The 55,297-nt window shown below is 45.6% G+C and overlaps 3 protein-coding genes across 11 annotated transcripts; 1 reads left to right on the top strand and 2 right to left on the bottom strand.

Moving 5' to 3' along the window:
• Positions 1-2,075: 2,075 nt before the first annotated feature.
• Positions 2,076-8,614, bottom strand: LOC309537212 (putative G-protein coupled receptor 33). 3 transcript variants are annotated; one of them, XM_082231886.1, is made up of 4 exons: positions 6,836-7,517; positions 5,109-6,583; positions 4,929-4,988; positions 2,076-3,508 (listed from the first exon to the last, which is right to left on the bottom strand). In XM_082231886.1, the coding sequence occupies exons 3-4, from the start codon at positions 4,935-4,937 to the stop codon at positions 2,438-2,440; spliced, it is 1,080 nt and encodes a 359-aa protein (XP_082088012.1). In that variant the 5' UTR covers positions 4,938-4,988; positions 5,109-6,583; positions 6,836-7,517; the 3' UTR covers positions 2,076-2,437. The 3 variants fall into 3 exon arrangements, with proteins under 3 accessions (XP_082088012.1, XP_082088011.1, XP_082088010.1); XM_082231885.1 differs by lacking the exon at positions 6,836-7,517 and adding an exon at positions 8,042-8,614 and having other exon boundaries at positions 4,929-5,180; XM_082231884.1 differs by having other exon boundaries at positions 4,929-6,583.
• A 12,458-nt stretch (positions 8,615-21,072) lies between these two features.
• LOC309537359 (sialic acid-binding Ig-like lectin 14) lies at positions 21,073-31,796 on the bottom strand. Its single transcript, XM_082232246.1, has 7 exons — positions 31,621-31,796; positions 30,801-30,932; positions 29,279-29,692; positions 28,613-28,912; positions 26,494-26,805; positions 24,244-24,366; positions 21,073-21,487 (listed from the first exon to the last, which is right to left on the bottom strand). Exons 2-7 carry the CDS (start codon positions 30,910-30,912, stop codon positions 21,450-21,452), a joined length of 1,299 nt encoding a protein of 432 aa, XP_082088372.1. The 5' UTR covers positions 30,913-30,932; positions 31,621-31,796; the 3' UTR covers positions 21,073-21,449.
• Positions 31,797-37,156: 5,360 nt separating this feature from the next.
• Positions 37,157-53,507, top strand: LOC309537271 (myeloid cell surface antigen CD33-like). 7 transcript variants are annotated; one of them, XM_082232059.1, is made up of 8 exons: positions 37,157-37,221; positions 37,785-37,913; positions 38,219-38,363; positions 40,415-40,843; positions 44,309-44,620; positions 47,083-47,199; positions 50,981-51,063; positions 53,357-53,507. In XM_082232059.1, exons 4-8 carry the CDS (start codon positions 40,672-40,674, stop codon positions 53,432-53,434), a joined length of 762 nt encoding a protein of 253 aa, XP_082088185.1. In that variant the 5' UTR covers positions 37,157-37,221; positions 37,785-37,913; positions 38,219-38,363; positions 40,415-40,671; the 3' UTR covers positions 53,435-53,507. The 7 variants fall into 7 exon arrangements, with proteins under 7 accessions (XP_082088185.1, XP_082088187.1, XP_082088186.1 ...); XM_082232061.1 differs by lacking the exon at positions 37,785-37,913 and having other exon boundaries at positions 37,201-37,221; XM_082232060.1 differs by lacking the exons at positions 37,157-37,221; positions 37,785-37,913 and adding an exon at positions 37,233-37,376.
• The last annotated feature ends 1,790 nt before the right edge of the window (positions 53,508-55,297 follow it).

The raw sequence follows: 55,297 nt of genomic DNA, 5'->3' as shown, positions 1-55,297 counted from the left end.
CGGGGATTCAAACTGCCAACCTTCTGATCAGCAAGCCCAAGGCTCAGTGGTTTACTCCACAGCGCCACCGCGTCCTAATAGAGCCCATACTGTTGAAGGATGGAGGGAGGGCACCAAAGGACAAAGGGGGGAAAGGTTGGGGAGGAGCAGGCTTATAAACCAATCCATCCCCCTTGACAATTGGCCAAGGCTTTACCCATGCCACCCTTATCTCCTCCCTAGGACAAACCACTTGAGTCATCTTTTTGGGGGATTTCGGATATGGCTAACTCATCCCTACCATAGAGTGGAAGTAGAATTTCCTCCTCATCCCCTCTTGTGTTGTGATTGTTAAGCCTGTCGATTAGGACTGCCTTAAAAAATAATAATTGTTTAGCACTGAAAAACTATACCTGCTTTATAAACTCTTGTTCTTAGCAATAATGAATGCAGGTGCTACAAAGTTTAACAATGAATGAATGTGCAAAACTCTTAAGTATAGAGATTTGATTTACTGAAATTGGGATTGCTTAAATGCGTTACTGTGCATTTAATTCTGAAATGTTCCCAAGTAACTCTTGTGTATTTGGTTAACTTTAGTCACATGGGAGGTACCTTATTACCTTCTCCGTTTTGTTTTGTGTGTAAGTGACTTGTAATGGTTGCATCTCCAGGAACACCAAAGAAGAGACAGTGTTAGATAACTCTCTTTCTAAATGCAATAGAGCCGAGTGCTAACTTTTCCCTGTGAAGTCCAGTCAGGAGAAGTCTGCTGGGAGAAAAAAGCGGAAACCTCTCATAAGGAACTACATTGGCTGTGGTGAGGACTGCAGGGCCTGCTCCCTTACAATGTCTGTCTCGCCAGAGTGGTGCATGCTCTCCCGCTTGGACTACTGCAATGTGCTCTACGTGGGGCTACCTTTGAAGGTGACCCGGAAACTACAACTAATCCAGAATGCGGCAGCTAGACTGGTGACTGGGGGCGCCCCCCGAGACCACATAACACCAGTCTTGAAAGACCTACATTGGCTCCCAGTATGTTTCCGAGCACAATTCAAAGTGTTGGTGTTGACCTTTAAAGCCCTAAATGGCCTTGGACCAGTATACCTGAAGAAGCATCTCCACTCCATTGTTTTGTCCGGACACTGAAGTCCAATGCCGAGGGCCTTCTGACAGTTCCCTCACTGCGAGAAGCAAAGCTACAGGGAACCAGGCAGAGGGCCTTCTCAGTAGTGGTGCCCGCCCTGTGGAACACCCTCCCATCAGATGTCAAAGAGATAAACAACTACCTGACATTTAGAAGACATCTGAAGGCAGCCCTGTTCTGGGAAGTTTTTAATGTGTGGCATTTTAATGTATTTTTAATATTTGTTGGAAGCCGCCCAGAGTGGCTAGAGAAACCCAGCCAGATGGGCGGGGTACAAATAATAAGTTGTTGTTGTTGTTGTTACATGGCCGAGCTGGGTAACATATCCAGAAGACTGAGTGCAAGTACAGTTGTACCTTTGGTTAAGAACCTAATTCGCTCTGGAAGTCAGTTCTTAACCTGAAACTCTTCTTAACCTGAAGCACCACTTTAGCTAATGGGGCCTCCCACTGCTGCCACGCCACCACTGCACGATTTCTGTTCTCATCCTGAAGCAAAGTTCTTAACCCAAGGTACTATTTCTAGGTTAGCAGAGCCTGTAACCTGAAGCGTCTGTAACCTGAAGTGCCTGTAACCTGAAGCGCCTGTAAACCGAGGTACCACTGTACTGGAAAGGGGGGGCGGGGGGCGTTTAGCACCCTGCTCCCCAAGTCTGTTCCAGCACTCTGCTCCAAATATAAGTCACACTTTAACTTTTCACAGTCAGAATTGGGGGGGGGGAGTGTGGTTTATATTCGGGCCAGTACAGTAAATGTAAATACTTTGCAGATATTCTTATTTAGCTATATGTTCTCCAAGTAAAAGCTTTTGAATATCTTGACGAGTGTTTGGACATTACTTTAATTTCAAGAAAACAGTCAGTCCTGCACGGGATTGGGCTTCCTAGCTGCAAATTAGCTACTCTGCCAACAAAATCTGCATATGTGTAAAGCAGGAATACCCCAGTGTAACAACTAGAGCTTGTTTACCTTTATTGAATAAATGGGAAAGCAAAGCACAGGCGTTTTCTGAGTCGACGCCCACATCTTTAATATACAGTCAGTGTCTGTAACCTCAAGATGTTGCTGCTCTGCAGTGCCCTTCAGCCTTAGCCTGTATGGGCAATAGTGTGTATTGACAACCACATCTTTTATCGGCAGCCAACATGGTGCATCCAAGTTGCTATTGCTGAGTTCCAGCTCCTTTCAGTCCTTCAGCCCAACAATATCTAGAGGGAGGGCACCTCACTGCTACTCCTAATCGATTGTAATTAATGAGGCGGGAGTATAACTGTTCATAGAAACGGCCGCTTTTCTCCCTATGGCAGCTTCTTCAAGGAGATGCTAGATTATTCCACTGAACTGGCATCATCTGCATGCTGCTGCCATCATTCAGGTGGCCGGACTCTTCGCCAGCATTTGTATCCTCTATCGGCATGATGAAACCTTTCTTTAGCAAAACAACAGTGGATGTCCTGAAAACTTGCTTGAATTTCTCCCCAACGAAGAGATAGAGAATTGGGGTGAGGCAGATATTCAAACAGAGGCTAATGCTGAAAATGATCCGCAGGACTTCTACTGCTGTTCTCTGGTCTTTATGAAACAGCGAGAGAGCATAATAGAGGTAGAAGGGAAGCCTGAAGATGAAGAAGCATGCCACAGAAACCATAAGGACTTGGAAAGGCTTCCCTGCCCTCCTCGCCAGTTTTTTCTTCTTTATTTCCTGACACATCCAATGATAGCAACCCACAATGATGAAGAAGGGGAACAAGAAGGTGAGCAGAAGCCGAACCACAAAGACTGCCAAATCAATTTTGTAGTGCAGAGCCTCTGCTTTGTCCTTATCCTCGGTGATAAAGAAAGCAAAATTTTTCATGCAAACCTCTTTTGGGTCACCTTTAATCACATAGGAAACCAGATAGGGAATGGACATGACCACGGAAAGGGTCCATACTCCTGCAAGCACTCTCCTTGCTCGGGGTTTTGTGCGGTTCCGTCGGGACCAAACCGGATGGCAGGTTATCAAGTAGCGGTCCAGGCTGATGATGGTGAGCAAAAAGACTGGGGTGATCATACCTACAGCGATGCAGAAGTTGACCGCCCTGCACAAGAATGGGCCAAAGACCCAGCGGAAATTGAGGACATCCTGGACAACAAAAAAAGGCAGACAGGAACAAGAAATCAAGTAGGACAGAGTGAGGTGGAGGAACCAGATGGTATTCACTGTTCTCTTCATCTTCACACAAAGTAACCAGAAGATGTGCCCATTCATGGCTGCGCCCACCAGGAAGGATACCAAGATGATGCTAGCAAGGCCCCAACTCAGGGGAGGTTCATCTGTTGGGCCAGCTTGGCTGAGGTTCATTTCTGTTGGTCTGGCCATGTTGCCTTTTCCCATGAGATCCTGGAAGAAGATGGGGAAGAGAAGCAGGTGAAGGGAAGAAGAAATTTAAGAAAGAAAAGAATATAAGATGCAAAGAGGCTGAGAACTTCTGGGGTGTCAGCGAAGCTCAGATGCTGACAGGGAGATAACAGTTAGCAGCGGAAAGCAGAGAGGAGGGGGAGAGCAGCTGTAATCTCTGAGCAAAGGGGAGGGGAAAAACAGGGCCAGAGGGACAGACAGCTGTGTGAGAGCTCTGATAGTGAGCCAGATGTTGGAATGCAGAAAATATTCTCTCCCAAATCTCGTAAGATCTCAAAAGTGGCTGAGACGCGTGAAAGATACCGGAAGAGAAGGTGGGGGCTTCTATGCTGGGGAAGGGGGGGAGCTCAGTCTGGGCTCTGTCCTAGTTTGTTGTTTTAACAATAAATCTGAAATAATTAACAGCCAGAGTCGTCTCACATTTGTGGTAGAGACCAAGCCATAACATGGAGATATCCGGAGAAAGTTGGTTCCACTGCACTTCTAAGCTAATGAACTTCACATTCTAAGCTCAAAATAAGATAGTAATTTTGATGCTCTTTAGAACCAACCAATAGTCTCAAGACACCTTAAACCAGAGGTGTGGGAATCTTTTCAGCCTCAGGACTGCATTCCCTTCTGGGCAACTTTCCAAGACCCATGTGAGTGGTGGCCAGGGCCAAAGGCACAAGTGTGTGGAAAAACAGGTGCTAATTATACTTTTGTGCAGTAAGCACACACACTCACACACCTTTTACTATGCTCCTTACAGGCAGGCAAGAGGTCTTATATCCTGCCCTTCCATCCAAAGGAGACGAAAGGGTGGCAAAGTTCAAGGACACATTCCAGCCAGGCAAAAATACCTGAGGCGTGAAGTAGGACCTGTGAGGGGTGGCCTGGGGAGAGTTCCAAGGGCCCCATAGAGATGCCTGGAGGTCCACAGGGGGCCTAAAGAGCCCTGCTCCTACATATATAGGGGAGCTTTCCTAACAACTCTCAGCAACCTTAAGCAAACATTTCTCAGGATGCTTTGAGGGGAGCCATGGCTATTTAAAGCAGTATGGCATTGCACTGGTCATGCTGGTTGGGCCTGATGGGGGGAGCCGGGATCTCACAACATCCCACAACATCTGGAGGGCCATGGGTTTCCCATCCCTGTAGCAAAGTTTCTCTCCCCCCCCCCGAGGGATGAAATCCTAGAATGCTAAATCATCTGCAATTCAGATCTCTAGCCAACAGACCCTCATATTACCTGCAACACTGATGTCCTCTCTTCCACTTTTCTGCATCTCAAGTTGGGAACAGAGTCTAGGAGAGCTGCTTGGAAGCAGATTTATTGCACCGTGGAAGTGTGCTGGACAGGCAGAAAAGTTCACACAAACACTCCACAAACTGTCCTATCTGCTGAGTATGCCTCACTCACCTGACGCATCAATCCGCTGTTCTAAAAAGGCTGGTCCTCAAAGCTTTCTGCTGTCCTGTTATGCTTTCAAAGATGAAATGATAAAGGCATTGTAGGGTGCAATGTCTTTAAGTTGTGAAATATGAAGCACCGATTTATCTTAAAAATGAATTCTCTGTAACTACTAGCATTGCGTCATGCTTAGTTTCCTGAATGAACTCCTTCACTCCCCTGACTTCAAGGAACAGCCATGTGCTTTCTTCTGATAATATTCTGCGAAAACAGAGACACTGTCAGCCCATTTGGATTGTGGGGGGAAACCCACCAACCACTGGGAGGTGAACTGCAAAGAGTGAACATAATGTGATTCTGCATGTATTGCAATATGGGGAAATTCTAGTTAGTGGAGGAAACAGTATGATTGAGACGCAATCCTGCCCATCACTGAAATATGGAAGGCCAGATAGGAGGAGCACTGTGAATGGACAAGCCTGTAAATTGTGAGGAATGAAATTCCTCTCCATCTGGTGTGTTTTTCTGTTAAATTATATGAAAACTCCCTGCAGGCTTGGGCAAAATGGTTGATGAGTAGGGCTTCTTCGGAGTGCGCTGTCAAGTCTGCATCATCTGCAAACATCTCTTGGATAAGAACCCGCCACACTTTTCAACTTGATATTCAACTACATTATGCTTAATTTCATTCATAACGGGGGCTGTAGAATGACACAACAATGAACATCATCAGACATGTCCCCATTCCCCCCTCCATTTCTAGGCATTTGCACTTCATAAGTAAATTATAAATAAGTAAATGATCTAGGTCTGCCTACACTGACATTCCAGGTGTTCAGAGAGGGGTCCCTCCCTTCTCTACTTGGAGATGGTGGAAATTGAACTTGGTGCATTCTGCACTCAGAGCCTGTGCTCTTTCACTGGGTTATGGCTTTCACTGTGACTATCTGAATGCCACATTAAGGGAGAAGTGTGAGGAATCAGTGAATAGTTTGGTTATGGAACTCACTGTTGGAATCTCCACTCAGCCAAGCTGATTTTCTTCCCTCGAGTCCTTTGGAATTGCCTCCCGGCGTGTTTAACGACCTGAGCCTTTGATGAGGCTCCAAGGCATGTTCCATTCAGCAGAGTTTCCAGCACAGGAAAGAGACGAGAGGTTTGGGCTACATTGCAAAGAGTTTTATTATCCTAACTATGCAGACAAAAAACACATCCTGTCTCTATGAAAGCAGAGAGCAACCGGAACAAAGGAACAAAGGAAACAGGAAACCAGTAACGTCACATCCGTCTCTAGTCTCCCGTGAGACTTCCAATAGCCTGGACTGTCTCTGGAATGTAAACAGAGTCCTGTGACTCCAAGCAGCTGCTCAGTGGCAAAACAGAAACTAACACTCACCCCCATAGAAGGCAGTACTGGCCGTCATATTTTGGATGACTATAAAACCAAATTTGACAAATCCATGGAGGAGAGGGCTACTAGCCATGATGGCTATCCTCTCCCTCCACAGTTGGAGGCAGTAATGCATCTGAATCCCGGTAGCTGGGAGCCACAGCAGGATTGAATATTCTTGTGCTCAAATCCTACTTGCAGGTTTCCCACAGGCATCCATTTGCCCACTGTGAGAACAGGATGTGGGACTAGATGGGCCATCAGCCTGATCCAGCTGACCCATCTTGTTAAGTTGTGGGTGATCATATCAGACGACACAGCGATTCTTCAAACAGCTCTTGTTTATTCAGAGGCCAGAACAGAACTGAGCTGAAGGGCTCAGTCAGCCTGCTTATATAGAGCTCCAGTACAACGTTACTGTAGCAACTTTCTAAAACTATCCAATCACTGAATGTCACTTTCGATCCTTCATTTGCATAACTATCTACAGTGTCCCCCTGCTGGCCCAGGGTGAAAACTTCAGTACATAACACATCTTATGTTCTTGTGACTCTCTGGTGGGCCCCGGAAGTATGTGACAGCTGGAAACTGGGACTGAATGAGTCAAGAACCACCAACGGGCTTTACAAAGCTCTTTGCAGTTTTTGCTGCAAGCCTGCCACAGGCTAACATGGTGGCGTCTGCACAAGTTCTTGGATTAAGGTTGGGAAATACCATGGGGCTGTAAACATGCAAGATAGCCACCGCCCAAAGGCAAGTGGTTTGCTGGTGGAGATTAGGAAACAGGGGAGGAAGGGTGGGAGAAGTAAGTACTGATAGTGAAGAATCAGAGGTCCATCTAAAAAGATATATAAACAACAACTACACACAGCACTAATAATGGTTTTCTTCTAATATAAACCTAGATTGAATAAAAATACCTTAATATGGGCAGTGCGTACAGTAAAATGCTGATCATAACAAGTATACTTAATTGCTGGAAACTGAACTTCTATATTGTGATAATTTTTTATTGTGCCTGCTTGTTTTTAGCTCTGATTCCCCCTCCCTGTGGTATTTTCTTATTAATGTTTTATGGAAATTGCTTTTTGATTTAAACACTATACAATTTTTGCTCGATAAATAAATAGTCATCCAACGATATGACCCAGTAGGAGATCATAAGGAAAAAAGTTTGCATAAACTGTAGGAAACATATTGCGCACGCTCGCTCTGTGTGTGTGTGATATTTATTTGATTTTTCGGATTAAATTTTTACAATCACATATCCAACATACAACATAAAAACAAGATTCCAAAGAATCTCCTGGACTTCCCTCCTCCCCTTTGTGGGTCCTATTGTTAATAATTTCCTCCTGCACCTTTTATAATAATCCAAAGCTTTTACATCTCCATTGTGTCCAAAATCCACCATTAAGCTACACGTGCTATTCCAATTCTACTAACGATTTTAGTTTTCTACAATGGTTTTCTCCCATTCCTCATTAAAATTTTGGTCTTCCTGATTTCTGATTCTTTCGGTCATTTTACATATTGCTGTATATATACAGCCCAGGATAGATTCTGCATCCAGGATGGAGAACCTGTAGAACTCCAGATGTTGTTGGATTACTACTCCCGTAATCCATGACAACTGGCCATGATCGCTAGAGCTGATGGGAGTTGGAATCCAGCAACACTTGGAAGGCCACAGATTCCCCCTTTGCTGTTCTACAGGGAGATGGCAGATCACCTTCAATTGAATCTGCTCTTGCTGTTGGTCTCTTGCTGTTGCTCGTTCTCACCAGTGCGGTTGTTATCTCCATGTATCTTGGGATCTTCCACAAAATCTTCCCTCAGCAGATCAATAATAGACATGATGAAGAACTGCTGGAATATTCTCCCCAGCAAAGAGATAAAGAATGGGGGCAAAACGGATGTTGCAACAAACTCCAAGGGCAGTAATTAGTCAAAAAAACCACTTTCACAACTTCAGGCATCCCCTTGAGCAACTTGGAAACTTCATAGCGATGGCAAGGGAGATAACAGATGAAGAATGACACCACAGCAACTACCAGGACTCTGTAAGGTTTTCCATTCCTCACTAACTTTTTCTTTTTCAAGTCCCAACCCATCCAGAAATAGAAGCCCATTATGATGAAGAAGGGAAGCGGGAAAGCCAGCAGGAACCAAAGTAGAAAGAAAGCTCATGGAGATCCACCGGAGGAAATACAAATGATCCAATGTCCTTCTCCGCCTTTTGAGTTTCCCAGAAATCCTATGCTCAGGTTGTATATATGTGAATATAGAAACTGTATATCCTAAAGCAGGCATAGGCAAACTCGGCCCTCCAGATGTTTTGGGACTACAACTCCCATCATCCCTAGCTAACAGGACCAGTGGTTAGGGATGATGGGAGTTGTAGTCCCAAAATATCTGGAGGGCTGAGGTTGCCTATGCCTGTCCTAAGGGCACCACAATCTCTGCTGACCTTCATTCCAAGGAAATCAAACCTTGGAGAAGCACTTAGAACCCCCAGAATCTCTCACTGCTTGGAGATTGGAATGGCATGTAACAATAGTAATTGGGCAAAATTCTTGTCTATTATACAGTCATACCTCATGTTGCATCCGCTTCAGGTTACATGTTTTTGTGTTGTGTCCCACGGCAACCCGGAAGTACCGGAATGGATTTCGCTGCTTGCGCATGCGCAGAAGAGCTAAATCACACCGCATGTGCAGATGTGGCACTTCAGCTCGCATCAGTTCCGTGTTGCAGACGGGCCTCCGGAACGGATCCGGTCCGTAACACGAGGTTCCACTGTATGGGCTAGAGTAGAGTTCTTCAGTGTTAGGTCCCCAGAAGTTGTAGGACTCCATTTCCCATAATCCCCAGCCACTGGTTGGGAAGATGATGGGAGTCAGAGTCCCAAAACATCTGAGGATGGGAAACCCCCTGGATCTACCTGTTTAGATTGATTCACACCTGATCCAACCTGATTTGGACACAGAATCCAAACTGAAATCCAGAAACCCACATCTTTTGTAGTTCCATTCATTTGCACTGCCACATCCATTTGCCCTTTTTCTTTTCTTACCTGGATAAAATTTGGATATATGGTAGCCCTCAAGAAGGGTTTAAGCCTGCCAAATATCATACAGATCAGTCCAGAGGTTTTTGTGCTAGACAACTTTAAAGATTGCTTTTTTTCAAAATGTAAGAGAGAGGGACAAAGAGACCGTGCAGTTGCTTGAGTGCTAAATCCTGCCAGTTCTTGCGCACCTGTCTGGTCTGTTCCATGAAGATTTTAAAAAACAAAACCAAGCTTTATGGTTTAGGTGCACAGTATTTGTATGGTGATCGTTTGCTGGCTGTTCCTGCGCATAATCTAATGGGCTGTGTGAGTTTGTGCAAGACTTCCTGATGCATTTACACACACATGACAAAGCACTAACAAAGGCAAGACACATAAGTCAGAATAGAATTGTAAATAAAATGCAAAACTTAATCATCATCATCATCATCAACATCATCATCATCATCATCATCTAAGGCCAAAATGCAGCAGGCAGGTGGCAGGGAGAGATCAGGGAAATGACATTGCTAACAAGACAGATTGGGAAATGATTGGGAAGCTGTCACGCGGGTACTGCTGTAAAGGATAAACAAAGGAAAAACTAAGCAAATGCCACAAAACTCTATCTAATATTGAGAGAGCCATAAGTCCAGCTCTCCTTCTCCCACTTCCCACCTGGTCTCTCTCCTTTTATGGTGGTGTTTTGCAAATCAGCAACCCGTTGCTGGCTACCTGGCTTTCTTAGAGAGTGTTTTGAGCTCAGGATTGGACGGGAACCCTCCAAATTGAATCCAGTAAGGTTCAGAATTTGGGGATTCAACCAAATTGGTTGCACTGCATTTGATCCTAACATAGGCTTGTAGTATAAACAAGGAGGTATCTGGGATTTGGCCAGGACTTAGCAGGAATTGGCAGGGTTAATTCATTTGTTGAAACACATCATTGCAGACTCATGGGCAGGATGAGAAGTTTTTCTGCAGTACACATCTTCAAAAGATAACAAGCAGTGTTGACCAACAAGTTGGATGTCTTTAGACACCCAGTATGTCTCAAGTATGTAGTATTAGAGAAAGCAATTGATAGCTACGCCTCATGCTGACTACATTCTACATCCGTTTTCGGCCTCTGAATATCTAGGAGTCACAAGTGGGGGAAATGCTGTTGCAGTCGGGTCCTGGTTATGGTTGGCCACTGTAAGAAGGGAGTGCTGGACTAGATGGGCCATTGGCCTGATCCAGCAGCTCTCTTCATATGCTCTGATGATTTGATGACACTATGCATGCAATATTTTCTGCTTTAATGCATTGCTGAGCCTATAAAGAAGCAAGCAGAAAACCACAGACAGAAATCAATCAATCAATCAATCACAGCTTTTTATGGTGGAGATGAAAAGGCAGTGATGAGGAAAGAGTGACTGGCTGAATTTCAACACACACACACACACACACACACACTGCTTTTTTCTTTTAAAAAAATGTTTAGGGGTACTCTCATTTTCCTACTTATATTGAAATAGTGCCCCTCAGTGAAGCCAAACTTAGATTCACAAAATGTTTAGGGGTGTGCATAACCCTGCATCCCCCCAGAAAAACACCGTGTGTGTGTGTGTGTGTGTGTGTGTGTGTGTGTGTGTGTGTAAAAGGTAAAGGACCCCTGGACGGTTAAGTCCAGTCAAAGGCGACCATGAGGTTGCTGTGCTCATCTCGCTTTCACGCCGAGGGAGCCAGCATTTGCCCACAGACAGCTTTCTGTGTCACGTGGCTAGCATGACTAAACCACTTCTGGCACAACGGGACACTGTGATGGAAACCAGAGTGCACGGAAACGCCGTTTACCTTACCCTCACAGTGGTACCTATTTATCTACTTGCACTGGCGTGCTTTCGAACTGCTAGGTTGGCAGGGGCTGGGACAGAGCAACGGGAGCTCACCCCGTCGTGGGGATTCAAACCGCTGACCTTCTCATCGGCAAGCCCAAGTGGCTCAGTGGTTTAGACCACAGCGCCACCTGCGTTCACTCTATATGGCTGCTTGAAATGGTGTGTGGGTGTGTACACATACACACACACACACACACACCGTGGTCTTCCACTTGGCCTTTCTCCGCCCCGCATTTTAGAGAAGCTGTTTTTCCCCCCTTCTTTTTCCCTTTTCTCACTTCTGCTTATATTTATTGTGCCTGAACAAAACTGGTCTTGTTCCAGCAGAGTCCTGCCAGATCGTAGCTACAGTCAGAAGCTGAAGATCCGAGGGAGCTGATCCACTTGCTACAAGGTAAGGGGCTTTGTGGTTTCCTTTTGTGATTTTTTTGTGTGTATATTGGGCTTATTTTAACTGTGTAACAGGCCTTGGAACTATTTGGTGAAGGGCGGGCTTTCAATGGACCCCAGTGGGGGGAGGATCCCATTGTAGTTGTTGGGACAGTGCAGTTGCAGGATCAGAAAGCAGTACTACAAGATCAGTGCAGTGCGATTACACCTGTGGAACCAATATAGGTCTCCTGCATATATAATATTAAGGTGATTAAAAGAAACAAAGCAATACAGAAAAAAGAGGGAATGAAGGGGAAGCAATATACAATATTCTGATATATTCTAATATAAATTGGTATAGTGTTAATGTCCTAATGTTTATGTAAATGTTAATAGCCTACTACATCTTGTATAAACTCATTCCAAATGTTATCGTATTTATCCATACAGAGTCTGCGCCTGTAAGCAGCCAGTTCATAAATTGTGTGTGATGTCGTATAATCAGTCCATTGATTGAAGGGCATCATGGCTTTATTTTTCCAGTTCCTCAATATCAATCTCTTGGCCACCATTAGGGCACGGAAACTCCATTTCCATTGTCCCGTTGATAATTTCCACACAGCAGGAATATTGTACAATAAAATTTTCCCCGCTGAAAGATTTAACTTTTTCCTGTACAGTCATAGTTGCACAGTCCATCCAGCACTTTCTCCCAGAACTTGTTAAGTACAGAACATTGTACAAACATATGGTAGATTCTGGTGTATAAGACGACTTTTTAACCCCGGGAAAGAGGTTAAAAAGGCGGGGGTCGTCTTATACGCCGGGTATGGGCAGCGCGGAGCGGAGTCTGCCTGCTGTTGCTACTGCAGCAGCTCCGAAGCAGCAATAGCGGGCGGCAGGCTCCGCTCCGCGCCGGGCGGCTTTCTCCTGGCGCGGAGCTGCCCAGCGTATTAGGTGACTGGGCTTATAAGATGAACCCCCAAACTGAAGCTGCCAATTTGGGGGGTCGTCTAATATGCCCAGTCGCCTAATACACCAGAATCTACGGTATGTTTCAAAGAGGCATTGTCCTTGCCACATCTCCAATGGTGAGCTATCTTAGCTAACCCATTGTTATACAACCATAAAGAAGTCCAGTAAACTACATATTATTTTCTATTGTATTAGTCTTAATTTTAAATCTAATGACACCTCCTGGGTATTGAAGCTGAAACATTTCCCCACTGTCAATATAGCTCTCCTGTATGTAAATTTGCTCCATGATAACTGTACCACTTTCTCACCCTTCTCCCTTCCGGTAAACCACAGAAATTCCAATGCTAGAAGTCAGGTAAGCACTGCCACCCCACCAATGACTGTTGGGGGGGTCGTCTCAATCTTTATCCCTTAAAAAAAAAAATTAACAATTTCAACATAACAAATTATCAAAACAAATCATCTTCATTATTTTCCCCCATTTTCCCCCTCCCTCCCCCCTAAGACTTCCCTCAGCACCACTCTCTGATTTCTCAACCCATGTTAACTTCTGCATAATGTAAAATTGTATACATCCTTATATTATCTGTCTACTATGTTAACCCTCAATAAATTTGTGTATGTTTATTCAAAACCTGCCAAGGAGTCCAGTTTATTTTGTTGTCTTTTTAAATAATTTGTAAAAGGCTCCCATTCTTCTTTAAAATCACAGTTGTCCTTGTCTTGGAAATGTAAAGAAAAGGAAGGGACCTTTTACCATATGTGGTGGGAATGCAGAGAAATTTTTTAAAAATGGGAAATGATATATAATGAGTTGAAGAAAATGTTTAAAATGATATTTATATAAAAAGAAAAACCAGAAGCATTTTTGTTAGGGATTGTAGGAGAAGACCTGCCAAGGAAAAGAAAGAACTTATTTATGTATGCTACAACAGCGGCAAGAGTCTTAATAGCACAAGGATGGAAGAATGAGGAAACCCCAACGAAAGAACAGTGGCAAGAGAAATTGATGAACTATGCAGCACTTGAGAAATTGACATGCAAACTGCGAGTCAATCTTTATCCCTTTTAACAAATGCATGGTAGAGAGAAATTCAGTTCACGAACCTTGCACAGTTACTGTATTTCCATGGTGGTGGCCTTGCATTTTCTCCCTCTATTTTGACAATCGTTGCTGCCCCTAGCCTAGTGGCAGCACTTAATAATATATCCTTTATATCCTGCAAGCTCCAGCTTTATTCTGCTTTGGTCAGACCACACCTAGAGTCCTGTGTCAAGTTGTGAGTGCCACAATTTAAGAAGGATATTGACAAGTTGGAATGTGTGCAGAGGAGGGCAACCAAGATAGTCAAAGGGTCTGGAAACCAAACCTTATGAAGAACGGTTGAAGGAGCTGGATGTGTTTGGCCTGAAAAGGAGAAGATATGATAGCCATTTTCAAATATCTAATGGGCTGACACAAGGAGGATGGAGCAAGCTTATTTTTTTCCTGCTCCTGAAGGTAGGCCACAAACCATTCGCTTCAAGTTACAAGAAAGGCAATTGTGACTAAACATCAGGAAGAACTGTCTGACAGTAAGAGCTTTTCGAGAGTGGAGCAGACTCCCTCAAGAGGTTGTGGACTCTCCTTCCTTTGAGGTTTCTAAGCAGAGGTTGGGTGGCCATCTGTCATGGATGCTCTAGCTAAGATTCCTGCATTCCAGGGGTTTGGACTAGATGACCCTCAGGTCCCTTCCAACTCTACAACTCTATGATTCTATGATTCTATTTATATCCTGCCTTTTTCCAAGATTGGGACTCAAAGTGGCTTACACAGATTAAAAGGATGCTGATAAAGAAAACATAGAAAAGAGCAATAGTTTAAAAGTGATTAAATTATGATAGAATTTAAACAATACAAAAACATATTAATTAAAACACAGACTGAGCTTTTTAGCAGGACTGTGCTTTTCAACTTTCCCTACTCACCTTTAAATAAAGAAACAGGACTTACAGAACTGAGACTGAGAGCCATTTTAAGTAGAGCGTGTTCTCATAAAAGAGAGAGCACGTGTTGCGGATGGGGCCGAACAAAACCCCCAGTTAGTGACCAGGCCATTGATGGCAATGGGCTGGAGCAGATTGGAAGAAGTTGTTACTGGGGCAAAATTGATGTTGCCAATTTAGGGGTGGGGTCAGACCCCTTATATAAGCAGGGTCCACAGCTTTCTCTTTCTCTTTCGCTGTGGACATCGGATCACATGGAGCACTTGGACTGTCTGGAGGACAGTGATGCAAACTTCTCATTGTCTGGTTACATTTCTTTATTTCCCCCTTCTTTTAATCCTCTTTAGTCCCTTAAATAATTTAATTCCCCTTTTTCCTGTTCAATTTCCCACTCCACCCCTTACTCTGCCCTGTGAGAAGATTCTCCCTGTATCTGTGGCTTGCCTTTCTTTCGCAAAAAGGTTTCCCCCATTTCTCCTGTTGTAAATTGTGGGGCTAGTCAGGGCTGTTCCCAACTTAGCTGGAATCACTTTCGTTTATAGCACCCCGAAGGTTGGCTTTATTTGAGTGTGTGCAGCGCTGTTGGCCAAATTTTAATCTAGCCTTGGGCGGGAGCACTATTTTGAGTTCCTTTAATATTGCTATGAGACTAAGATTCTCAAGAGCAGAGGCATGGAGCCCTATTCAGCCTGTGCATAACTTCCGAGCCTAAGTATGCTACAGGTAGCAGTTAATTGTTAAGTCTCTGACCTCTCTATAAGAATGTACCTGCTTGCAGGCTCAGTTGCCGCTAATGTATATCTGAGGCAGACAGAGGGCGGCAGAGGCTCTCTGTGCCTCCAATGACTATGAGCACTCCGTATATGCTCTTGAACTATGCTGTTTCTGAACAAGTTTATTTTCTTTAAGTTTGTTTTGCCCTGATAGTGGCGACTGCCATTTTAGAGGCGAGCCATTGTGGTTTAGTGGCTAAAGTGTAGGACTAGGACCTGGGAGACAGGGTTCATATCCCCCTCTTAGCCATTGTTATAACAAAACAAAACAAACTGCTCCTTTTGGGCTATTCTGTTGCTGGGTAGTTCGGCCCATTAGTGATAAAAGAACTTTGGGTTTCCTGAAGGGGTGCTTCCCTCTAAAAGGGCAAGCAGGGGTACCTGGACAAGCTGTGGGCTGCCTCAACTCTGCTATTTCACTGGAAACATTTATGCCTGGCCTAGCAGGTGATCCTAGGGCTTTGCCCTAGAATTCGATGGCCTGGAAGTATTTCCGGCCTCAATAGTGTCCCCATGTGGTCCATGAAGCATTGGTTTCACCGGTTCCTTACATTGTTTAGTTTTTACGGACTATGACTGGGCTTCTGCAAATGCCTCAAGAGCTTGCCTCTCCTGCAGGGGATGACTTGTGGACGCCCCAGGTGTCTTCTTCCAGAAGGAAGCATCTTCGAAGGCTGCAATCCAGGAGGAGGGCAAAGAGGAGCAGGGATCATGATTCAGACATCACCTTGGACCTCTACAGGGGTCAGGGTGAGGCTGTCCTGGGTCTTTAGGGATCATCCTGGATAGCTCAGCTGGTCAGCGCATAGTGCCGGTAATGCCTAGGTTGCAGGATTGGTCCCTATATGGGACAGCTGCATGCTCCCCCATTGCTCTACCTGGACACTTAGGTCCAGTCTCGAGGGCCTTTTGGTGGTTCCCTCACTGCGAGGGATGTAACAGGCGCCACGTTTGCAATATGCAAGCGGGAGAAAGCACCTTTGTGTGCCCGCACTGCAGTTTGCTCTGTGTGTTGCAGGGCTCAGCGCTGCACGGGCTGCATTTGCATTGCATTGCGTGAGAGATTTGCATTTGCATTGCACGGAGGTTGTGTGCATTGCACAGAGGGTGTGTGTGCATTGCACAGAATGTGTGTGTATTGCACAGAGTGTGTGTGCATTGCACGGAGGGTGTAGTGGCATTGCACAGAGTGTGTGTGTGTTTTTGTGTTGTTGGTTTTTTTTTTTGCATTGCACAGAGAGTGCATTGCACAGAGTGTGTAGTTGCCTTGCATGGAGGGTAGTTGCATCGCACAGAGTGCGTTTTTGCATTGAACGGAGTGTGTAGTTGCATTGAACGGAGTGTGTAGTTGCATTGCATGAAGTGTGTAGTTGCATTGAACGGAGTGTGTAGTTGCATTGCATGGAGTGTAGTTGCATTGCATGGAGTGCGTTTTTGCATTGCACGGAGTGTGTAGTTGCATTGAACGGAGTGTGTAGTTGCATTGCATGAAGTGTGTAGTTGCATTGCATGGAGTGTGTAGTTGCATTGCATGGAGTTGCAATGCGTTTTTTGCATTGCACGAAGTGTGTTTTTGCATTGCACTGAGTGTGTAGTTGCATTGAACGGAGCGTGTAGCTGCATCGCACGGAGTATAGTTGCATTGCTTGGTTTGTGTGTGCACTGCACGGAGTGTGTTTTTTGCATTGCACAGTGTGTGTCTGAAAAGGAAGCTGGCTCGGCGGCAGTTTTGTCGGGACTTTTTTAGGGGTTCTGGCCAGCGTCGGCCCTGTAAATTTACGTATTATGATGGCAGCACAAGATGCCCCCTGCCCAAGCGGGGCTGGAAGCTGGCAAGCAATAGCTCAATACCTTTTGCCCATATTCCCATTTTATTTAGGGATCCAGTTGGATATCGTTGCTACAACATACCACTTGCCTATGGAGAAGCTGTCTGCCTTGAAGGAAGTTATTTTGTAATACTTCCTCTGTAGCAAGTGATGCTTCATCAGATCCGATCTTGCTGGGTCACTTAATTAATCTTGCATGCAGAGTGGTTGCCCCAGGCCGCCCCTTCCCTTCCCACTAGGCCAGGCTGCCTGCGGCCTGAGGTCCCCTTACCTTTCTCATGCAATGGTTGCAATTCCTAAATGTTGAGGTCCCCTTACCTTTCTCATGCAATGGGATCTCATGCAATGGTTGCAATTCCTATATGTATGCAATAGTAGTTGGCCATGGCAGGATACTTGCACAGGGATTTTCAGGTTCATGCTGATGCTGCTGGATCTTTCCCCTTTGGTTTTTTATTTCAGGGGCTGCTGGTGTGCAAAGCTATGGCCTCAAGCCCGGTATGGTGAGGCAATCATGTGACCTAACTTTTGAGTTTTCCCCATTGTAGTAGCAGTTCACATGTGGCCCGAGGAGTTTCAGTGACCATCGGATCTGCTTTTGGTCTGATAACCAGGTAGTGGTGAGCGTCTTGGCTAAACAGTCCTCACGCTCCAGCAGAGTCTCCGCCCCTCCGCTCACGCTTTTGAGCTGCACCGCTTAAGGTTTAATATTGTGCTTTCTGCTCTCCTGATTACGGGATCCTCTAATGATGTCTCTGACACTCTATCCCATTTTCAGATTGAGCGCTTCAGATCCTGGGCTCCAGACACTCAGCTATTGCCAGACTTTTCCAGACCACCTGTGGCATTTTGACAACAATTAGTAATTACAGAGAGCAGCAGCTTCCATTTCCCCTTCTGCTTTTAGCTCTTATGGGAAGGCCTGGATGGATTTCTTAGCCTTAAGCTGGCAGTCCTCGGCCATTCAGATGAACTGGCCCCCATCCTCTGAGCAGATCCTGCAGTATTTGGTCCACCTGCCGCAGATTGGGCGTGCTGTTATAACTATAAGAATTCAGTCCGCTGCAATGTCTGTTATACAGAAGCTTTATTTTTCAGAGACCCTTGCATAAAGTTTGTAATGCGCAGGGCCTTGGAAGGTTGGAATAGGCTCCAACCTCATAGGACAGTGGGCAGGAAGTCGGTCAATTTTACCTATGCAGGATCTGCAACAAGTTAAAACTTGTCTGCTGGTAAAAGATCAAGGCGAGACTCCTTTCAGTATTCCATTGCATTTTGGGCACTGAGGGTTGGGGAAATGGTTGTTGGAGCCAGCACGGGGCTGAGAGTCTGGAGGCTTATTGCTTCAGGACTTTTCCTTATCTGCTTTGGAGCTTGTCATTAGAGTTGGGAACTCTAAAACAGACTTAGTGGGCAGGAGTGCCACAATCAGGCTTCCCATTACAGATGAGGAGGGCCCTTGCACGGTTATGGATACCAGAAAAATTTGGCTTTTCATTCCCCTGGGGGCTGGCCCACTCCTAGTGCATGAAAATGGGTTCCCATTAGCCAGGCATTAATGTGCTTACATCGTGCACCAGTTATTACGGCCTGCGGCTTGCCTACCACTGGACACGCCTCATTCCTTCCGAATAGGGCTGCTGCAACGGCTGCACACTGGGGGTCTGTCAGTAGACAGGATTGTGAATACGGGTCATTGGAAGTCTGACGCTGACAAGGGTTATATCAGGAAGTGTCACAGTGATGTCTGTGCTGATGCTTGTCTGTTATTTCCTTTTCTCATAGGAGCAGCTGTGCACATTTGGGCCACAGCATTGTAGACTGGGCTGGCAAGCGCGCTGACAAGTCTGGACTGGGGCGCCATCTCAGTCTTCCTGCCCATGTGAACATAGGCTGGATGTCCAGATGGGGAATGCTTTGGGAGGACGTCCTTCCTTTGGTGCGGTCGAGTATGACCTGTGCAGGTCCTCCCGCAGTGCTGGTGGTACAGCTAGGCGGGAATGATTTGCCGTCTTCCTCCAGCATAAGTTTGCATTCCTGCATGCAAGAGTGCTTGGTTTGAGTTGATGGCAGCTCTCCCTGGACTCAAAATAATTTAAGGCATTTGGTTCAAGGTGGTCTGGAAGGGGGGTTGGAGCACCTGTCCCCTCCAATGCGCAAAGATATTCCATTAAAGGAAACCAAGGATTTGCCATGCTTTGGCAACCCCCTTTCGAGGGGTAGGGCCACGCAAGAGTCCCTGGGAGCATTTGGGGTGAGCTTGAGTCTGATCCTGGTTCATTGCTCCCCCACGCTGTTTACTTGTTCTGACGATATGGTGGGGCCCAGTCGTCAGTGCTGCTCTGCTGAGGTCAGATGCAGCTAGTCGGGAACCAATGCCTAGACAAACTACCACCGAGCAGGCCAGAAAGCATGTTAATATGGCGGTGGAAAATAAAATAAAATAAATAAAGTAAATTAAATAAAATAAAATAACATATAAAATAAAATAACAAATAAAATAAAATAGGTCCTTGCTTTAGGTGGTTCTGTGATATTGCACCCTGCTATTTTCTTCAAGACTGTTCCCCTCTTTGGGGCAGATGGGGGGTGCATCTTTCCCCTATGGGGAACGACACCTGGCGGGATGCGATTGCCTTGGGATTCATTGCTCCCCCACAATGTTGCTGGTACTGACGATATGGTGGGGCCCAGTCGTCAGTGCTGCCCTGCTGAGGTCAGGTGCAGCTAGTCAGGAACCAGTGCCTAGACAAACTACCACCAAAGAGGCCGGTAAGCATGTTAATAAGGAAGTGTAAAATAATAAAATAAAATAAATAAAATAAAGTAAAATAAAATAAAGAATAATAAAATTCTTCAGGTCGGGCTGCTATCCGTATCTGGATAGTAGGGCACAGTATTGTGCATTGGGCTGCGGACAGAGCTCGTCAGTCTGGACTGGGCGATGGCCTGGGCTTTCCGCAGCACGTACAGGTGTCCTGGATCTCCAGAAGGGGGATGCTGTGGAGGGAATTCTTACCTCTCATGCAACGGCGTGTCCTACGGTTTGGCCCTCCTTCGGCGATCATGGTGCAGCTCGGGGAGAACGATATGGTTTCCTCTTCCTGCTATGGGCTGCGTGCTGCCATATTACAGGACCTTGGAGAGCTGGCGGCACTGGTGCCGTCAACTAAGCTAATTTGGTCACAGCTATTGCAACGCCACATTTGGCGAGGTAGTCCTTGCCCAGCCGCCACCGAACGTGTAAGGAAGCGGATTAATTCTGCGGCAAGCAAGCTGGTGGTGAATCTGGGCGGGTCTGTGATCCCTCACCCTCTGATTTCATTCAAGGCGATTGAATTTTATAGGGATGACGGGGTTCATCTCTCGCCAGTTGGGAATGATGTGTGGTTGGATGCTATGGTGTCCAGGCTGAGGGTGTGGCTTAATTTGTGAGTGGTTGGCGGCGAGCGTAAGGGCTCGAATGGCGGTTAGGCATTGGTTAAAATTGGTTGGTGGAGGGGTATGGATTGGCTGTGCCTGCCCCTCCAATGCTGCTGCAGACGGGTATTCCGTTAAAGGAATTCTGAAGCTTACCATCCCCCTCGTCCAAACCCTGACGGCAGGGTGCGGGCCGTGTAAGCTTCAAGGAACATGCGCGGAGCAGTGAGAGTCTGTGACGCAGCTCCATCTGACTCTGACCATGTTTCCTCCGGGACTGGCTACGGAGTCAGTGCTGTCCCCCCAAGGCGGGGGGGGGACAGGTAGTCATAACCAATGCCTAAGCAACCACTCTCAATTTGTATAAAAAATAAAGTTGTGGCCAAAATTATGCCAAAAACCTTAAACAAAAATTACGTGTGATGTCTGAGTTATTGGGGTAGGGGTTTTGGGGGACCTCAGCACGCAATAAGGAAAAATACCTCTGTATTTATGTGGAGTGGCATTCCCTCCTGACAGTAAAACTGAAAAACTGCTGTGCCCTGCCTCTCTACCCATTTAAGAAGCCAGGTGCAGGTTTCCTCTGAGACACCCTCTGCTGGTAAACAATCCATTCTTGGTTTCCTCTCCCTTCAGTCCTTTGGTTCCAGCAGCCAAAAATGGATTTTGCTTTTGATTTATGTCTACAGTGGAAGGTACTCTACCCTCTGTCAGCTCCATCATATAATCTAAACTGTGCATCGTTGGGGGGATGCAAACATGAAATCATATACAGCATGTCATGCTTGATTCATCTTATATGTATTGTATTGAATGGAAAATATCAACATGCACTGTAAAAACTGAAGTCATTTCACTGGTACGTTGGTTACTCGCCCACGGAACGCTGGAAGAAGGAGAATAATGAGAATTAGAACCATTCCAAATGCTCAGGCCCAATCTTAGTCTCAGCTCCTTTATTCTTTTTTTGTCTCCTGTTCTATTTTAGGAGCTATGGGGCACCAGGAGCAGTTTAAAAGAGACCCTGTGTTTTTAGTTATTGCGCACCTCTTAAGAGTCATGTATCTATGTGTCTCGATTGAGTTATTCTTGTTTTTATTATGTATTTTGTGCTTTTATATTGTGCTTTTATAATCTGAACCACACTGAGACCTGCGGAATAAAAGTTGTTGTTGTTGTTGTTGTTGTTGTTACACTGGCTACCACTTAGTTTCCATGCTCACAGTGCTGGTTTTGACCTATAAAGCCTTACGTAGCTCAGGTCTGCAATATTTTTATTTATTTGGACTACTGCTTGGACTACTGCAATGAGCTCTAAGTGGGGCTACATTTGAAGGTGACCACTACGACTAATCCAGAATGCGGCAGCTAGACTGGTGACTGGGAGTGGCCGCCAAGACCATATAACACCAGTCCTGAAAGACCTACATTGGCTCCCAGTACATTTCCGAACACAATTCAAAGTGTTGGTGCTGACCTTTAAAGCCCTAAACAGCCTCGGCCCAGTATACCTGAAGGAGCGTATCCACCCCCATCTTTCAGCCCAGACCCTGAGGTCCAGCTCCGAGGGCCTTCTGGAGGGTCCCTCATTGCGAGAAGCGAAGTTACAGGGAACCAGGCAGAGGGCCTTCTTGGTGGTGGCGCCCGCCTGTGGAATGCCCTCCCATCAGATGTCAAAGAAATAGACAACTACCTGACTTTTAGAAAACATCTGAAGGCAGCCCTGTTTAGGGAAGTTTTTAATGTTTGATATTTTATTGTGTTTTTAATATATTCTGTTGGGAGCCGCCCAGAGTGGCTGGAGAAACCCAGGCAGATGAGCAAGGTATGAAAAATAATAATAAATATTTATTTATTATTACATTTATATACCACCTTTATCTTCCAAGAATCTTAAGGTGGTGTACATGGTTTTCCTCCTCACCCCCACCCCCATTTCATCTCCACAAAAATCCAGCGATGTAGGTTTGGCTAAGAGATGGTGCCTGCTCTGAGGTCACTCAGCTTCATGGCTGAGGGGGAATTCTAACCCTGCTCTCCCAGTTACAGATAGGTAGCCGTGTTGGTCTGCCATAGTCAAAAAAAAAAAATCCTTCCAGTAGCACCTTAAAGACCAACTAAGTTAGTTCTTGGTATGAGCTTTCGTGTGCATGCACACTTCTTCAGATACACACCTGCTCTCCCAGGTAGTATACCTGCTCTCCCAGGTAGTAATCCAACACTCTAACCATTACCTCAATGACCACCTCTCCCCATATGGGGAGACCTTACTGGTTTCATCCATCTTCCTTACCCAAGAAGCTGCCTTTTCCAGTGGTGCCCCTCTGTCACCTGTGGAATGCTCTCCCCAGAGAAACATGCTTGGCACCACCACCATCCATGTTAAGGTTCCATGCTAATACAGTGGTACCTCGGGTTACAGACACTCCAGGTTACAGATGCTTCAGGTTACAGACTCTGCTAACCCAGAAATCGTACCTCGGGTTACAACCTTTGCTTCAGGATGAGAACAGAATTGCGCAGCAGCAGTGGGATGCCCCATTAGCTAAAGTAGTGTCTCAGGTTAAGAACAGTTTCAGGTTAAGAACGGACCTCCAGAACGAATTAAGTTCTTAACCCGAGGTACCACTGTACCTTTATTATTCAGTTTGGGAGTTACAGTGAACTGTGTGGTTATTAGCAATGACAATAACTATAATAGATTTAAACTACATGCACCCTTCACCATAAGCTCCCAGGCAGGGGCGGAGGAAGGGGGGTGCAGTGGGGGCGGTCCTCCCCATGTGTCACCACTGGGGGGGTGACAAAATGCCAGGCGGCACTCCCCACAAGCCTGCAGCACGCCTGAGCTATGCGTCTCTCCTGGGAGTGACACGGTGGCTTGCGTGCCGCAGGCTCCATATTGCCCCAAACGGTCCACCCGCTGCCTCCCCCAGCTGTAGGGCGGCTGAGTGGGAGGAGGCAGGCAGACTCCTTGGAGGCCCGACGGAGCATCCTGCCTCAACTCGGGGCGGGGCACACCGCCCCAGGTGCTCTATCAGCTTGCTCAGCCGCTGCTCCCAGGGTGGGCCACAACAATGTTAGAAACAAAAACAATCGCAGCTAGAGTCAGTCATGTGGTGGAGCTAATCTTTTAGTGGGGTAGGTAGAACCTGTGCATCTTATTACATTACTGGAGAAGCATTTTAGGTGTTTTCTATGGCATACTGTTTTCAGTTTTCTGGTTTGTAATTGTCGTTTTTGCTGTTTACATTTCATCTTGATCGCTTTTGAGTATAGACTATCAAATGTTATCAGTGATGATGATGATATAGTTACAGATAGGTAGCCGTGTTAGTCTGCCATAGTCAAAATAAAAAAAATTCCTTCCAGTAGCACCTTAAAGACCAACTAAGTTAGTTCTTGGTATGAGCTTTCGTGTGCATGCACACTTCTTCAGATACACAGAAGAAGTGTATCTGAAGAAGTGTGCATGCACACGAAAGCTCATACCAAGAACTAACTTAGTTGGTCTTTAAGGTGCTACTGGAAGGAATTTTTTTATTTTGATGATGATATAGTAATGGTTAAAAACCACCTCTATCTGATCTCTGGGGAAAGAACACAACCCCAGAATCTCTGGTTCCAGAATATATTACTCACCTAAGAAGGAGTAAAGGATGCTCCCTGAAATGGCAAGTGCAGCAATGACCCCGAAAACGATCCCAGAAATTATCCCACTGCTCAGCTTCGTCTTCTCATTCTGTCGTGATTTGTTCACTGCACCTTGGGTAATGATGGCGACATTTTATTACATTTCTATATCAGACACCTGGCCGAGTTTTCTGGGCAGTTGGCGTAAACAAGGATTTGCAAAATAACACCCACATGAAAACCAGAATAAAATCCCTTGAAAATAAAAGAAAAAGCCAGGCAAAAATAAAGAAACTCAGACCCCAGCTAAAATCAGCATCAAACACAAGAATAAAAAGCAACTCAAACAGGAGTGGGGAACCTTAGGCCCAGAGCTTCTCTTTCTAGCCTTTTGGATGCTCATCAGATCACAACTCTCACCAGGCCTTGCTCTGCTTTTGCCTGGCTGAACTGTCATAATATGGCCCTGGAGAGTGGTGTGTGTGTGTGTGTGTGTGTGTGTGTGTGTGTGTATACAAAGAAAATTATAGTGGTTGCTTCAACCACTTTTGCCTGTGACTATGCGCATCATTGGCATAGGGAACTTAGTACAGAATCTGAAGCACCCAATGTGATCTCATCGCTTCCTCTGTCAACCTGATACTTTGCAACCAGCTTCAGCACTGCCTGTCTCATCCAGCGCTTCTGTTTCTATTGAAAGGCAGCTTTTAAGGAAATCGGCACATCTCAGCAAGCAACTTCACTCATGTAAAGAGTGCCAGAGGGAGTGTGTCAGTCCACAATGATTGCGTGGTTGATTAACTGAAGGCATCGTTATGTCAAGGTGATCACTGGAAGCAAAAGGGAAATTGTAGCCCTGACTCCTTTTTTACTTTGGCCCCACCACCCAATTTCCCTTTTTGGCTTTCCCCACTTTTAGCAAGTGCCTTCAGAAGGTCTGCTATAAGGCGATATCGGGATTGTGAAGAGGGCGGCATCCTTTAAGAGTGACTTATTTATTTTTTGTATAAAGTGTCTCTTGCGTGGGCTGAATAGTCTAGATGCATGCCTGGGGGAGAGAGGGGCAGATTTAGATTCCCTCAGAGCCAACTCCATAGATTTTCCTTGTCTATGATCAACGGTCTTCTGGAAAGGTTCTCAGGAGAAAGGGGCAGGCAAGAGACCATCTCAATACCTGCTGCTGCTGGACACTTCCTCCCAAACGGAGCCACCCACCATCAACTGCCCTGTGGGAAGAATCCCAAGAGAAAGGTGAAGATAGCTCAGTTGCTTAGAGCATGGTGCTGACCACGCCAAGGTTGCCGGTTCAATCCCCATAAGGGACAGCTCCATATTCCTGCATTGCAGGGGGTTGGACTAGATGATCCTCAGGGTCCCTTCCAACTCTATGGAATAAATGTGGGTCCTGCTCCAGCTGCTCTTTCCCTTCCCCTCCACAGGATCCTGTCAGAAGAATCCCAGGAGAGGATGGGTGTGACGTTAACATATGAGAGTGCCGGAGGTGAAATAGTTAAACAGGTTACCCAATCAGGACCAGGGGGTGGCGTCAGAGGGACTATAAAACCAGCTCTTGGAGGGGCAAAGGGAGGAGTCCGTTGGGAGTTGGGTGGTTGGTTGGAGTGGGAGTGAATTGGGATAGAGTTGTGGGTAGGTTGATTCAGTGTAGCGAAATAGGCTGAGTCAGGAATAGTTAGGGGCTAGGAAGACAAGTAAATATCTGAGAGGTGGTTTAGTGAGTGAGAGCAGGTAGCAGAAGTTATAGGTCTGGCTAGGCACCCCATGAATGTAATTGACCGATACTGTTTATGAAACCACATGCAATAAATAAACAAAAGTTTATGTTCCAATTTGTACCAGGTAGGGCCTGGGTGGAGGCAGCGAGAAATAAAGTGGTGGCACAGGGATCAATAAAAGGTGAAACGTCCAGGGACCCTGTGTGATCGCCACAATGGGACATAAGCAAAGACCATCTCAGAGCTTGCTCCAGCAGAACCATCCCCTCTTCACACACAACTTTTGTGCCATCAACTGCCCTGCCTCAGAGATCTCTAAAACTTTTAAAATATATTGATATTGTTTCCTTTTGTGGGTGGGGTTAACTTTGGAAGCATTTGTATCCTGAAAGCTGGCATATAAAAATTTGCATTCAGATAAACACAATTAAAAATGATATGCAATCCTTGGGCTTTCTTCTGGAGATGTGTAAATGTTAGCAGACCATGCATGAGACTTAAAGATGAAGTGGGAAGGCATGCTTACTTGTCACGTTGAGCTCAGAGGGGACGTTGATTGTGACCTCCCCATATTTATTTGCTCCGGTGCAGGTGATTAAAGACTTTTTCTGGCCATCTAAGTCTCCTGGCCAGCTCAGGGTGCTGGTAACCGTGTTGCCCTCAACCCAGGAGAAGAGTTTCATGGCCCCTGATCTCATAGTCTCATGTACAAGCTTCCCGTCCACATGCCATTCAATCTTGGATGGAGGCCAGGAGTGGATAGAACAGAAACATAAGTATCCTTTCTTCTCGTACTGGCACGTCGTGCTCCCCATGGTGGTGGTGGCCTCAGGGGGATCTGGGAAAAGATTTTGGATAGCCAGGGTGAATTAATCCAATCCTGGGCAATTAACTTACCTGGCGTAGCTACGACAGAGCATGGGATGCAGAAGGCGAGCCACAGCAGTAAACTCTGTCTTATGCAGAGGTCACACCTGGAATGGGGTAGCTGCATCCCAAAATGACCTGGCCAAGCATTAGGAGAAATGGGAGCTGTAGTCCATATCTTCAGGCATGGGGTGTAGGCTCTTGCCACTGGCTTGGAGTAAAGATTGATGGGGCTTCTAGTTCAGACAGCTCTGCTCACAGATGTAGAGCCAGAACAAAGGCCAGTTGGGTGGTGGAGGGCAAGTGTGGTGCCAGCATATAAAAGGAACGTAGAGGGTACCTTTTATCATATGCAGTGGTTATGTAAGATAACAAAATCATTTTGGGAAATGATATATAACGAATTGAAAAAAATGTTTAAAATAACTTTTGTCAAAACAAAAAAACCTGTAGCCTTTGTTTTTAGGAATTATAGGTACTGAGATTCCAAAAGATCAGAAAAGACTTTTTATGTACACGACAACAGCTGCACGAATGTTATTAACTCAAAGATGGAAAGAAGCAGCAATCTCGACTAAGGAAGAATGGCAAGCCAAACTGCTGGACTTTGCCGAAATGACAAAACTGACTGGGAGACTGAGGAATCAAGAAGATAAGGACTTTAAAAAAGAGTGGGGAAATTTTATAATTTACCTAAGAGACCATTGTAAGCAAATCCAGACATTAGCTGGACTTCAAGAATCACTTGTAAAGCAATGAGGTTTATGTATAATTTAGAGAAATGAAAATCATGGAGAATATAATATGTAGATGGTTGTTTTTTTTAATTAAAAAACTGTTATTTGGACCCATGAAAGGGATGGGGAAGGGGGAGCCACAAGATTCAGAGAAATGACTATACAAAGAATTTTGCTATTAAAAAAAAAAATTCAATAAATAAATAAATAAATGGAATGTAGAAATGATCTTGCCATGTACAGGCCAGTAAGTCTTCAAAACATAATACCGTTGTTGTTTTTTCATGTATAACACGTCCCTGTGTATAAGATGCCCCCTATTTTGGGGGATGCAAAATTGAGAAAATGGGGGGGAAAATTTGTTAGGATATTTCCGTTCCACCTTAAAAGGGAGCAGGATGTTTGTGTCACAGCCTGCGTATTTCCTGTTTCACAGGATGTTTCTGTTGTGTCTTTGCTTTCGTTTTTTCACTCTGTGCCTGAAGATTGATGCAGACAGTCATGTCTTTCTTTGTTCTGATCATCGCTGAATAAAGTCTGTAAATATACTCTCCTGCTATGCAACTTCTGCTGTGTGAATTCTGCTGACAGAGCGTGCATGAGCTCTAGAAGAAACTCATGTCGCTATTGCTGATACTGCATGACTACAGAAGTCGATGGATCGTCCGGCAGCCGGCTTGGGGCCATGGTGGACTTTATCTCCCTGGCAGTATCCCAACAAAATTGCCCTGAGTTGTTGAGCTTTCTTGGGTGGGGGGGGTGACCCAGGGTTATTGAGCTTTGGGGGCTGTTGGGAGTTGGAGTCCAACAACCTCTGTAGGGCACCAGATTGAGGGAAGGTAAACTTGTGCTCTTAGGGGATGAGGTACCTGGCAACATTGTGACACAGACCCCGCTTGTCAGAAAGTGGGGGCACTGAGGGCACCAAAAAGGGAACTGGGGAACCCAAGGGCAAAACAGGTTGTGGGGATCTGATCTTTGGGGAGATGCTGAGGGTTTGTGGATTTGAATGCAGTTGAAAGAAAAGAGAGAGCTACTCACAAGCAAAGGCAACGCGGGTGTATTGATAGACTGTTTTCTTCAAGTTACGGTATCTGACGCTGCAGGTGAGGACTTTGCCCTCATCATCTAAGGAGGGCCTAAAGGTGATGTCAACTCCGTATGACTTACTCCAGTCGCCCACTGTCGCATGCCAGAAATGTTTGACGTGATTCTTTATATTGGCATTCCAGTTGACTTCGAGTATACTCCCTGGGCACACTCCTGGCACGAAACATCTGAAAGTGGCTGGTTTACGCCAGACTGCCTCTGATGGCTTCAAAATCTTTGGCTTCATCAGCTCTAAAGAAGTGAGATTCACCGGGAAGGAGAGAGAAGAAAATTCACAGGGCATTGAATAGGATGCACGAGCCCTGGATTAAGGGTGGGATTTCTCAGTCACAGACATTTTGCCACTCTTAACGCCCACCAAGGTTGTCATCCTTTCGTTCTCATGGGCCTCTTCCCCTACACACACACACACACACACACACACACACACACACACACACACAAACAGTTTAGAACTGCATGATATCCTGGAAACTAACAGTGCACAGGTCCTAATTCAGTGTCGGCACAATTTTGAAACATTCAAATCACCCTGAAGTGCTTCAGAGTCTCTTGCTTCTAAATCCTATGTTCAATGCTCCTAGGAGAGCCACCTACCTGTCAAGAAAATCTGAGGTTGAGTATGAATTCGTTTACCGAAAGAAAGAAAGCTGAATCCTTCTCCTTTCTCAATTCGCAAGTAGTACCAGCCCACATCTTCGGGCCCCATATTCTTGATGCTGAAGGAGCAGTCACCAGTCTTAGGATCTCCTGTTAGCTTGAAATGGGTCGTGGTAAGATTTTGATTTTCCTTATTGGTGCAGACAATTTTACCGGGGATCCAATGTCCGGGCCAGATCCAGCTGTGGGATTTATCTGCATCCTTAAGCCAAAAGACATATAATGGCCCAGACTTTTCCATGAACCATCTAGGTGTAGTAAACCTGCAGGTAACATAGGCACAGAAACCTTTCTGTACAGTGATAGTTTCGGCCACTGTGATGGTAAAGTCGAACTGCTGGGCCAGCACGCCTGCCAGAGAGGGAATAAAAAAGATTTAAGTGTTATCTAGAAATGTTCAGTTAAAACAAGCTCAGTGTTCTCCTCCTCTAGGGTAGCCACCTGAGCATTGCCTCCCCAAAAGAGCCAATGTTTTGCCTGCCCCTGAGAAAGGGCAAAGAAAGACACTTGCATAAAACTTGAATAAAATCTGCAAAAATAATCCTCAGAGTACTATACTGGCTATCCCTGATTATTAATCACTGTCCTTGGAGCTGTCCAGGATGCTGAACGACTTCTCTTAGCATGCCTGATTTCTGCTTCTTGCCATTTAAGAGGCTTTAAGAGGATCAGAAAGTCGGCGGTTCGAATCCCCGCAATGGGTTCAGCTGCTGTTGCTCAGTCCCTGCTCCTGCCAACCTAGCAGTTCGAAAGCACGTCAAAGTGCAAGTAGATAAATAGGTACCACTTCGGTGGGAAGGTAAACGGTGTTTCCGTGCACTGCTCTGGTTCACCAGAAGTAGCTTAGTCATGCTGGCCACATGACCCGGAAGCTGTACGCCGGCTCCCTTGGCCAATAAAGTGAGATGAGCACCGCAACCCCAGAGTTGGTCACGACTGGACCTAATGGTCAGGGGTCCCTTTACCTTTACACTCCCTGCCTCTGAATCCCTTGCCCCAGCTATCTGCTCCAAACCACTGCACAACCCCACCATCCTCAGTCTGACTTCATTGAGCCCCTACTTGCCTACCTTCTTCCCCAGAGCCTCCTCCTCCATCTCTGTGGAGCCACTTGTAGGCTTCAACAAGGATGGAGACAAATCTAGAATCAGTTGACTCTGCCAGTCATTGGCTCTGGCTGTGTTTGCTGTTGACTCTCTTGTCTTCATCCTTACCAGTCTAAGTGGACACTAGTGATCCAGTGGACAGGAACATTGGTTAAAAAAAAAATATCAAAGCATTTCCTCACCTTGTCAATTTCACATCAGAAGGGACAGGGGAGAGGTGGTAATGGCAACAATAGCAGACAGGAAATAAGATAATGATGGGTGACTGGGGGGGCATAAGGACTTGGACAAATCATAAAAAGACAAAGGAATTAGTGATTTTCTTCCTCTTTATTTCTGCACATGGCTCTTACCTTTGCAAAGTAAGGCAAGGATTAGGGTTGCCACTGTTGCTAGAGAGGATGCCAAACCTTTTGTCTTTGAGGAAGGATTGGCAACCTGCCAGCTATTCTCTGCCTCCATCATCTTCTGGCTACAATGGAGATCTGTCAGAGGGAAAGAGGGAAGGGTTTGACAAGAAGGAGAATTGTGACTACAGGCCACTGAAAGATTTATTTGATTTAACTGGCAGGTAAATCTGTCAAAATTTGCTCCTCCATTTCTCACTTTCCCAATCTTAAGACCTTAATGATTCCACATCCGTTTATGAGGGGGTTTTTATATGTTATTTTTTTACTAAACTATGCATTATAATACACAATTTACCTCCTTATGTGCATTTTTGTAGATGGTACTTGACTGGAGCTGTACATCAAAATTCAGGGAAGTGTGTGAATGGCTCTGTTTTGTTTCGCATATTGTTGCAGAAAATGTGAATGGAGAAGACTCATCTTTAAGAGAGCCAGTGTGGTGTAGTGGTTAGGAGCGGTAGACTCGTAATCTGGTGAACCGGGTTTGCGTCTCCGCTCCTCTGCATGCAGCTGCTGGGTGACCTTGGGCTAGTCACACTTCTCTGAAGTCTCTTAGCCCCACTCACCTCACAGAGTGTTTGTTGTGGGGGAGGAAAGGAAAGGAGAATGGTAGCCGCTTTGAGAGTCCTTTGGGTAGTGATAAAGCGAGATATCAAATCCAAACTCTTCTTCTTCTTCTTCTTTAAATGAGAACCAAATTTCCAAATGCCCCATCCCTACCATGATGTAACCTGAAATTGCTTGAAATGTGATTCAATCTCACCTCAAAATAGCAGCAGTTTGGAAGCCCCACAATCAGCTGGGTGGGAGGAAGAGAAGAGGGCACTGATGGAGTCTAAAATACTTAATGAACCTTGACTCATTTTTATAAAAATCTATAAACAATGGGAAAGTCTAATTTTCCACTTCTCTCTCCTACCTCACTGCCTCATATTCATTCTAAGCAGATTCCAACTGCCTTGGAATATTACATCACAAAGGATGCCCATATTTTCAAAAGGCAAGGACATTCCACAGATTTGGATGAATCTATTCATTTCATACAAACATTTTATTTTGTTTTTTTAGAATTGGAAGGGACCCCAAGAGTCATCTAGTCCAATCACCTGCAATATAGGAATCTCAGGTTTCTTTTTCTCAGTTTTCAAATATACCGCATATACTCGAGTATAAGCCGACCCGAATATAAGCCGAGGTACCTAATTGTAGGACAAAAAACTAGGAAAACGTATTGACTCGAGTTTAAGCCGGTTCACCACACCACAAACCTGGTGGTGGTGGCAGCGGAGGAGGAAGAACAAGAAGCCTGAAAGGGCTGCTTTGGGGCTGCTCGCTCCTCCCCCACCGCCGACAGCGGCAGAGGTGGAGGAGGAGGAGGAAGGAGCAGCCGCTCATCCCTCTGCCACTCGCAAGAGCAGGCATAGGAGCCCGGTTGGGAGAGGCACAGCACAGTGCCTCTCCCGGCTGCGGCTCCTGTGCCTGCCCTTGCGAGAGGCGGGCAGTGGCGGAGGGACGAACAGCAAGAAAGGGCTCCTCTCTTGCTGCTCATCCCTCCGCAGCTGCCTGCCTCACTCGAGTATAAGCCGAGGCAGGCTTTTTCAGCATAAAAAATATGCTGAAAAAGTCATCTTATATTAGAGTATATACTGTAAGTGCTCTGCGTTCCCCCACTGTCATGAACTGGTTGGATGCAAAAGAATGGCAGGAGGAACAGGCTAGGAAACAGCAAGAAGGCTCAGAGCCCCGGGAGTGGAGGTGGGACAATGATGAGTGGTCAGAGGGAGAAGAGGAGGTGTCGGAAGCTGAGGAAGTAACAGGGTTTAGTGAGCTGGGAGACTCTATGGCAGAAAGAAGTCCAGAATCAGAGGCAGAAGCTAAAGCAGGAGGGTGGGAGGAGAGAGGTCAAGAGGCAGAGAAGATTCAGGCTAGTGATGATCCATGGGTGTCTTGCCCTCCTGCCAAGACAAGCTCCCCCTCCCCTCCCCATTGTCTTCCAGAACCAGAAGAGTCATGAAAAGGGCAATTAAAAGATTAGTAGCACCCAGATGCAGCCTCCAATTGCTTGTGGGGGGGAAACCCTGGAGAAGAGGGGAGTGTGGGGGGAAAACCCTGGAGAGGAGGGGACTTAGGCAGTGGTGGGAAGGTAGGGACCTTCCATCTCAACTACTGCTTCATGTGGGGGCAAGACCTACTAGGGATGGGTTGCTGTGCTCCTTAGACTTGACACTCTACCAAGCCTGTGCAGTCTGTGGTTTTGCTAGTAAAATGTTAACTCCAACTTGCACTGTGTGATTTACTGCTGGCTGGCTCGTGTCAGAAATCAGTTTTTGAATATGTGCAATGTTTGGCATGTGGGTACCTCTGGCTTTTTCAGTGCTCTCCTGTTGCGACCTTTTCCCCTGGTATTGTATTCATTTAATTGTTACTGCAACATTTCACACTTTTCTGAGTCACTTGGGGAGATTTGTATGCCCAAAGGCATACTGTTGGGATACTGCCAGGGAGATAAAGTCCATCATGGCCCCAAGCCGTCTGCCGGACGATCCATCGATCTCCCGTAGACACGCAGTATCAGCAATTAGCGACACGAGTTTCTAGAAAAAAACTTGCCACATTCTAGAGCTCATGCATACTCTATCAGCAGATAGTCACAGCAAAAGTCGCTCTCAGGAGAGCATTATTTACAAGTTTTATTCAGCATTGATCAGAACAAAGAAAGACATGACTGCCTGCATCAGTGTCTCCGACACAGAGAGAAACGAAAGCAAAGACACAACAGAAACATCCTGTGAAAACAGGAAATACGCAGACTCTGTGACTCACAGCCTGCTCCCTTTTAAGGTGGAACGGAAATATCCTAACAGTATGCACGATCTTGGAAACATATAATAATAATAATTTAATAATAATTTATTATTTATACCCCGCCCATCTGGCTGAGTTTCCCCAGCCACTCTGGGCGGCTCCCAATCAGTGTTAAAAACAGTACACCGTTACATATTAAAAACTTCCCTGAACAGGGCTGCCTTAAGATGTCTTCTGAATGTCAGGTAATTATTTATCTCTTTAACATCTGATGGGAGGCCGTTCCACAGGGTGGGCGCCACTACCGAGAAGGCCCTCTGCCTGGTTCCCTGTAGCCTCACTTCTCACAATGAGGGAACTGCCAGAAGGCCCTCGGCGCTGGATCTCAGTGTCCGGGCTGAATGATGTGGGTGGAGACGCTCCTTCAGGTATACAGGACCGAGGCCGTTTAGGGCTTTAAAGGTCAGCACCAACACTTTGAATCGTGCTCGGAAATGTACTGGGAGCCAATGCAGATCTCTCAGAACCGGTGTTATGTGGTCCCGGCGGCCACTCCCAGTCACCAGTCTAGCTGCCGCATTCTGGATTAATTGCAGTTTCTGGGTCACCTTCAAAGGTAGCCCCACGTAGAGCGCGTTGCAGTAGTCCAAGCGTGAGATAACTAGAGCATGCACCACTCTGGCGAGACAGTTCGCGGGCAGGTAGGGTCTTAGCCTGCATACCAGGTGGAGCTGGTAGACAGCTGCCCTGGACACAGAGTTAACCTGCGCCTCCATGGACAGCTGTGAGTCCAAAATGACTCCCAGGCTGCGCACCTGGTCCTTCAGGGGCACAGTTACCCCATTCAAGACCAGGGAATCCCCCACACCAACCTGCTCCCTGTCCCCCAAAAACAGTACTTCTGACTTGTCAGGATTCAACCTCAGTCTGTTAGCCGTCATCCATCCTCCAACCGCCTCCAGGCACTCACACAGGACCACACAAATGATGCCCTGCCCTTTTTAGAATGGGAGTATTCCTTCTGATGCTCAAGAATTTTCCAAGGCAGTTAGACCCAGTTAATGATCAATAAGAGGCAGTGAGGTGAGTCAGGGGGGAGATGTAGATTTAATACAGTGGTACCTCAGGATATGAACGGGATCCGTTCTGGAGCCCCGTTTGCATCCTGAAGTAAACGTAACACCGCTTCTGCGCATGTGCATGACATCATTTTGAACGTCTGCACATGCGTGAGCAGCGAAACCCGGAAGTAATGCACTCTGTTACTTCCGGGTCGCCACGGAGCACAACCCGAAAATACTTAAATTGAAGCTACTTTAACCTGAGGTATGACTGTATGTGTCTTGTGTGCATTATGTTTTTAGGTATTATCTATACCCCTCCACCCCAAGCAATCCAATTAAGTGTATTCTCCTCTCCCTTTCCTTGGCTGCAGTCCTCCAGTTATGAATCGAATCAGTTCTGCATTCCACAAAGCAGAGTGGAGGTTGTCCCGTGAGGGTTAACTGTGCATTTCCCACCAAACTCAGCCACACCTGAGGGTTTCCTGTCTCCTTACATACTACCAGTCCAGATAGAGGCCCAAATTGTCAGCTTCCTCTCCATCCATCTCAGTGTCATCCTTGATGTCAGGGACCGTGCTGAGGAGGGCTGCACTGAGGAGGCATGGTAGGAGCCACCCCCTACCGCGATTCTGAATCTTCCCAGGAACAGGAGGACAGCGTAGGTTTGGAACAGTGGTTTGCAGAGGGGCATAGTTCAGAAGGCAGAAGCTGGGAAATACTGGATGGGGAACAGCTAGAACAGGGATAGGCAACCTAAGGCCATGGGCCACAAGCAGCCCACAGGGGTCGTTTAACTGGCCCACGAACCGCTCCCAAACCGAGCTGCTCACTCGGTGAGTCCCCGCGCGCTGCACTAAACCAGCACAGTGACTCACTTCCGTGGTGCCAGAAATTGCGTCTGCGCAAACGCCAGAAATCGTGGGCACACGCGCTCATGTGCGCGTGTGATCCGGCCCACAGAGGGATCTCCGCTGGAGTGAACCGGCCCAGGCAAGGTAAACCTTGCTGATCTCTGAGCTAGAAGAAGAAGAAACACTGGGGAAGAGATGGTTGACAGCTTCACAGTCGTTGGACAGCATTCCCCCACCGCCCTCCCCAAGGCTGAGAAGAGGTCAAAAAGCCTCAGAACAGAAAGCACAGAGGATAGAAGCTCAGATTACAAGACGTAGGAGTGACAAAGATTACCGTACTTTTCCATGTATAACACACACACACACACACACACACACGTATAAGACGTCGCCTATTTTGGGGGACTAAAAATTAAGAAGATGGGGGGGGGGGAGATTGCCCAGAGTTGTTGAGCTTTTGGGAGGAGGGTGGCCCAGAGTTGTTGAGCTTTTAGGGAGGGTTGCCGAAAAACACTCACCCGCCTGGCCGACACTAACACTTCCCCACCCAATTGCAACAGCAGCAACCAATCAACACCACCCCTTGCCACAGATAATAACACGCTGCAGACCACCTCCTCTATTTAATTTTTGTGTCCTGCCCTATCCTATGAGCTCAGGGGCACTAAGAGATGTTTTAATGAGACCCAGGTATTCCGATGAGCTTGCCATTCTATTCCATGCTCAGGTAACCCCGCTTGTACGAAAAGTACCAGGAAAGATGGAGGAATACTATTTAAGTTACCTCTTGTCCGACTGGAATCCCTATGTCACCAGAAATGTAGCTAGAAAGGTACAAACAGGCATTCTCCATTGCAGTGTGCAATTAAACAATTATACTTCATATTCCCTCCAGCCACTTTTGCCTCAGGCATGTTCCCTCCTCTCTCTGGAAGAGACTGAAGCACATGCTGTGATCTCCTTTCATAGCTGCCCTGTCGACCTGAAATTTGCAATCAACCTCAGCACCGCCTGTCTCTCCCAGAGCTCATGATAACATGAAAAGGAATACTGAATCTTAGAAAGCAACTTTGCTCATGTAAGAGTGTGGCAGTGTGAACTGCATGCAAATTAAGCTTGATTTTCAATTGATTATGATGGTATTTTAGGGAAGCAGGTTTGCTGTGCTTCTCCAAATCAGCTTTAATTGTGCAACCTGAATTTCCCACTATGTGACTGAACCCCGCCCCAAAATAGCAACAGTCTGGAATCTTTCACACTCAGTTGGAGGGAGGGAGGTCACAAACAGAATTATTATTATTATTATTATTATTATTATTATTATTATTATTATTATTATTTATACCCCGCCCATCTGGCTGGGTTTCCCCAGCCACTCTGAAGCACTTAATGCATGTTGGACCATTTTTATCGATAAACAATAGAAAAGTCTAGGTTCTCCTTCCCTCCCCCACCCCCTCACTTACCTATTGCCTCTTACTCACTCTAAAGAGATTCTAACTGCCTAAGAACATTTCATCACAAAGAACAGCCACATTCTCAAAGGGCAAGGACATTCTGTAGGGAGTGACAAATCTTTCCATTTCAGTTCCTTATCTTTCTGATCTTAGTTCTCCACATTTCCACATCAGCTTGCAAATTCATGTAATGTTTGACTGGCGTGTATATCTGGCTTTCTAAACGATCTTCCATGGTGACCATCTTCCATTGTATCATATTGTGTTATATCACACTTTTGCAAGTCGCTTACAGTGCCTTCATTACAGATCTATAGGCACCAGGCATTCCTCTTCTCCAAGGTCTTTGGCTAATGAAACCATCTATGGCCTTTTAAACACTGGGGAGGGGGATTTGGGCGTTGTTGCTGTTACTATGTTATGCGTTTTTTATATTGTAAACCACCCAGGGATCCTCAGATGAAGGGTGGCATGGAAATTTAATCAATAATAATAAATGAATAAATAATGTATAAAACTGCATTATAGGAGGGAAACTGCTTCGCAAAAATGTGGGAAATTGCATACAAAAATGTGTATATTTAGATAATTTCACACTAAAGTGCTGGTGAATTTTTATGGGAGCTTAAAAACAAACAAATTAGTAACTGATGTGAAAATGGGGAGAACTAAGCTTTGAAATAGTGAGAAGCTTGTGAGAAAGACATGGGCAGATGCACTGATCCTTACAGAATGTTTTTGTCCTTTTAGAATGTGGGTGTGCTTTGTTATGGAATAGGATATTCTAGGGCAGTTAGAACCCTTTTGGAATGAGCAAGTGGCAATGAGGTCAGTGAGAGAGGGAAAGGGGCATGCACAGGCAGTTGTTTATAGATCAAGGTATGTACATTATGTTTTTAAGCATTATCTGTGTCCTCTTTCACTCTTCTGCCCAAACCATCTGAGTGTGGGAACTTCCAAATTGTTGAATTTACCTATGCACAAATTTGTGAACACACAAAATATCCTGCCAGGAAAAGAATAAAATTGAATGTATGGTCCCGATACCACTGCCATGATTATTATCTAAGACTGCAATCCTGTACACACGTATACCCATCATCTGATAAGACCTCCCCAGGCACAGCCAGAAATCCTTCGGCAACCTCCTCCTCATCAAATCCTTCCCTCTTTCCCTGTGGCAGATCTCCTTCCATGGGAATAACTGTAGCATGCACAGAATGCAGGGAGGGAGAAGCTGGCAGGTTGCGAATTCTCCTTCAAAGACAAAACGTTTGGCCTCCTCTCTAGCAACAGCGGCAACCGTGATCCTTGCCCTGCTTTGCAAAGGTGAGTGTGATGTGCAGAAAAGTCACTGTAGAAGTCCCATATCACTTTCTGATTTCTCCAAGTCATATTACTCTCTTTGGTGATCCCCTTCCCCACTGCTTTTCCTATCACATTCTCTTCCCATCTCAAGTGAAACTGATGAGCCTTGTTACATGTTCTGTTCCTGTCTTTTGGACTTGGTAATGGGGATGGAGGAGAAATTTGTTTAGAATAGGCAAAATACAGATTATGGAAGAAGTTGTATGGAGGACAGCAGGCAAGTGAGGGTTTAGCTGAGGACAAACTGAGGTTGATAGGGAAGGGCCCCATTCCTTCTAATGGACCAGCCTCCACTGCTGCTGTCTGTTTGCTTTGAGGAGCCCTCAGTAGAGTCGAGAAGAAGCAGATCAAGCAGTGGTCTGGGAAAGATAACTGGATCAAGGTATGGACAGATAGGGAGTGTAAATCCTACCAAAGCGCAGGAAGCAGGAAGCAAGAGCGATCAGAGAGAAAAGATGTTCAGCACCCTGTACAGTTCCCAAGAAAGTTATTATTAAAGCAGTGGTAGCCAGAGTGGTTCGGGACTCCAGATCCCATCATGCCTGGCTATAAGCCATGCCAGCTGGGGTGATGGGTTCAAGAACGTTTGGAGGGGACATATTTTGTATGCCAAGAGTCTTGGTTACATTCACCAGCATCTCTACATAAAAGGTATCAGGTTGCATACCTCTGCCTGAGATCCTGTTGGGCTGCTTCCACTCAGAGCAGACAACAGTGGAGAGGGTATAGCAGAACTCTGGAGTTCTGGCTCAATTTTCAATACTATAATCAACTGGGGTAAAAAGTGTGGTAACATTTGCACCATCACCAGAAGGTCTAAAATGAAACACTTAGGATTCAGGGAAGGTCTCTTTGCGGTGGCAGAGTATATTCACAACCAGGTGGTTTAGCTGGGGGGGGGGGTTGTTGCCTTAAGAAGGGATCTCTTCTTGTTAAAGCCAGCCAAGGCCACAAAGGTAGACTGTAATGGCAAGAGGAGGTGGTAAAAAGACTACAATAAAATTGGCACAAATGGAGAGGATCTAGCAATGGCACACAATACAAGATCTGAGTTTTCTTGGTGATTTTTCAGGGCACACATCTTGAGTACCCCCGTGGCTTAGTAAGTATCTGTTTCACAAAACAGTTCGAAACTTGTTTTACTGTCACGACTTTCTGTAGGAATGGAAACATTGGTGAGGCTGCTGATAACTCTTTTATGGTATCTCAGACCCTTTTACAGAATGGCAGTTCCTAGAGGGATGCGCATGTAGACAGGAGCACACTGAATTTATGTTCTCGAAATTTTATTTGGAACCATGAGGGCTAGAAACCTTGAAACTTTGAAAGCAGAGGTTCTCAGTGTTGTAGCACAAAAGTGCCTCAGGAGCTTACACATCTGCTGCATGTTGCCCCACCCCCCTGTTGTACTAGACTCTACTATTTTGCCCATAGCTGGGAATAAAAAAACCCCAAGATTTTGGGGTTCTAAGATAAAGGGGGGAACAGTGGAGTGGGTAGAAGGCAGCTTCCTGTGAATGACACTCACCCCTAAAAACATTCTGCTTTTCCCTGCTGTAAACTGAAATGAAGACCAGTGGGTGATTCCTGCAGGCTTCTCTGGTCCCGTGAGTGAGACTACCCCAAGAGGGGACACATGGTGGTCGCATGCCGTGTTTTACAGAGGGTAGTCCCCACAATGTAAAGGCATCCTCTGTTTGAAGGGCTGCCTGGTCAAACTTCAGTTTAAAGACAAAGAAGGGAAATCATGAGGGCCATTGAAGGGGCAGCAGACTAAACAGGCATGCAGCTCACTTGGTCCTTCCGTCTATGGTAAGATGCGTTCCTGTTTCAGTTATAGTCCTTGTTTCTGCGTTTGCATCTATAAATATGCATTAGCGCATGCAATTTTGTGCAGATGGATCTCCTCTTCGGCTCTCTTTCTTTGCCATATTTTGGGAAGTGCTGAATGAATTGGTCGTCTTTGGATACTAGTTAATTCTCTCCACCTCCCCATACGCACATTCTGATAGGTATGCTGACCAACAACTTGGACTTTAGAATCACAGTGCCTGACAGCATCACCGCACAGCAAGGCTTCTGCATCCACGTTCCCTGCAGTTTTACTACTCCCGATTGGTAGAAGCGCAGCTCTGAGCCACTGTATGGCTATTGGTTTAGGATTACAGATCGGCAGACCAATTTGGAAGGGACCAACATCTGGGTCCCGGGGGAATTTAAGGCCAGCAGTGATGAAAGGCAGAGATTACTTAAACTTCATTCCACTCATATGAAGTTATCAGGGGATCCAGAAAAAGGCGACTGCTCGTTCACCATCATCAACGCTGGACTCGATGACTGGGGCCAGTACTACTTTAGAATTGATAAAGGAGAGAGCTACAGATACTCCTATAATCCTTCCAATTCTCAAACTCACACTAATCCTCAGGTTGTGCTGACAGGTAGGTGGCTTTCCTATTAGGGGCATGCATAGGATTCAGACAAATCCCAAGGCCTGAGTTTAAAGCATCCTGCTTCAAAATGATTTGGAGTTTGTCTGAAGCAAAGCAGGAAGGATCTTTCCAAAGAGCCCCAAGCCAAAGCAAGACTCTCTGAAGCATTTCATGACACAGTAATTCAGATATTTGAAAGCTGTGCAGTCAGTGTGTCTGCAAACATGGAAACACTTCTCCCCAAGCTTACCATATAAGGAAAATGCAAGGGGGGAAATGGAGAGCTCTTTTGTGACTGACATGTCTACTCGGAGGTAAAGAGGGCTTTCCAATCACAGTATTTGCAAGGAGTGAGATGTATCACATTGCCCTTGTCTGTTCTCTGCTCTTTTGCTTGGTTCTTGCTTGGAACATGCTGGACATTCAAGTCCTTCTGCCTCTGGGCTCCATGCCCTCCCATCCACTCTGGTGAAATCAACTTTGCCCTTTGATTCCTACTGAGCAGAACACAACCTGGAGCTGTTTCCCATCCCATTTGTCATATTTCTGTAGCCTCATCACCCACAGTGTGAGAAGGACATTGCCCTCGTGTCCTGCTGGTGGGAGTTTTCAGAAGCATCAGGCTGGCCACCCTAGGAAATAAGGTGATGGACTTAGTGGGCCATTTAGTCTTGAGTTCCACTGAAATTAATGCAGCTTAAGGAAATCACAACTCATATTCACATTGATTTCAATCAAACCAGAGTATGACTAACTTGTCATGGATCCAGCTCAATATTTGTTGTCCCCCCTTTTTAAAAAAAGAAAAGTTGTTGGTTTCACTTTGTGCTGATGTTTTCATCACAGTTTTAACATTTGATCTGTCTCTTTTCATTACATATGGTTTTTATAATTTTATTGGCAGCTAGCTGACTTGTGAGTTCATTGAATGAAAAGATCAAGTAGAGATTGAGTTGAGTTAAAATAATAATAACAAATATCATCGCTCTGGGATTTTGCTACATTAAGGCGCATTGATGTGCACATAATGGGCTCTCAAATGTGTGGCCAGGAGGCTCTTGAGAACAAAAGGATGACAACCTTGGTGGGAGTTAAGAATGGCAAAGTGACGATGACTGGGAAATCCCATCCTTAAGCCAGGGCTCATGTGACTTACTTAATGCCCAGTGAATCTTCTTCTAATTCCTCCCTGGGGATTCTCACTCATTTAGATCTGAAGAAGCCCAAGATCATAAAGCCACATGAAGTGATTTGGGAGAAGCCAGCCACTTTCAGATGTATAGCAGCAGAAATGTGTCCAGGGACTAAGCCCCAAATCACCTGGCCTACAGAGCCAGATATACACCCTGTTTACGCAACATCTTCATGGAATACTCAACAGAGCAATTGGAGCTCGACCTATGGAGTTGACATCACCTTCAAGCCCAACTTAGCTGATGATGGCATAGTCCTTACCTGCAGCATCAAATACCATTTCTTGAAGTAAGCAGTCCACGTAGCCACCCGCCATTCCTTTGGCTGTGAGTAGCTCTTTGTTTTCTTTCCTCTCCCTGCATCCCAATCCATAAACGCTCAGCAGCTCCCTGAAGATCAGATTCCCCCCCCACATACACACACTCCCTGTTTTGCCCTTTGGTTTCCCACTTACCCATTTTGGTGCTCTCAGCACCCACATTTTGACAAGGGGAACCTGTATCACAATGCTGCAGTGCACCTCATCCTCTAAGACATCCCTTGGGCCACATACAAACCTCTGCCTAATTTGATGCAGAAGCTAATCATCATCATCATCTTGCAATTTTCAGTCCAAGTGACTCTTCGAGAAGGCAGGGTTTTTTTTTGCCAGTTTTGAACAGGATTCATAATGGCATTTTCTAGGAGAATTCAGATCAACAAGAGCACAAGGATACCCTTCCCTTCCTATCTCAGTACATGAAGGAATGTATGTACTCATTTGCTCTTGCCAGCAATTTTACACATGCTTAAAGGAACAGGGAATAGACCACAGGCTACATTGTCTGTCCTAAATTGAGATGAAACCAATTTCCTTCTCTCTCTCTTTCTCTGGGTGCCTTCAGCCTGTCTCTAGCGTATTTTGTGCAAGGGATTCAAGCACATACCAGACATCTAGGTTTGCACAATTACGGTAAAGTGGATTGAAGTGCTCTGCCCCCTAGTGGAACAAACACACTTAAAAATGCTATAGTTTAAAAACTATGATACTACTTTAAACAGTCATGGTTCCCTCTAGAGAATTGTGGAAGCTGTACTTTGTTAAGGTTGCTGAGTATTGTTAGGTGACCCCTATTCCCCTCCCAGAGCTACAGTTACCACAGCAGTTTAGCAGTCAATCCCTCTTCCCAAGATACTCTGGAAATAGGCAATAGAACAAAAAAAAAAAATACCCCCATCTCTCTTCCTCCCCTCTCCTTTCCCCCACCTGCAAGATGTCTATGACAAAAGTGTCTCTCATCAAATGCAAAGAAGCTTTGAAAAAGATTCTATTGAAAGGGCAATTGAAAGTGGAGACAATAGATGTACCTTTCCCGGTTTCTCTGTTTGCTTTGTAACACAAATAAACCTTAATCAAAAGAACTTTTTTTTAAAAAAAAGTGTGATGTGCACATCCACATCACAGATTTAAAGCGTTCTCAATACCACTTTAACAGTCATGGTGTTGCCCAAAGAAACCTGGGGACTGTAGTTTGTTTAGGGTGCTGGGAATGGTAGCTCTGCAAGGGGCCTCCTAACAACACACAGAACCCTTAGCAAACTGCAGTTCCAGGATTCTTCAAAGGGGACCATGACCGTTAAAGTGGCGTAACAGTGTGTGGCTGTGACATAGCTGTCAACTGTCCCTTATTTGGCAGGAAACTCCCTTATCCCAGTGCCGTTTCCCGCTGCTGTCCCGGATTGATGATGTCCCTTAAATTTCCCAGGTTTCAAAGGAAGCAGCTCCTCTCTCTCCCTCCCTCCCTGCCAGCCAGGGAGGAAGGAGGCTCCAACTGTGTTGCTTGGCTGCGTTGCTCACCCAATAAGGAGTCTAAGAACAACTGGAGGGTGGAGCTTGCATGCCTTGTGCCAATCAAATTGGCTGTGTTGCCTGGGGACTCACCTTTGCTCAGCACTTCCCAGCGGAGAGGTGATGGTGGTTTTCCTTGCTGCATCCCCTTTGCCGGGTTGCTGCACTGTGGGAACCACCACTTGAGGCTTCGTTTGGCTGCTGGTTGACTAAAATCCCTTATTTTGGCTGCTGGTCCCTTATTTTTGAGGCTGCTGGTCCCTTATTTTCGAGGCTGCTGGTCCCTTATTTTCAAGTCTGTAAGTTGACAGCTATGGGCTGTGACCTCTGTATAAAACAAACTTTATTTGCTTCCGCTGCCCCAAAGCCTCTCACTCTCTGTTGTAGCATTGTAAGACATGTTAATAGTTCTGAATTTGGATCATTCACCCCGGCTTTTTGTTGCTTTCCAGATAGGCCTACAGCCAGCACCATCCTGCCTAATGCTACATGTGAGAATGAGGACCGAGGCCGCCGTTGCACCTGTTCTTTCCACTCCTGGCCTCCACCAATGCTTACGTGGGAAGTGGACGGGGTAACCGTCACTGGGAAAGGAAGCACAAGTGACATGGAGGTCTTACACTGGGCTGAGGGCAATGCGGTGAGCAGCACCCTGCTGTGGAAAGGAGTCTCCATTGACCACCATGACCCCTTCATCACCTGCACGGCAACCAACCCCTTTGGGAAGCAGACAATGGTGATCCTACCTGGGTCCAATGGAACAAGTGAGCATCTCCTGCCCCAGACTTCACCTTTAAGTCCTGTGCATGCTAACATTTACAAATCTCCAAGGCAGGCAGACTTGGGTGGGCAGCCCTAGGCCCACTTTTCCTGGTAATAGGCACCACTGAACATAGCAGGACTTCCTTCCAAGGAAACATGCATCCGATTGTGCTGTTTGGCTTCATCCAAGGCAAGGATGGGGGACTTTTCTCAGCCCAGGGGCCACATTGCCTCAATGCACTGGACACTGAGGTCCAGTGCTGAGGGCCTTCTGGCGGTTCCCTCGCTGCGAGAAGCCAAGTTACAGGGAACCAGGCAGAGGGCCTTATCGGTAGTGGCGCCCGCCCTGTGGAATGCCCTCCCACCAGATGTCAAAGAGAAAAACAACTACCAGACTTTTAGAAGACATCTGAAGGCAGCCCTGTTTAGGGAAACTTTTAATGTTTAATAGACTGTTGTATTTTAATATTCTGTTGAAAGCCACCCAGAGTGGCTGGGGAAACCCAGCCAGATGGACGGGGTATAAATAATTTTATTATTATTAATAATATTATTATATCTGCCCTTCCATCATGTCACTTCTCCCTCACCTTTTCTCCAAACTTGGAAAACTCTTCTTGTGGGAGAGTTTCCCCTTCACCATTTCCATTGCCCTTTTCTGAACTTTCTCCAACTGAGAAAAACTACTCCCAGGTAAAACCTTTCCAGCACTGGAAATGCATGTATATTCGAAAAATGAATCGTGAACAGCACATTTCACTGAAAATGAAATGCTTGCTTATGCTGCAGTTTTGAAGCCAAACTTAATTACCTTTGAAGTTCATTTAATGATGATAATGAACTAAAGATGATAAATACATATCAGGCTTTCCAAGATATACACACCCACATACACATAACAGTTATCCCACAGGCTGCAAGCAGGGCTCCCCTGGATTTAATGATGCCTTTAATTAATTAATCAAGCAACTAATCATAATTAATTGATAATCAGATTTAACGCAGGCAGTTCAGAACACAAGCACACAATATGCACAGCTTGCAGGCTTAACATATAGAATAAGAGAAGAAGAACACACGTTTAGAGAAAATTGGAAAACGTTTATTGAATATATAGGGGGGAATTGTGTGCACTTGAAAAGGTTGGCAGCATTAAGATAAATTCAACAGTGTAAATAATTTTTTGATGGATGTGGTAATGGAATACTGAATGGTTTAGTTTATGTAAAATATGCATGGATTTATGATTTGCAAAATGAAGCATGGAGAGAGAAGAAGGGAAGTCACTGATATTTTAAGGATCTTTAATTAATGCATTCCTTCATGGGTAACCTCCTGGGGCATGATGGCCAGAGGCAAATGTGGGTGTGATTCTCCCCTTTGTACAATGGGCTACATTCCAGCCACACAGCAGCCAGAGATGTCTACGCAGACATGCACGGGCACACCTCTCCATCTAGGCAAGCAAGAGGCATTCTCACTATTCAAGCGGCGGTTGTTGGCGCCCATTGGGAGTGGTAGGATGGAAGGCAAGGAGACCGGCAGCAGGTGGCGCCAGAGCCTATGAGATGCAGAGATAAACTCAGCCTAGTTTTGCTGCCATCCTCCTCCTGGCTGGGATTAAGGAGAAGGAAGATGACAGTCGGGTTGCAGGTAGGAAGGCAGGACGGCTGGGGGGAACTGAAGGCAGAGTGAGGCTGATGGGGCAGTGCCACACTTGCCACAGTGGACTGGCCTCCACAGAAGTCAGGGAAACATTCTATCCAGGCATAAGAACCCAAGGGAGGTTTCAAAGCAGCATTGGTGAGGATCACAATTGGGAGGGCCCCAATGGTGACATAGAGAGACTGGGGTGGAGGGATACATTCGGACCTGCGTCTGCGCTTCCCCTCCCCAGTCTAAATTGCTTTAGCCACTGTATTTTTATGCTAAATTTAGTGGTTGGGGCCTTTTGTTGGTTGACTGGGCTTCCTGTTTTGTGATGGATTTGATTCTGGTTTTACAGAGCATTCCTGGAGGCCAGCATAACTTACCCCTATTCCAAACTCCATTGAGGGAATCTCTAAGGAAGGCTTGCTGAGCCAGTAGGTGAGCAAAAGCCCATGTTGTGAGGATTGGGCCCTAGGTCAATGTGGTCAAGGTTTGGAGTAGGTAGAGGTCTCTCCTTTTTGTCCCCCATGCAACTCTTTCAGAATGCCCATTTGGGGAGGACATATGACAGCGTAAGTTACACCAGGTGAGCCCCCACACTGAGTCAGGGTGAATGTCTCGCATCAGGGGAGCCCCAACTCAGCAAGGAAAGACAAAGAACTGTTAAATCTCTGGCCTCATGGCAGATCTTGGGTTTGCATTGTGCTGTTATTATTGTGTGAGGGGTTTTTTTTTTTTTTCCTGGTGTATGTCAACTGCCCAGAGAACTTGATTGGATGGGTAGCATATAAATATATTAAATCAACTTTTTCAGACGGCCCTCCATCACCACCTTATGTGAAGGTGAAGATTCCTTGGGTCATTTCTGGGATCACTCTTGGGTCCTTGAATCTGCTGACTGTTGTTGTGGCCCTGGTTTACCTTGGCATAGGTGAGTATTGTGGAGTGGAGGCTCTATCCTCTCCTCCCTCAGTTGTGGCTGAGTGAGACAGGCATGTCATCTCCCAGCTTGCCTATCCATGGCATAAAGATCCTTGGTGGATATTTACCCCTGAGGTGACCCATCTCCCTCTACACCAGGAGGTGTCTATCATCTTCCCTAATCTCCATAAAGGTATCACTCTGTTTACCTGTAAAATGTGACTTTGGCTTTCATAGGTCAGAAGGAGCCAAGTGTTGCTCAGTCCCAGGGCTGTCTTAAGCACATGCGGCACCGAGGTTCAAAGATCTGCCTGGCGCTGCCACCCCCCACCCCAGGTTGCCCAGTCCCAGGTGTGCAGGAGGGCAGAGCCAGCCAGCCACCTCAGCGTCTCACTGGCTCGGTCGCCCCAAACTTGTGGCGCAGAGCAGCCCGCAGCAGAAGAGCCCACCTCGGCGCTCCGACCGATGGGTGGTCTCTTCCCTGGACTCAACTCTCGGGCCCCAGACTCTCAGCCTGGAGCCCCTGAGAGCCCGGCGCCCAGGTGCCCTGCACCCCTAGCACCTATGGGTAAGAAGGCCCTGCTCAGTCCAACCTGGGAGAAGGAGTTCTGAAAAACTGAGCTGCCCTAGGCAGCTTTTGTTCATAGCATGGGGAATGTAGGTATAGTGGAACCTTGGTTCTCGAACGGATTAGTTGACGAACAAATTGGCTTCTGAATGCCAAAAACCCAGAAGTAAGTGTTCCAGTTTTTTAGAAGCCAAACGTCCAACACGGTTTCCACTTGAGTGCAGGAAGCTCTTACAGGCAATCGGAAGCCGCACCTTGGTTTTCGAATGGTTTCAGGAGTCGAACGGACTTCCGGAATGAATTAAGTTCAAGAACCAAGATTCCACTGTCTATAAATAGAGATTTCCTAGATGCCAAGTTCCAAGTTTGGGGCAAATACTCTTTGCTGAGAGAACCCCAGGGGAGTTTTAAATATGCAGCCGAGTAAAGCATGGAAATATAGAATGTTAAACCTTTAAAATATACCCTTCTATGTTCTTTCCAAAATTGCCCTCTACCCTAGCATAGAAAAAGACCACACATTTGGTACGTTTAACATGGTTTACTTACAAACTCTCCAAATTTCATAGAATCATAGAATCATAGAGTTGGAAGAGACCACAAGGGCCATCGAGTCCAATTTCAGATTCATACGCTTCTCCATACAGCATTCAAAACAGTCTCACAAGCAATAAAACTTGGCTTGCTTAGTGGTGAAAGCCCCAACATTATTGGTATAGGAATACAAGAGTTGGAAGTGACCCAGAGGATCATGTAGTCCAACTCTCTGCAATGCAGGCCTAAGCAGCTGTCCCTTACAGGGATCAAACTTGTAATCTTGGTGTTATCAGCACCACACTCCTCAGTCCTGCTTTATACTGTGAGGAAACTCTTATTTCTGGGAATGGTTCCTTATTTAGGATTGAAATTTAGTATTGCAGTGGTACGTCGGGGTAAGTACTTAATTCGTTCCAGAGGTCCGCACTTAACCTGAAACTGTTCTTAACCTGAAGCACCACTTTAGGGGCCTCCTGCTGCTGTTGCGCCGCCGGAGCACTATTTCTGTTCTCATCCTGAGGTAAAGTTCTTAACCTGAAGCACTATTTCTGGGTTAGCGGAGTCTGTAACCTGAAGCGTATGTAACCTGAAGCGTATGTAACCCGAGGTACCACTGTACTAAATAAGCAACAGGGTGACATTCTTAGAGGGACACCTGTGTCGCTATTGAAACTGCTCTTAGTATAATAATAATAATAATAATAATAATAATAATAATAATAATTTATTATTTATACCCCGCCCATCTGGCTGGGCCTCCCCAGCCACTCTGGGCGGCTTCCATAAAAACCAAAAATACAATAAAATATCACACGTTAAAAACTTCCCTGAACAGGGCTGCCTTAAGATGTCTCCTGAATGTCAGGTAGTTGTTTATCGCCTTGACATCTGCTGGAAGGGTGTTCCACAGGGCGGGCGCCACTACCGAGAAGGCCCTCTGCCTGGTTCCCTGTAGCTTTGCTTCTCGCAATGAGGGAACCGCCAGAAGGCCCTCGGCGCTGGACCTCAGCGTCCGGGCAGACTGATGGGGGTGGAGACGCTCCTTCAGGTATACTGGACCGAGGCCGTTTAGGGCTTTAAAGGTCAGCACCAACACTTTGAATTGTGCTCGGAAACGTACTGGGAGCCAATGCAGGTCTTTCAAGACCGGTGTTATATGGTCTCGGCGGCCGCTCCCAGTCACCAGTCTAGCTGCCGCATTCTGGATTAGTTGTAGTTTCCGAGTCACCTTCAAAGGTAGCCCCACGTAGAGTGCATTGCAGTAGTCCAAGCGGGAGATAACCAGAGCATGCACCACTCTGGCGAGACAGTCCGCAGGCAGATAGGGTCTCAGCCTACGTACCAGATGGAGCTGGTAAACAGCTGCCCTAGACACAGATTTGACCTGTGCCTCCAGGGACAGCTGTGAGTCCAAAATGACTCCCAGGCTGCGCACCTGGTCCTTCAGGGGCACAGTTACCCCATTCAGGACCAGGGAATCCTCCACACCTGCCCGCCTCCTGTCCCCCCAAAACAGTACTTCTGTCTTGTCAGGATTCAACCTCAATCTGTTAGCCGCCATCCATCCTCCAACCGCCTCCAGACACTCACACAGGACCTTCACCGCCTTCACTGGTTCTGATTTAAAAGAGAGGTAGAGCTGGGTATCATCTGCATACTGATGAACACCCAGCCCAAACCTGTGTATCCCAAAGTTCATAGGATGGAGCAGGAAACTGAAATAAAATAGGTAGCCAGACTAAGGGTGGGCCTGAGCATAAGGAATGGCTTTAATGCCTATGATTTTTTGACAGAATTACAAGCCTGGTAGATGAAGGGAACGCAAACTGGGAGGGGTGGCTAACACCCCAGAGGACAGGATCACACTTCAAAACGACCTTGACAGATTAGAGAACTGGGCCAAAACAAACAAGATGAACTTTAACAGGGAGAAATGTAAAGTATTGCACTTGGGCAAAAAAAATGAGAGGCACAAATACAAGATGGGTGACACCTGGCTTGAGAGCAGTACATGTGAAAAGGATCTAGGAGTCTTGGTTGACCACAAACTTGACATGAGCCAACAGTGTGACGCGGCAGCTAAAAAAGCCAATGCAATTCTGGGCTGCATCAATAGGAGTATAGCATCTAGATCAAGGGAAGTAATAGTGCCACTGCATTCTGCTCTGGTCAGACCTCACCTGGAGTACTGTGTCCAGTTCTGGGCACCACAGTTCAAGAAGGACACTGACAAACTGGAATGTGTCCAGAGGAGGGCAACCAAAATGGTCAAAGGCCTGGAAACGATGCCTTATGAGGAAGGGCTAAGGGAGCTGGGCATGTTTAGCCTGGAGAAGAGGAGGTTAAGGGGTGATATGATAGCCAAGTTCAAATATATAAAAGGATGTCACATAGAGGAGGGAGAAAGTTTGTTTTCTGCTGCTCCAGAGAAGCGGACACGGAGCAATGGATCCAAACTACAAGAAAGAAGATTCCACCTAAACATTAGGAAGAACTTCCTGACAGTAAGAGCTGTTCGACAGTGGAATTTGCTGCCAAGGAGTGTGGTGGAGTCTCCTTCTTTGGAGGTCTTTAAACAGAGGCTTGACAACCATATGTCAGGAGTGCTCAGGGGGTTGGACTCGATGGCCCTTGTGGTCTCTTCCAACTCTATGATTCTATGATTCTATGATTTTCTTCCCTCCAGTGTCCAATCGTCAGGTTTACAGGCATCGTAGAGATGTGGCTGAAGTTTCTACGATGGATGCTGCCATTTCCCCTTCAATGCAGGTCCGGCATTGAGTGGATCATATGAAATTACCGTATTTTTTTGCACCATAACACTCACTTTTTTCCTCCTATAAAGTAAGGGGAAATGTCTGTGCGTGTTATGGAGCGAATGCCTGTGGGTGGCGGGGCGGATCTGCTGCAGTCGTGAGCAGAGGATCCATGGTTCCCCTTCCTTCCCTCCTCTGTGGTTACAAAGCAAGGATCCACATGGATCCTCAGGGTTTTTGCATTGGGCTACTCCAAACTCACTGTCAGATCACATGTCTGTGGCCACAGCATTAACCACAAAAATCATACATCCACTATTTCGTTTAGAATATTTTTTTTCTTGTTTTCCTCCTCTAAAAACTACGTGCGTGTTATGGTCTGGTGCGTATTATAGAGCAAAATATACGGTAATTTACCATGACATGCTAGCTATTGTTTCAGATTTGCATTCACAGCCCAAATATGCACAGTAGAGTAACTTCCCTGTGCTAGTAAGCAAAGAATAAATCCATTTTGGCTTGTGGAACATTCTCCACCCTGATTCAATTGCTTTATTTTCCACAAGTCTTTCTTCCATTTTGTAGGCCACTGAAGGGGAAATATACATACTTTAGTGTATTTTAAACATAATAATAGCAGGTAACAGCCAAGCATATATCAAGCCATCAAAGATATTAACAAGCCAATTTCCAACCCTGCATGATGCTTTTCCAAGTTAATGAATTTCCAGAGGGGCAGCCAGTGTTAGTCATTTGCAGCAAAAAAAGAAGAAGAAAAGAACAAAGAGTCTTGTGGCACCTTGGAGACAAAGGGCTAATGACAGCAATTCTAACCATGTCTACTCAGTAGGTCTCACAGTCAAAAGCTGCTGTGTTGACCTGTTGGATAGGCACCTTATGAACAGAGGGGATTAGGTACCTTCAGGGATTTTGGGGGGAAATAGACCATTGCAACTTCTGATACCATGTTCCCTGATCTGCACCTCATCAGGGAACAGGGAGGCCTAAGAGATCGGGGGGGGGGGCAGTTTCCACATCCGCAGACCTGATGCTGATGCCAGCCAGGACAGAAGAGCCCATCGTTGTGCCTGTTGCATGATTAAAAATGAACCAAAAACAAACCCCTGTGTTGCAATAACACAACAAAAGGACAGTGTCTCCGGAATGATGCTACTGTTTCGTAATAGTCTTCATCAGCAGATAATTTTCAACAGAATATATAAGTAAGATTCATGCTAAGGATCAGTGCCTTTTTGGAGTAAATATTTGGTGTACATAAGAGATAATTGTAAATCTTTAAAGACACTGGCAGGGTTTGATTAACTTCAACAGCATATGGTTAATTAGATAAACGAATAAAGTACGAGATGTAATGAAACTATAAGATACTTACCGAAGGGGGGGGGAGGAAGTCTGAAGCGCGGCAGAGCTAAAGGTGATATATGAGATTTTTTTGTATAACAAATGTACATAAATATACTCTGACTGAAAATCAATAAAAATCTATTTTTTTATTAAAAAAAAGGATCAGTGCCTTTTGAGGCTTTTGAGGCGTCTTCCGTTGAAACTTTTGAAAAACTATTGAGAGACTGTCCTTAGACATCTGTTTTGAACACATGGCTTGACGGTCCTCGCTACCACTCTGTTATTTTGTACGTAAGAACTTTGATTGGCTTACTCCTACAATTTGAATGATATCATTACTCTAGTATATCTTTTCTACTATTAGACTACGTGTTGTGTTTGTATTGTTGTGCATGATTAAAAATAGCAGTTTAAATGTCAAGCAAATGTGCAAGTTAATGCAGAAAAGGGATGGTGCAGACTTTAGGGATGAACAGAGGTGAACAAGACATGAGACAGAAAACAGACTTATTCTCCTCCCTATCCCCTTACTGCTCTGTGATAGGCAGGCATTTAACAGGCCTTGGTTTTCCAACAGGGAAGAGCTGTAATGGTTAAAGCTTTTACTGTTGATATCTGTCTGCCATGAAGTTCTTAAAGGCATCATAAAACAGAAGCCAAACTCATATGCATGGTACCCAATTTTATATCATCTATCTGTCTATCTATCATCTATCTATCTATCTATCTATCTATCTATCTATCTATCTATCATCTATATCTATCTATCTATCTATCTATCTATCTATCATCTATCATCTATCATCTATCATCTATCTATCTATCATCTATCTATCTATCTATCATCTATCTATCATCTATCATGAGGATGACAATGAGGAAGTTCTTCCAACATATTCCACTTGGGATTTCCTCCTCATGTCTTTAAATTTTCTCTTCAGGCTCCACAGCAGCAAGGCGATGAGGCCTGGATCAACAGGCCTTGGTGGCGACAGAACCCACTGAACTATTGGCACTGATTCTCTTGTTTCTTTCAGCGATGATAAGAGAACCTTTCCAGCCTTTATTCAAGACTAGCGCCCTTGCCCTGGAAATGTTGCATGTACAACTGTCCTTCTTCCTTCAAATAAAACATTTTGCTTATTCACATATAAACTCTTTATTTTGCCTTTCAAAGCATTTGAGGCATGCATTCCCACCATGTGTTGGACAGACCCAGCAACATTACAATGAAGGAGGGAAGGCCAGCAAGACCTGAAGCAAAAGACCTTAATTGATCCTTTGAGGGCTACATTTTGTCCCCCATTTCAAGTCACTGCAAATTCTACAGAAACGTATTTGCTTTGTTTTGCCCGACTTACTTTTGCCCTGCAGTCTTCAGCCCCTGGCTCCGCCCACCCTCAGAATGTGGCCCTCAGAATGTTGGCCACATAAAATCCACTCTGTGGGCTGAAAGGCATTATCCACCTTTGCTTCCAAAAGCACCATTGCTAATACATCCAGACCTGCTTTTCTTCCACATAAGGGACTGGGGCATTCAGGGTGAGCCACGTAGGTGGAATCAATCTCCACAACCACAGTGTTGTGCAGTTCTGCTGAGACCAGATGGGGTGACAGATGAGGTCCTTGTGGTCCAGACCAGTGGTTGGGAAGACTATGGTAAACCTCTCCAGAGTCATGGAGGACTTGACAAATCTGCATATACCTCTGAAAGACCACACAGATCTGCTATTGGGTCCCTGAAGCACAGATTCACACAAAGTGGCAAAACATCCTTGCAGGTTATTAACAGGACTTTTATTTGAAGTGCATATGTAGAACAAAGGTACAGGGCGATAAATACGAACCTGCGCACCCAGTCAGGGTGTGCCCCCTTTATATAGATTTGCAGAATAGAATACTACCTGATCTCTTGTAAGTCACCTGATTTCTTGTAAACCACCTGATTTCTGGGAAATCGAAACTTATAATAAGTTCCTATTACCATGTAAAGTCTTGGTCTTCCCTCCCTCCTTCCTGCAACCTCCCTCATCCTGGTATTACAATAAATCCTTCTTATCTCTATCCGCCCAAGCTAGACATTCCAACGAGAGGCCCATTTGCACTGTAACATTTAAGCATGTCCTTCTGGTTGGTGTAGAAACCTCCCCTTTTAGGATAATAATAACAACAATTATATTGTAATATGCCCCTTCACCTCCACTGAAGGAAAGTCCACTATCTTCATTAGTCTTAGACTCACAGACTTTTCAGCAGCTGTTACACCTGGAAAGTTCTTGAGCTTTTTTTTTTTTTTTTTAGAAAACCACCGAAATTGTTGAGCTTCTTTTAGACAAACCCCAAAGTTGTTGTTGAGTTTTCTTTTACAAAAACACACAAAAAACCCCCAACGCTTGATTTTTCGATTGACTTGCCTAAGATCCAGGACAAAGCACCTTTCAGGAATTTCCCCCCCCCATCAGTTGCACCAGTAATGTCCAGGAAAACCCGGATATATGGCAGCCCTTGTTACCATTGGAAAGTATTTTATTCACAGTTACGTATAGCAAATTTGATCAGTATTATAAACCATTCCTCTACATAGTCCTTCTACAGGCACATTACATGGTTTGATTCCCTAAGGCTCAGAGAATACTGGAGACGTACGTCTTCATAATATGTACTTGATTAAAAAAATACACAGGCAGGCCATGGGTGGAGACAAACAGTTTGTAGGCAGTAGCATTCATTTATGTCTAGTACCGGTATTTCATGGGCTGATGAGATTTCCCACTTGACTCCTAAGACAAATCAAAATGATCAAGATGTACCTATTAATTCTGAAGCAGAAATTCAAATCTTTTTGCAAAATTCATTGGGGAGCAAAATTCCCCCCACTGCTG

The sequence above is a fragment of the Podarcis vaucheri genome, assembly GCF_965113315.1.
Source record: "Podarcis vaucheri genome assembly, chromosome: 7".
NCBI lineage: Eukaryota > Metazoa > Chordata > Lepidosauria > Squamata > Lacertidae > Podarcis > Podarcis vaucheri.
Note: the sequence above shows the minus strand (reverse complement) of the source record. Positions and strands in the feature narration are given on the sequence as shown.

Excerpts from the sequence above, each read along its gene's own strand:
- LOC309537359 (XM_082232246.1), bottom strand. The coding sequence starts at position 30,912 with ATGATGGAGGCAGAGAATAGCTGGCAGGTTGCCAATCCTTCCTCAAAG. Across the intron at positions 28,913-29,278 it reads ACCTCAGATTTTCTTGACAG|AGCTGATGAAGCCAAAGATT; the intron begins GTAGGTGGCTCT and ends TCACTTCTTTAG. Across the intron at positions 26,806-28,612 it reads CACCCGCGTTGCCTTTGCTT|ATCCCCCTGAGGCCACCACC; the intron begins GTGAGTAGCTCT and ends ATCTTTTCCCAG.
- LOC309537271 (XM_082232059.1), top strand. The coding sequence starts at position 40,672 with ATGAAGTTATCAGGGGATCCAGAAAAAGGCGACTGCTCGTTCACCATC. Across the intron at positions 47,200-50,980 it reads CCTGGTTTACCTTGGCATAG|TGTCCAATCGTCAGGTTTAC; the intron begins GTGAGTATTGTG and ends TCTTCCCTCCAG. Across the intron at positions 51,064-53,356 it reads CCATTTCCCCTTCAATGCAG|GCTCCACAGCAGCAAGGCGA; the intron begins GTCCGGCATTGA and ends TTTTCTCTTCAG.